The sequence below is a fragment of the Melopsittacus undulatus genome, chromosome Z, assembly GCF_012275295.1.
Source record: "Melopsittacus undulatus isolate bMelUnd1 chromosome Z, bMelUnd1.mat.Z, whole genome shotgun sequence".
Lineage (NCBI taxonomy): Eukaryota > Metazoa > Chordata > Aves > Psittaciformes > Psittaculidae > Melopsittacus > Melopsittacus undulatus.
Genome location: NC_047557.1, coordinates 33,800,929 through 33,867,053, shown reverse-complemented (window position 1 = coordinate 33,867,053; position 66,125 = coordinate 33,800,929). Strand labels below are relative to the sequence as shown.

General features: G+C 39.5%; 1 protein-coding gene across 1 annotated transcript; it reads left to right on the top strand.

Annotated features, from left to right (window-relative positions):
- Positions 1–7,050: 7,050 nt before the first annotated feature.
- Positions 7,051–65,825, top strand: FREM1 (FRAS1 related extracellular matrix 1). The gene is given in 37 exon segments (XM_031054199.2): positions 7,051–7,171; positions 7,173–7,421; positions 12,201–12,295; positions 12,861–13,203; positions 13,683–13,862; positions 14,508–14,831; positions 15,895–16,003; positions 17,102–17,233; positions 19,264–19,608; positions 20,282–20,424; positions 21,006–21,202; positions 22,372–22,462; positions 23,447–23,614; positions 24,141–24,349; positions 25,189–25,282; positions 25,763–26,015; positions 27,914–28,105; positions 29,891–30,076; positions 31,103–31,299; positions 32,117–32,345; positions 33,403–33,547; positions 35,764–35,905; positions 37,573–37,768; positions 38,522–38,786; positions 42,301–42,715; positions 43,976–44,177; positions 44,628–44,772; positions 47,099–47,228; positions 48,619–48,691; positions 50,979–51,128; positions 52,310–52,548; positions 53,278–53,325; positions 53,607–53,789; positions 54,031–54,156; positions 54,859–54,974; positions 61,554–61,639; positions 62,158–65,825. Coding segments are annotated over 37 exon segments (6,663 nt in total). The 5' UTR covers positions 7,051–7,105; the 3' UTR covers positions 62,358–65,825.
- Positions 65,826–66,125: the final 300 nt, after the last annotated feature.

Sequence of the window (66,125 nt, the reverse complement as noted above, 5' to 3'; positions counted from 1 at the left end):
GTGTGTTTCAGGGCAGTCAGATACATGCTTGCAGAGTTTTTACATTTCCTGATGCTTTCTATGCATTTATCTAAAACATCATCTTTTAATGATTAGTTTCTGTAGCTCTGTGTTATGCTGAGACACTTCAACAAATTCTGTAGCTCATTATACACAATTTCTTGGAACAGTTATTAAAAAGTGATTTTGTAAATTATTTTTGCTACTTAGAAAATTCTACTAGTTCACCATCTCAGCTAACTCAGGACTGAACATTACCTTAGAGAAAATGCATTTCTGCTGTTGACATATGTCCAAGGTGTCTGTGGGAGGCATTGGCATTGCAATCTCCAGTTGCTTTCATAGTAAGAGAACACACACATTTGCAGTTGTCTCATCTCTTTTCCCTTACTTGGCTGTTACTGCTGTGTGCCTGCCAGCATTTTCTTCATGATTTTTCACTGGGGTTTAGTTTTGCATGCAACATGACTGCATGCAAATTGTTTTGACCCAGGGAATGAGGAGTTTTGGGTCTGGGCATCTTTAGGTTTTGAACATTTTCTCCAGCATAGATCCCTGCTCTCAGGAGAATTAGGGAAGTCTATGGACAAATGATTAAACAAGTGCCTGGACAATAACTGTTTTTTTTTTTTTTAAATGAGTGTACCTGATACCTGCTCATTTATTACATTTATTTTCTGCAGTCTTTGAAGTGGTCTTGGTAATATTAATCTTTAATACACTACAACAAGGGAAAAGAAATGGTTATGGATTTCGTCAACCTAGCATTGAATTTAGACGACGACTATGCATAGTAAAAACATCACAGTAAAATAGCATATGCTAGTCAAATAGTGACACATTAAAAATGCAATCCACTTGACTCTAGCTGTTGAACATGAAGGGAGATTGAACAGGTGATTTGTCATCAATACTTTAACTTTGCTTCTCTCATTTTTTGAGATTGTGTGGCAGTCAGTTGTGGACCCAGATGAATTTATCTCATGTTAATGTCTGTGTGAGCTACAGTTACTGTAGCTAGGGTGTCCTTGCACAACTTCATGCTTTCACACATTGCAACGGCAAGATCCTCAGGGTGATTCAGCTACCTTTTGTGCAGTTGGGTAAAAAACCATGAAAAGACTACAGTTGGGAAGTTGTTAAACACTCCCTAACGAATGTGTTATTTAAGTCTCTAGTTGCTGTAATTTTGAAGTCTGCAACAGTAGTTCAAAGAACTCTAATAGCTGTCTGTGAGGATAAACTGTATCTGGATTGTGTTTGATTTTCTGACAAATGTTGTCTAAAACCAGTATGCAATTACATGAGCTGAATGGCTGTAGCTGCACTGTTCAGGCATCCTGAATGTGTAAGGATATACATATATAAATGAAAATTGTTAGCTAAAGAGGAAGCATGGGTCTGTTTTGTTTCTTTTACTGGATCTAGATTAATTTTGATGAGATGTGTGCTATTTATTCTAGTGTATAATTGTTGTTTATCAAACATAATTCAAAGGTAATCATCTAAGTAACCAACATACTTCACTGGGAGTTTGATGTCCATGCATACAAATCTAAAGTGATTTCAGGTTCTTCTGTGAAGTTCCCACCTTTGCAAACCTAATTTTGTATCTGGGCCAAATCCATCCTCTTTCCCTATGATAGATATATAAACTGTAAGGAAATGCTCCTTGGAGGCACATTTTTTCTCCCATAATATATCAATAATTCTGGCCTAACCTTCAAATGAGCATCTAAATTTCACATATGTAAGGCTCAAAGAGATGAACCAAGCCAGTGTGTTTGTGGGAAAGTGCAAACCATATAATCTACCAGCTGTTAAAATTTAAGCATTCAAAAAAATCCTCTGTGTAACATGTGCAGCGGATTGCAAGACTTCTTTTGTTTAGCACTGTGAGATGGAGCACATCCTCCATTGAGCTTGTTTTTGTGAAGAACAGTCTGAAAAGTCTTCCTTCTCAAAAAAACCTAAAACCTCTGCTATTACCCTCAAGGATCATCATCTCAAAGCTCAGCCTTCTCCTTCACTCTTTCAACAATCCACTCAACAGCAGTGCATAAATTATTCTAAACCTACTAAAACCAGGTGCTGTGCTTCAGATAGGTTTCTACCAGTAAAAGGGGGTCTGCCAGAGGCGGAAGTCCCTTGCCATTTTATTGCTCTGTACCTTCATGTAGAGCAGCGCTGTGTGCTACCACACACTGAACAGATGTGTAACACTATGGAGTTGTGCAAAATGTCAGTGGTACTGCATTTCACCATCATTGCCCAACAATTGTTTCACTGAAGCCTCAGTCCCTGCAGTTCAAGGTGTAGTGAAACAATGCTACTGTTGGGCAGCTGCTTACAGTTCCTCATCTCTACTGCTGCACCTTTCTATTGCCTGTGCAGGATGCTTTTACTGCTTCTTTTATATGGATTTTGACACCTCACTCTTGTGGATCAGAGACGCATTCACTATCTGGTAGCGCTGCTCTGCCATAACTCAAGCTCATCTATAGTATTTCCTGCAAGAGATCTGACCATAACTTGCATGGGGGTCCAGAGTTAGAAGCCTTGTGTTGCCATGTTAGGTACTGAATGCATTACTGTTGTTTCTTTCTTCACTCACCAAATTTGTGGCTCAAGGTGAAGCTAATTATTTTGTCCTTGTAACACAAGCACAGTGGTCACTGACTAATCCTAGGCTGCTTGCTGAGTTTCGCTAGTTTCTTTTCTATCCATAACTAGATTCTTTCTAAAATGAAATGTCTTTTCAAAGCCAATGGACTTGGGGGATTTCCTCTATCTACTACACTCTATTCAGCCATCTATAGTTTCTATTATTAGTGATGGTTTAATTTTGTTTTTGTGTCATTCTCTGGTGGATTAGAGAAAGCCATTCCACTACCCAAATGTTATAGACTGCTCTTCTCAGACCAAAGCTGAGAGAGGAAAAAAAAAAAAACCAAAAGGGAGAGAACTGTTGCCTACCATTCCTTAACACAGAAAACACCTTGCTGAAGTTTCTATGTGACCTGTAATCCTTGTTTGTAGCACACAGAAAAAAAACCACATGAAGTAGCAAACAGTCCAAGCAGTGCATGTGTTAATTGCACATGCTGAAGTGACAACCCCCTAATTTAGAAGCTCAGGATCCTTCCATTGCCCTGGGCTACGTTTTAATTGCTGTAATAATGTTCGTCTTGTTTCCTAGAAATCGTGGAAGGCTGTTATTTTGGTTTTTTCTTTAATCCCATCATGTAAAAAAAGAAACCCGATGTTCTTTCTGTTTCTTGTAAACTTTTTCTGGTGTTCATTAAAACAAAGCAGTCCAACTCCCAGCCCACAACAGTAATTTTCCATAATCCCCTTCAGGCTTGGCAAAAGAAAAGGGCAATTTTGCATCCAATTGTTCAGTGAAATCTCCCAGGCAACCAAAGATTTTGTCACACACAGAGGAACTCTTAATGGTCTCATCCAAATCCAATAGAAGACTTCGAGTGTTATTGAGACTTGGTTCAAGGACACTAGTGATTTAGATTTCTTCATGGGTGCTCTTAAGGATTTAATGCAGTTCTCCAGATTCCAGAAGCCAATGAGCACTTGTCAAATTGGGAAGTTTTGTCAGATAATTTGTGATTATGATAACTCTACCGCAGTCCTTTTTGGTTTTTTTCTCCTTTTTTTTTTTTTTTGTTAAGAATTTTGAAAGCCAGTTGTATTTGGTAAGAAGTGAGAATAAGAAGTGAGAATATTAATGTTTTCAATTAACCATTGCATCATTTCCCACATCTGTACCAGCTGCCCTGCGGAAAAAATAGTTCTTTTGGCATTTGGAGAAAATCTTAAACAAACTACATCTGAAGTTCTCAGTAACCCTCTCCTACACTGTCCTCATTCTGGTCTGTCCCTCTGTTACATCCACCACCTCTTCAGAGGTTCATTCTCCATTCACCTTTTCCTCTGGGCTCATCTGCAGATGGGGCAACAGTCTGCCAGCAGATGAGATCTTCAGAGTTCCCTTTGCCAAGTCTCCCTTACACTATGCCTTGGACATGTCTCTTGGACTCATTTTTACAAGCTCCCAGATCTCAGGGTCAGCTTGGCCAGTCAATCTCTTATTATGGGAAAGGAGATCTTTTTCTTGTCACATTTTTTATACCAATCTGGCTTTATACTGGGAATTAGTGGAGAGTTTGTGTGGTACAAAGCAGTATTCTGCGAAAATATGCCAGGAAATTAACTTTTGTTCAGACAGCCAGACATCATGGACTCCTGCTCCTTTTAGAGACTTTCTGCTGTTAGTATCTGACGCAGAAAAGAAACCACCACCTGTGTCCAAGGTTTGTACTGGCACCCATTGCTGGGATTTATAAGTCACGCACCAGAAAGTGATCAACTGAATGTCAGAGCTGAGGTGCAGATGTCCCTGTATGAACACCTCTGGTAGTGCCCGTTGCAGACAGACAGCTTGTAAGCCCATATGTAAGGTGAAAAGAGAGTAATACACTTCCCAACCAGTGCTATTTCTGAACAGGTGATTAGGCAGTCTCTGAACTATAACATGTTTTTGCGGGAACTGCCCAGGCTTCAATTTTATAATTTCTCATAAAGTACTTAGTGCCCTATGAATAAATGCATTTTGTGTTGTAAGTCAATGCCCTTACCTAATATTATGGAGCATGAAGTTACTGGCATTGTCATGACTATAAACCAGTGGGTCTATGCTTCAGTTATTGACTGTTTCTTAGCACATTGACAGGTTCTAGTTGGAGTCTAAAATTTCTAATTATTTCCTTCTTTTCTGAGCCCCACTATGACTTCAGAAACTGGGTCTTCTCTGAAACAACCTGAGACTTATTCATATATTGCTTGTTCATCAGGGTCTGGAATCAAAGGATTTAAAATCCATTGCAGTCCCTGTGCCAGGAGGTTCCTCCTGGCCAAGTATCCTGACATGCCTGAAGTCAGAGGAGATAGTATGCAGAGCATTTTCTCGAGACATGTGCCAAGAAAGTTATTTCATTTCCCTTAGACCTAGCTTTACTTTGTTTGATGCAGGAAGTAGGAAAAGGGCACAGCAACAAAGAAGGTTTTGCTCAGAATATGCCTCCATGCTTCACAGCTGGTATTTTAAGAAAACACAGATTATATTGGATAAATGATAGCAACCTGTGCACTACGTGACAAATGCCAATCAAATATTCAGGTTAAAATGATGTGCTTGCTGCAAACCAGACATTCTCACTTGAAGGCTGAAGTGTAATCTGTTTTTCTCTCCACCTTTCCAAGCTGTCCTTTATGGGGTTTAGGCTGTGTTTCAAAACTCTGAATTTTAGGATTTTGATTGCTGTCTCAGATGTGCTTATTTCAGTAAAGTGCTATGCACAGCCATCCCACTAAAATGAAACAAAAATTTGCAAGTATTTTGGGCACATTTACATATCTGGGTTTTAGCGGAAGCTGTCTATGTAAGTAAACTTTATTAAGAGAAATTGAGATTTTGAACACATTAAAAAACTTTCAAACATGAATTCCATTCCTTTTCTTCTGGCTAGAACTCTACATTTCCTCTCAGACTTTGTTCAGACTGCTCTGGCTGCATAATTTTAGACAAAAATTGAAATAGTTTCAGGTAAAAAGCTAGGAAAGCAGCGTTGAGATTTGTGGCCCAGACTACATGGTCAACATACACCTAACTTTAGATGTTAGTCCCAGTGTCTTCAGTCTTGAATCTGAGCAGAAGTGAGTGGGTCTGTCTTGGGTTACTTTAGGAAGTTAATAATTTTAAAGAAATTCATGACTACTGGTCACTTTTCACTGAGAGAGATAAAATTGGGCAGATACATGTATACAATTGTAGACTGTTTAGAAGGTCATCCTGCCAGAGACAGCAGAGAAAACACCTGTTAGCAACAATGAAGAAAATAAAGAGATGCACACATCTGTGTTTTTCCTCAACTTCAGGAAATTTTGCAATAGTGGTAGGACTGGGGTTAAATCAGACCGTACAATTAGGTAGTCAGGGTACTAAAAATTTACAAGAGACTAAAGGAATGTTGATGTTTCACTAGCTTGAAATGCTCAAGATCTTATGAAATTTAATTAAATCAATACCATTGCCTATTCTTTGGGACATAATGTTCAGTTACTTTGGAGGGCTGTAGAAATTAGGGTCTTGTAAGAATTTCAGTTGGACTTGTTCAATATCAGAACTCTGTTTTTCATGTAAGTTTATGAAAGTGAAAGATGAAGATTAACTGGAACTGGGGGGCATGAGGAACTTTTTTTTTTCCTATTATATTTTGTTCCTTTTTTCCACTGAAATGCTTTCAGAATGATTACTTTTATTGTGTGTGAAAAAGAAAATCCTCAGCTTTCATATGCTTCCGTGCTGATGTTCTGGCATAGTTACTTTGATGTATCAGGAAGAGTCAAGAGGCACTTGCCTCTTTATTTTGAACTGAAGTTTCCCCACACACATTCAGTGGCAAAGAAAAATGGATTTAACAAAAGGCCACTCTTCTGTTATCCCATTTTCAGGTATATTTAATCTGGACAAATGTCTGCTCCTTCACTTTCACATTATTTGGATGCTCAAACCCTTTTATCAATATCTACTCAGTCCAGCAATAAAAAAGGCTGGTAACAAAAGATACTATAGAGCAAGTGTTTATTATGGATCATATGGATCAAAGGAGTCTGGAATCCATATTGAGAGCTGACCCGCTGAAGGAGGGAATCTCGTTGGTACATAACTAATTTTCTGAACATGTGTGCTTTTAATAGTATTCAAATGTGAATTCAAGCTGCTGCTTGCAATGAACTGCAGTTGTAAGAAATGGATTTTTTTTTTGTGTATGTGTGGTTACTTTAATTACATCTGATAGTTGCTCAGAGCTTTATACCAATTTTCTTTCTTTTCCCCCCCCTAGGATTAACAAACCTTTAAAGCACTCTGAGGACACATTTGTCATTTTGTCAGTCTTGACCAATGAATTTCATAAAAAACAAAGGATATTTTAAAAGGCTCCTGTCCAAATTTCAGTCAATGGGTGCATCTTAAGAGAAAACATGTGGTACATATTTACCTGTGGATAACGTTTTGGTTCTTCGTCATATGGTGGAAATCTGCTGGTGGAGAAAGAGAAGACTTCTTCTGGAATATTTTCACTGGTGGAAAAGAACTGTCTTTCCCTCATAATATGAAGCCCATTGAGAAAAGCTGGTTGTTTCTACTGCTGCCTTTGTTACTAAGAGTTGTACGCTCCTCCTTTATTAGTGTCAACCTTGGGGTGAAAGTGATGAAGGGACAGTCTGTCTTTCTGTCAGAAGATGACCTCAAGTTTTCCATCCCCAGAGAGAAGGATGCCTGCAAAGTAGAAGTTGTGATCAATGAGCCAATAACACAGAGGGTTGGGAAACTAACTCCACAGGTATTTGTGCTCTGTGCTGCTCTGAGTGTACATGTGTGCACAGTTGTGGTAGAAACTAGAAAGAGCTGCTTTATTGATTTTTTTTTAATTCTGGTAATGACCAAAAGGCATGGAATGGGATGGTCTGTGAGATTCAGCCTTATCCTGAAAATAGCCAGCTGACAGAGAGCTGCACCCCTGAAATCCTAAAGTTCACTTTGGTATGAGTGAGGTTGATCAGAGTCTCCTTTCACAGGCAGAGAATGGGTATTTCAAACCTTTTGGTTAGGAGGCATTCTCCAGTCTCTCATCTGCTTTATTTTCCACCATGAGGGTAACCGGTGCCCCTCGGATAATGCGTAGCCTGCTAGAGCATTTCACATTTCAGTCACGCAGCCACTACTTAGGGAGCAATTAAGAAAACAAAAAATCATCACATACAATAAGCACATTGTGTACACTGTTGCTTGCTTTGCAACAGCTAAATTGCTAACAGATGGTGAGTACATGAAAAATAACAACTGTTTCTGCTAAAATGTCAGGATCGTAAGAATAATGAAATGTATGTCACATATCACCATTCTGCTACTCATTTGCCTTACAAATCTCCCCACCTGAGTCATGGCAGGAAGGAGCTGAAAGTAATTGAAATGAAGTTGTGATGCTAGAGACAGAAGATGAATGGTTTGAATCAAGCATAACTGAAGAGGTTTTGCCTGTTTTCAGAAAGTTTTGTTTGTTGCACCATGCAGCATATGCTCCTTTATGTTTGCATATGTATACTGTTTTAAACATCCTCCCTGAGGTTTCTGGAGGTCTCTGTGAAGGCAGATGCAGGAGCTTAACATATTTTTCAAAGCTTCTGGCTCAGTCATTGACATTATTTTTGCATACCACTGACAAGTACTGTGGCTGAACCAGCACCTAGAAGGAGCAGAGGCATGCTGGGGAATGCAGGAGGCAATGAACAAGGCAATGTGTGATCTTCTGTAGAGACTGTCCCCAGGCAGTACAGTTCCTCTGCTGAGACTATCCTAGGGCTTGCTGTCTACCAGCACAGGGGCTCTGGCCATAGTCCCCCTACTCCACTTCCTCTGTCTAGTTTGGCCCATGAGAAGAAAAAGAAAGACTTAGGTGTGTCATTGCTGGAAGACCTCTTTTGTAGGCAAGCTGTCTGGCTGAGGGATTGACTTTGGTTTTGATTTCTGCCTTGGCCTCTACATGCAGCAGGACCCAGCTACGTTGAAAAAGCTACTTTGTCCTTTGCAACTTGACATGCTTCTAGCAAAGGGTTTTCCAGAGACTCTTGGGGATCTGTATTCACACACCTTATTTTACAAAATACCTATGGACCCAAGGACTTTCTCCACTCCCAACCCCACCTGTGTTCAGTGTCCATCCATCCAGGGCCTCAGGGCCAGCCCAGCCAGCTGCGTGTGGAGGCTGCAGACCTCCCTGCAAGGAGTGGGTGAGCTCTGCTGGACTGGCGGCTCTGGGATATGAGTCCAGAGGGATGCTGTGGCTGCAGGTGATGCTTGGGATACCCACCCTGAATGGCTCCTGATCTGAGTGCTATCCTGCTAGGAAAGGCGTCTTTTCCTCTCTGCAGCCATGGGGAGGTGTGAGTTCCAGAGACCACAGCACAGTGTCCCCCAGGGAGACTGCCAGTGTGATAGGCATTCTGGTTATCTCAAGCCATATTTCCCTGCTGGAAAACACCAAGACAGCATTTGTAAGTTGAGGGCTTTTGTTTTAAATGACAAAATCTTGAGCCACACACTGTAAAGAGCTGCCTGAGCTTTCACCATTCCTGAAAAAAGGTGCCAGGGTCCGGCCCACCCTGTGCCACTCATGCTCTTTCTACCAGGAAATTGGGCAATGTCTCTGATATGATATCTTTTTTACTGCCATTAAATGAGTAATGTCCTAGGAATGTATGACAATTTAATTACAAATTGTAGTTGAAAAGCAGTTGAAGTGGAAAAAAAACAAAGCTCGACAGTAATTAGGAAAAGATTTAGAACCCCTTTGTCTTACCCAGCAAATTTATAGACAATTAGAATTGCCTGTTCATATAAAAAGAAAACATATTAGGAAACATAAAACAGATGTTTCTTATTGCAAAGCAGATTGTGTCTTATATGTATATACAATGACTGTCAGTCAATGATAATAGACCTCTGTGGAAAGGTCTTTCATTTTCCATCACCCTGTTATCAACTAAGAGGTGGAACTAATAATGTTTTAGAAAGAAGGAAATGAATTCTTTGATACCATAGACCATCTCCTTTGTTGTGTACAGTCCCCTCTGATTTGAACATCATCTGAGCAGTATCTCATTGTCAGGTCCGCACAAGACCTACATGTCACCAAAACTCTACTGACTTTGAGGGCTCTATACTGATTTATGCCAGTGAAGAATCTCATCTTTGGTGTGCAACACTAAACTCCTGGAAGCTATAATATGAGTTACTTTTGTGTATAATGTACTTTTTTTTTTCTTTAGAGTATCACATCACCTAACTACTTCTTGAAATTTTTCTTTTTTTTTTGTAAGACATCACTTCTACTATCTAATTATTTACCTAACTGTTACCTTCCTTTATGTTAGCTTGCATTAAGAAAGAAAAGACATTAAGTAAGATCAAGACATCTTTGTTTTTTGTTAAACACTGAAAAATAACTTATTTCTTTGACATTTGAAAATAATACGTAACAGCCACAACATTGTCAAAACCTTCATCATGTGAGAGCAATTTTGATTTCCACAAACTGTTCCTGTCCTTCCTTTCTAAGCAGTCCAAACAAATACAATCAATTATACATCCCATAACATCCTATATTACAGATTATTTCAAGATTATTTTAGCCATTAGGAAGAAGAGTAAATCTGTGTATATGGATCTGATAATCAACTAATTCATCACTTACTTCAAAATAGAAAGACTTTGTACAGTGTGTTTCTTGATACAAGTTAAAACCAGCAACACATTTAAAAGTCACTAGGAATATAGAACCATTACCACATAGCTTGAGCATCTGAGAATAACTTGAATGGAAGTGGACAAGTCAGTAATAATGGAAGCTGATCAACTCCAGTTATTCTTCCGTTATAGAAAGACAAAAGTTCTAATTCTGTGTAATTGCTAGAAAGAAACAGAAGTCATTAGTTCTTACATGCGTTAGTGTAAATCCAAAGAGCGGTCATGATGTGCTTCAGCTAACTATACATTAACAAATTAAAGTATTTAATTTAATGAGAAATTGAAGTATTGTTTTGTTTTTACGCTGAAAGTCAGAGCATCCAAAGAATTTCTTCATGCACTGAACTTCTAGTCAACATTTCAGAGCCTCACTAAAATCGCCCTTCCATTTCACCACCCTCCAGATCGGGCTGGGGAGATGTAGGTAATTCAGGCAAGGCACTTCAATTTCATGATTCTTTTGGTGCATTTTAAAAAATGACTGGCAGTAAGAAATGACCTCATCTTTCTGAAAAACTAAACAAACCAAAAAGGAATTTGTCAGTCAGATGTATATTTATATTAGTCTGTGTTAGCAATGGCCTCATTATATCTATTACTGAGTACTGAACAGATTTTACTTTAGTCCATAGATGTCCCAAGAATTATATATGAATATGGCCCATAAAAAACACATGCAGTTTCACAGTGAGACATCCAGGAAATGTAATTATTATTTTTTGCCTTCTTGATGACAAGAATTTCCCTGTTTTACTGTAAATATAAAATGCATGTACATCCTCCATCTATGCATGGACTATATAGGGGTTCCCTGTTATCACAAGAATAACATAGACAAGTTTTTATCACTGCTAGCAGCTTTCAGCTGTTAAAAATCTATAAAGAAATATAGCTACATGTGCATTGTAATATGCCAGACTTGCAAACTGGTGTGTGCAGACAAGAAAATCATGTGCCTCAGAATCCAAATCCCTTCCCCAAAGAATGGTGTGTCAGAACTTTCTAAAGTAATCTTTTTTCCATTTGGGAAAGGCATTTCTACTTGTTGATTTAACCTGTGCAAGTCAACAAAAAATTAAACAAAACAACTGGACTGAAAGAAGTGTCTGGTTTATATGGCTAAACTGTGTCCAGACAGCTTTGTAAATTTGGCCTGTATCAGATATGTCTCTTAACCTCTTTTGAATTTGGTGGTGGACAGAATATAGAAATTCTGCTTGCTTTTATGCTGTGGGATTACACTGACATTGGGGCTAGGTGTTGGTATGGCATGCAGATGACATTGGATCTCATAAAAGGCTACCAGTACAAAGTCAATATTCCAAAAAATTGTAGCAAATCTGAGCTAACAAAGTTTCCAATGGAGAAATATCACCAGATAATACGTTTGTAGTCCAGCAGTAGTGGCCATAAAGCAGGATTTACTATATAATCAAGCTACTGCCACGAGCAACTTTAAAAGCTAATAAATCCAACAGTAAACTGCAGGAATTTGCTGCCTTTTCGGATCCACTGAAGTTGTACTACTGAATACAGCTGTGTGCATGTGTGAGCTCAAACTAGTTGTTGCACTGGAGGAGGGACTCAGCAGCCTGCAACAAACACATTTATGTGGCCCATTCCTTTTCCAATTGTAGAGTGCCAGCAGCCCCATGTTAAAGTGGTTACTCTGACTCTCAGTGGGAGACAACAGAATGAGTGAATACCTATTCATAAACTACAGGCTAAAAATTTCCAGTTGGAGAGAGGTGAAACGGAAGCTGTGAAATAAACACCCTTGACAGTGTTATATCTGTCTATTCTTTCTCCTTCGCAGGTTTTTGATTGTCACTTCCTTCCTAATGAAGTCAAATACACCCACAATGGCTGTCCCATTTTAGATGAAGATGCAGTCATGCTCAGGCTGTACAGGTAAGCAGAGAATTCACTGTTACTAGAAGCACAGCTGCCCTTGGGAAGAGCAAGCAGTTAATTTTTCATGGTAAAAGCATGTTCTGCTGTATTTGTTGTACTTACTTAGATCCATTAGCGGCATCATTAGTCAACAAGTGACCAGCTGTTCACAGAAACATTTCTCACAATGTATTTCAGCTATATTTAAATAACACTTTTGATAATATTAATGGATATCATGTATTGCTTGTTTATTACATATAATCAGAGACTTATCTCTTTATTACTGAAAATGACAACAGAACTTTCAGAGAATTTATGCCCTGTGCTGTCCGGCTGATAGTGACACAAACCCTTGTATATACACAGCGATCAACCTCTTCCCTCACACAGACATCCTTTTTACAAGTATGAGGACGTCAGCAGCAGGGTCTGGCACCTTGTGGGCTCTGGTGGTCTGGGGTTTGAAAGCACAGGAGAAAAAGTGCTTAGAATACTCAGTTTAGAAGGTGAGGCCAATGCCAAAGTCACAGAGTGACAGAAGATGGAATGAAGCAAATTAATTTCCTTCTATCACCTGCAGGTTTACAGAAACTGAAACGTTTGTAGAGACATTCAGCCTTCGTGTGCAGTTGCTTGAGCCAGACTGTAACATCATCAAAATGCGTTCACGTGCCCTGGAGGTCCCTGAGTATTATGGTCTATCTAGGGCAATTGACAAGAACATCCTCACTTTTGACTATGACAGGAAGATAAATCTGGATTGCACCATTTCCATAGCCTCTTCGGAAACCCACCTGCCTGCTCATGGGCAGCTCATCGCTGGGGAAGTGCAGCAAGAGCAGCTCCATGGGGATCAGCCACAGAGCTTCTTCCCTGGCCCTAGTATGAATTGCTTTAGTTTTTTGTATTAGCAGATTCAAAGAGTCCCAGCAGATTAAGTATGCAGAAGTGGGTTGCTTCAGACATGCTGGGTAAGAGTGGGTTATGTGAAGTTTAATGAGCAGCTTGAGCTTTTGCATAAACTGAAAGGGCCACGAAGTTTGTGTGAGGCATATCACAGACCACAGAACTGGGTCAGTAGTCCCCTGACTGGAGTCTGGTTTTGTATCTTAGACACATGAACTAATGTGACACTTAGTGAGTGTCGAGACTCAGTAGAAACGGCACATTGAGTTTTTGGAGGCAACACCTACCCAAGAGAACAGGGGAGGTTGGAGCTGGGAGGTGTCAGTTGAAAACAAAATCCTGTAGGAAAACCTAAGTCATGAAAGGAACCTTAATTCTCATCACTGGGTTTTTATCAGGGTTAGTTTAGCTGTAGGGACAGACTTCCCCTTTCGATTTCTGCTCTAGTAACTCTTGCTTCTGCTTCCATTGGATTACAGAGAACAGTCCAGGCCAGCAGTGCAGAAATGGGAGCTGCACACTGGGATTGGGAGTCATTCACAATACAAAAATGAGCTGTGAAGAATTTCTGCGGATGGGGATTCGATATCAGCATCTTGACCCTCCCTCACCTGACACTGACTATATTCCTGTGAGATTGGATCTCACAGACACCAGGAGCAAAACTCTGCATAAGGTAGACTTTCAGACAACCTCACAATGTCTGATTGTCCTCCTGGCTTTCAAAACATTTAAGTTTGTTGCTTCTTTTCACATTTGGAGAGAGACAGTGAGCCTGAAAATTTGTTCAGTTCTTACACTATTGCCAGCTGGGCAAATGAAATGCACCATCTCCATGCGTCAATGCTTGGGTACAGAGAAACATCTCTGCTTGTTTACTGGCAGGCATAAGTCATTTAGCCCTAGAACAAAATTAATTCTGGCATAATTCCACCTTTTAATACAGAATGATATGCACTGAATTCAACATATACAGTAATTAGTAAGTTAAGAGCTGTATGAACATATTCAGTTAATAATAATTAATGGCTCATGCGTCCTTCTGTCACATAAAGTTATACATTACACTCACATCAAATTAAGCAAGTTGTTTTGGCCCAAAATTAAGAACACAAATAAGATTAATGAACCTGGAAGGCCTTTTAATGAGGTCTAAATATTTACTTTAGGCATTTTCTCATTAAAATGTTCCATTTTTTTCCTTTAAAATAATTATTGCTTTGACATGTACCCCAATTAATTTCATGAGGGTAATAGAAATTTAATGTATTCTGTTTGTTTCACTTTGTCTTTTTATTTTCTCATTTTTTTCCTGTTGTAGACTGAGCATGCATGGCTTCCCGTTCAGATTAAAGGCGCTGTTCCCAATCAAATACCCAAAGCTGTCCCAATGGCAAAGTTGATCTTGGAAGTGGACCAATTTATTTTAACCACCATTACAACCACAACGGTTGATGCTGAAGACAGTGAAACTCCAAAGTCCCTACTTGTATTCAACATCACCAAGCCACCTCCATGGGGCTTCATCACTCATCTATCTGACCACACAAAACCTGTTGGCTCCTTCACATGGAAAGATCTCAGTGACATGCTCATTGCTTATCAGCCTCCAAATGTCAGCCACACAGAGAGGAGGAATTATGAGGTAAAAGTACAGTGTATAGGCATTTTTAGGTACTTTCTGGTTTCCACCTCACCAGGATTCTTTTTCTTTTTTTTAACGGGTTTTTTTTTTGTTTGTTTGTTTGTTTTTAATGAGAATAGGGGAATAACTACACTTGTGGATCCACCCAAGAGCCTTTGGAAAGATCAGTGGTGCTGCTTCCACACAGATTTTACTCCTCTGTGAAAGTACTGCTTCCTATGACCTGTAGATAGACAACATATTTGAAGCCATGAAAGATGGACCAGCTAGCTGTCAGGATTACCATTTGGTCTCACAGTTTACGTGCCGCAGCAGTAGCGGTGTAGGGATAACAAAAAGGAGCTCCCAACAGTTTCTGCTGGGAGTAGTAAAAGCATGTCAATAGCATAAAGAACATGCAAACAATGAGAGCAGGATCTGGAATGAGTAAACGAACAGTGCTGACTTATGAGACCAAGGCTGTAGGAATACATTCGCATTTTACAGGAGCAAAAAGAGAACCTTTTCTACCTTTCCTATGTTGGCAGCTAGGTGTACAGTGTTACTTCATTTCTTCAGTAACTAGTACTGGTAGGTATTTTGTATAATTTAGTATTGTGCTAGCACTCTCAGAAATAAGCAATAGTCTTAAAAAGGAGATATGAAAGGAAGATAAATGAGTTAAAGGAGTATATGAATATGCTGGTAGTTATAACTATTTAATAGGATAGTTAAGCAATATCCCAAACAAAATAAAATGGTTGGTGCTAAAGGTATGACACCAAAGAAACAAAATCAGAGCAAGGTAAGCTGGGGAAAAGGTGGACTGGAAAGCAGAGGAACAGTAACAGTAACTAGCACCTGATCCTGACAAATACTGTCTCTTTTTAATCTTGGCTGTCACAGAAACCCCCTTTCTTTCTGTCCCCTCAGTATGGGGGTCAGTCATCCCACCAAACCACTTGCTTCTTAGGTGGTTCTTCTCTGTTTTGCTTTCAGTGTTGTTTCACAGCAGGTTCAAGAATTTGACAATTCAGGAATTTTATATTTTCTTCAACAAATAATTTGTCTGTTTTGACAACAGGTGGAGTTTGAGGTTCACGACTTCTACTTTGAAAGGAGTTTACCGATTACTGTGCATCTTTCCATCAGAACAACAGATACAAATGCTCCTCGGGTTTCATGGAACACAGGTGAGATCTCTTTTCCTGAGTTTATTTTGCTACAGAATTTATAACGTTTTGACACAAATGTGTGACAAAGCTCTAAACTTCGGATTTACTCCTGGGGCTTAAAGACCATTAAACTGATAGAGTGTAAATCTATTCTTTCCCTTTATCCATTGTGGGGGGAACATGCTACACCAGCTTCAGAAAATCTTATGTTTTAGCTGGAATGAAAAATAAAGAAAAATGGTGTTATAGGAAAATCTGGATTTCTGTATGTAGTTTTTTCTTCAAGAATGAACTGGACATAAATGAGTATAAATAGTAAAGACGAATATGTGGTAGAAAAACAGTAGCAGGGTAGTGTGTGGGAAAGACCAGTGTTTGCTGATGTTGCTTAATCTGGAAGTTGGTAAAAACAAACAACTAGAGAGGGCATGATACACCACCAGCCATTTGAAACCTGGAAACCTTACAGGGTTAAGGTTAATTCGAAGAGATTTATAATGCTTACACTGGAAAGGGGACAGGCTTTCCCATCTAGGGTGAAAAGTACATTGATATTTAATCCTCAGAAGGCAAAGATATAAGATCAAAGAAGTCTTGAAGTTAACACCAGTGTAAGTGCAGTCTCCTCACAATAGAAAAGGAAGGAAGCTGAAGAGGCTTCATGTCTCCCAGAAAAACCCCCACCTGAAATGACTTAGAGTAAAAAGAAGAGATACCATCCTCATTCATGAAGATTAATAGATATTTTCAAGTGCAGACTCATTAAGGAAGCTCAGCGCCCATTTTCAGGCATTGTGAAATTTCAACTGCGGTGCTCCATTTTGTGCAAATATTCAGAAATGTGACTAACTAGTCTATCAGATCATTTGGAATCAAATACATTATTTCTCTGAAAAAAAATCCTTAAAAACATTTGACTAAGGCAGGTATCCCAGAATAAAAGTTGGTACTAAAGTTTTGTACTGGCCTTGAATTATCTGTCGCAGGTAGGTATGTAGATGGGTTTAAAGGTGCCTCTTTTCCTGACTGTACATACCTTTAGAAAGCATCTGACCAGATGTTGCTCATTTTGAATGTCGCAGATGCTTTGGTGAAATAAAGCTCTGCTCTTTACAGGCCTCAACCTCTTGGAAGGACAATCCAGACCGATCACATGGCAACACTTCCAAATTGTAGACAATGATGACATCCAGAGTGTTCGCTTGGTCACAGTTGATGGCTTACAGCATGGGCGGCTCACAGTGAGAGGTAAAGAATTTCAACTTGAGGGCCTGGGAACATTCTCTAGTGCAAATGGATATGATAATGTGGCAGTCAATAAGACATTGATTGAGTCTGTTTTATGTCACTCCCTACTGAGGGCTGCCAGCCTAAGAGCCAGCTTTACAAGAGAATAATGGAACAGAAGGAAATATCTGGATGCACAGTAAGAAATTAAAAAATGTTCACAAGCTCATAAAGAAAACCAGTTGCTTTACTTTTTCAAACAGTTTACTTATGCTGTCCATATCCTTAAATGGGAGATACATGCAAGTCTGGCATTTTGCCTACACACCACTTCCATTTGAAAATTAAATTGGTTCTTAATTTCTCCATTGGAGGTGAATTCAGCCCAGTGAGCCAATGCACCTAGTAACATGCTTGGTGCTGACCTGTCTCACCGGGGCTAAATGTCGTGAGATGCCCGTGATGGTGCTGTGATGCCACTGCAAAAACAAGACTAACACCAGCATGGCCATATATTGCTCTGGGTTTCTCAAAGAAAGCAAGAAATTCTGGGGCATGAGAATGCATCTTCTGCAGGTTTACCCTCCAGAGCAAAGAGCAAGACCAGCATGTATGGATGCAGGCAGCACTCCCTGCTACAGGCAAGCTCCCTCTGCTGACCAGCTTCCCAAGAATACAAGAGTACTGAAAAATTCAGTATTTAAACTTTTACTTTCTTAGCATACATTTACTTTTACCTTAAAATTTTGCTTTCTTCTACTTTATTTTAACTTTCTTAACATACTTTTAAAATTTTTACTTTCTTAACATTAAACTTTTACTACTTATTTAAACTTTTACTTTCTTAATATACATTTACATCCCAACGCTAAAATTTTAAAGAAATCAGGCGTGTTATCATTGAGCAGGCATGACCTAGGCAAAATGCAGTCATTCTTACATTTTTGCTTGAAGATGTTAAGGAATGAGGAGTGATTTTGATTTGTTAGCAAATACAGACAGCATATGGATAGTGTTGCTATTTATTGGAAGCTCTAAGGTTTATTTCAAAAAGTGGCCATTAAATAAGACCTAACTTGCTAGTAATTTTGCTTTGAACTCTCATGAGGCATCATAGTGCTGCTTTCTTTGGGAAAATGGTTAGGTTTAAAACGTCACTCTGCTGTTGGCAGGGTAGAAAGATGCTGCCTCTGTCAGTGCTGGATTTTTTTGGTAGTTAAATATACTCATGTAAAATGCATACCCTAAAGACATACAACAAGTATTTTTTTTTTAAAAAAGGAAGGTGATATTTGGAATTTAATGGAAACAGAAGTCATCCAGTAAGTGTGTTTCATCTCAGAAAACTACTGCTGATCTGCAGGATCATCCTCCTGTAATGCTGTCATTTCTGGTGGTGAGGTAGTTATTTCTCCATCCTAAAGTTTGTCCATAATCTTCAAGCAAGGAGGAAAGAGAGTGAGTGTGTGTCTCAGCTGATGTTACACAGCCTGGAGGGCAAGGCAATATTCTCCTTGGAGACGCTGGGAGATCATCTCTTCCAGCATCAGCTTTCAATTCTCGAAACCTTTAATCTGCACGAATATTTGTCTGTGTACATGACATGTCTAGAGAAGCATATCTGTAAAATTATCTTATTATAGACAGCAGCCTCAGTATACTGAAAAACAAGAATCAGAAATTAAATGCTGAACTGTAATTACAAAGCATATTCTCTTTGATGCTTAAAGTACATATAAAATATTCTGATAAGAAAATAAAGTTTGAAATTAAAATGGTAACAATTGCAGTTAAAAATCCTTTGTATCTTCTGTTAGCTTTAGTGCAATGGACATTTGGAGGATTTTCTTTGCTACCACAGTTGCAAAGTCTGCATTCTTATTAACTGTTCCAACTTCTACAATCTTGTTTCCAGTAGGAAAATTACATTTGATTCTTCTTGCTGGAAACGCATTCTCTTTCTCTCTCTCTTAATAACATTCGTATTTGAAGGATTCTTCTCTGGGCTGAACTGGACATTTTTGACATATTTTCTTCCATTGTTTTGACAGGAGGGAAAGGATTCATGTTCACAGTCTCTGACATTCAGGCTGGAGTGGTTCACTACCATCATGATGACAGTGATTCTACTAAAGATTTTGTGGTATTTAGGATTTTTGATGGGTCCCACAGTATTCGCCATAAGTTTCCTATCAATATCCTCCCTAAAGATGACAGCCCTCCATTTCTTATCAGCAATGTGGTCATAGAAGTTCATGAGGGACAGACGATCCTGATTCAGGGCTCTATGCTTCACGCATCTGACATGGATTCCAGTGATGATTACATACTATTCAATATTACCAAGCCACCACAGGCTGGAGAAATCATGAAGAAACCAGGACCAAACCTGATAGGTAATGAAACACATCCACAATAGCACACTTATCTTTGTCCGTCCCTCCCTTCCTCGTTGCTTTTTTTCAACTGCATTAAATGTTACAATTAGACTATTTTGGCTCAGAACAAATCATGGAAAATTTGGGCTTCTTTGTAAAAACCCATCATTAATTATTATCAGTCTTTGCCTCAGAATAACTGTACCTGTGAACACAATTTATCCCATAATTCTTCCATTTTCAGTCTATTTGCCTGATGTACTTTTTTTCCTCCAGAAAAGCTGGGCTAGTCAGGAGTTATTTGATCTATTAGGATCCCTAACAAGTTCAAAATTATTAGGTGATGCTAATGATGCTGAAAGGGAAGAAAGTTCTCCTTTCATTGAACTGAACTCAGAAATTCCTGTGCTAGACTGTAGAGGCTGCTAGTCCTGCAAATACTCTTTTGTCCTCTGAACAGGGCTTTAGGCCAATTTGCTGTGTTGCATAATTTTTTGAATGATCTTTAAGTGATGTAAAAAAGATGTTGATGATCTTCAGGAAATGTGGAAGATAATGTGATAAAGGACTTGCTCTAGTTAGGGTGAGAAAAAAGGACGTTTGCTTCACCAGTTACTTGCACAATTAACAGATAACTCATATGAATTATTAAAGTAATGCACTGTTCAATATAAGCTATATTCTCCAACAGGGTATTCTGTCAGCAGCTTTCTTCAGAAGGATATATTTAATGGAATAATGTATTATCATCACTTGGGAGGAGAAGTATTTGAAGACTCCCTTGAGTTTGTGCTGTGTGATAGCCATGATCCCCCCAATCTCTCAGATCCACAGGTATGAAAATGAAGCATCTTTGGCAGAGCCCCACATATTTCCTTCAAATGGATGATTTTATGCCTTCCGATAGACTTTAAAATCAAACTGGTATGGATCTTTTCTGCTTGCTGCTACCCTGCTCATCACAAGTAATGGTCTTTAGAGGTAGCTCTCGTTCTTGCTTCCCATAGGGTAACTCTTTCTCCTGAGCCACAGAGAGATAAGGTCATTGCAAAGGCTTTTTGCTACAGTGTAAAATGAGATGTTGAAAACAGATTAGATTTGGAGATGGTACAAACAAACAAACAAAATAGCCCTCCTGAAGTTAACTGAGAAGAACTGACTCACCCAGGAGTCCAACATACTGAATTTAACTTTGATTTCAATTTAAAAGGAAACTACTAAGAATTATAGGCTTTGCATTTAACTGCTGTGTACATCCATTGCTCCTGTATTTATGACTGGGCACGATAGCCACATCCTGTTAATCATATTCCAGTGATTTACTTACTTGTTTGTGTGCATGTTTATAAACAACTGCTTGGACAATCTCATCTTAAGATAAATGTCTGCTGATGGCACTGTCTCCCTGATTTCAGGTGATGATGGTGCACATAATCCCTGTGGACAATCAGCTACCCAGAGAAGCCCCAGGCGTGACCCGTCACCTGATTGTTAAGGAGACTGAGATTGCTCACCTAACTAAGAAACATCTCCACTTCTTAGACGTGGAAGATCAGGACAGGGAACTCACATACACTATAACCACTCCCCCATTTTTCTCTTGCACACACGGGTAGGTGTGACCTGCCATACCCTTCAGGTGGGACTGGGCAATGACTTATGTAAGAGAAGCAGCCTCAGTGGCAGTAGCATTCTTGTGTATCAGGTTTTTCAATTGTTTACCTAAAGTGCAACAGATGGTGCACCTCCCTATTGATGACTGTGAGCTAGAGCTGAATGCAGCAGAGTAATACATGGAGTAATTAAAAAAGCCCCATAGTTTAGCAAGAAATAAGGAGGAAAGGACCTGAAATATTTTCTGTCCTTTTGCTGGACTTTCATTTTACACTGCCATATGAGATCCCATGCAGCCTTGAGCACAGGTCATAGCATGCCTCTTACTGATGGAGTGGGGCTGATCTGGGCCTGCCCCAGGCTGAGAACATGAGGTGGTATAGTTTTCTTCTAGGATTGTATTATCACCATGGCACTGCAAAGGACTCCTGACCCTGGACCCATGGAACACAATGGAAGCAGAACTGGTTAAGGAGGCAATGAGGGTATAGGATGAATGCATACAGTAGCCATTTACATGTCATTGATGCTGTTTCACCAGTTGGAAATTCATGAGAATTCATTACAGCTTTGGCGACAATTTGTCAAATAGAAAAGTTTCAAATCCAACCATTGTACAGTTCAAGCTGAAGAACATTACTTTCAGTTTTGACCTCAAGAAACAGACAATCAGTGTGCAGATGGGAAGGAGGATGTTTATGCTGTTCCCCTTATTCAGTCAAACAGCTACATGGTTATCTAGTTTGCTGGTTACCACTGTTGGAAAGATGACTTGTTGGAGATGGGTTCATTTCAGAAGTTTAAAGATGCATGATATAATTTATTTTTCTACATAAAAGTAAATGCAGGTTTGTAAGTAATAAGAGTGTGATGGACTGGAATTTCAGAGGGTGTAATTGGTATCTGGGGTGTACAGAGACACATTTGTAACAAACCCAGAGCTTGCCTAAAAGGTATGTAATAAGTTTTCATGACCATCCTGATACACGTTTTTTTGTGGTCAGTTTTCTGTGATAATGTTTAAACGAATAACAAGGACAGAAGAAAGAAACAGAATATAGTTGGGGTGGGAAGTTAATTTGAAATGGAAGACTGAGCTATGTGATTGTTGTTTTTCCTGTTCTTCAGTTTTGCTAACCAGGATGTGACATACTTATTTTTGTACAGCCACTCAGATGCTGGGAAGTTGTTTATGGTGGACACCATCCCCAAACTGGTCAAGGACCCTGCTGCTCTTGCACTGCGGTCCTTTGCTCAGGTTTGTTATGTTACCTAACATAAAAACCTGTTCTAAACAATTTAAAAGTTACAAATATAAGCTTCTTTTGACAGGAAGAGGTTAAAAATCAAAACTTTCATTATTCAGTTCCAGCTTTTAAAAGAAATTTCCATCATGCTTCAGTTCTGCGATATGTAAACACAACTTTCCTTCTGAAACCAGCAGGGGCTGCAATTTCCTAGGATAGCCTGTTTGGATCCAGCATGATGTTAAGATGAAGGAAAAAATGAGATCTTGAGAGTTTCCTGTTATTCTCAGTGTCTTCTCCAATAGATTTGGTACAGGCAGAAACAGGCCTTTTAGGATTTTGTTGCTATGTTTCCACTTAGTCTGATGGATATCTTACAAATATTAGTAAAGTGCCCTGGTTTATATTCTGATGTATTGATAAGGTAATTGTAATAGATGATAATGGTGATCATCACAGTACCATAATGAGAGCTCTGAGCCTACAAATCCTTAATCAGGTGCCTAATACTATGGATGGCAGATTTTGGTGGTTATTTTGGCCTTTTTCACCAGCCTGCTCTCTTAGTAAAGAAAATAAAGGAGGACGTAAATTCTGTATTCAGACATGCAGTTCCCATGTGTTTGTTACTCTTCATTAGTTTACAAGAAAACATTTCATTAGAAAAGGCTTTTGGACCAGCCCCATAAAGGGGTCCATCAAGGAGACAGGCCATTGCCTCTTATAAACTTATAAACTGTGTTTGTGCTTTTTGCTACAGGTTTGTGTATTTGAACCTGTACTTACTTGATTTGTAACTAAAGATGCATTTAATCAAGGTATTGCCAGTATATAAAGAGTAGATGCAAAGTTTATGGAATTAATTTTGGCAGTTCAGATACCATCTGATCAGGGAGTGAGAAAGGTCCCAAATGTCAGTTTTGGCTCTCCCAAATTATGGGTTTATGTCTCTCCCATTATCTCTTCTTACATTTACCCCTCTTCTCTTTTTGCAGCATGCTGTGAACTATATGAAAGTTGCTTACATGCCACCACTGCAGGACATCGGGCCTGAACCTCAGCACGTCCAGTTTATTTTTTCTGTCAGCAATCAGCATGGTGGCACTTTGCATGGGATATGCTTCAATATTACAATTCTTCCTGTGGACAATCAAGCCCCAGAGGTAGGATGGTGGTGAAGGCAAGAGGAAAGGGCTGGAAATGGCTCTGAGTAGGAACAGAAATGCAGAGAGATGTCTTGCTCTGGCTGAAATAAAAAATAAGCCTTCCATGGGATCAGGGTTTCAGTGCATTATACATAGCCTGTATTGGGACTGCAGTGGAAGGGAAAGTGTGGTGAGTGTGCAACTTGATTTTGTGTGCTGAATAATTTGAGGCTTACCTCCAATGCCTGAGTGGCTGTACAAAAACATGTATGCCATATCCTGGTTAACAAAATGCATCCCTCCTCTCTTTATACTGCCTATTGCCTAAGAAAGCGAGGAGCCTCCTTGAACAGGATGGAGACTTGTCTGCATTTATTAGGGCCTACTATTAGTAAATTCCTTAGGTTTTCCTAACAAAGCCATTGGCATTTTATTTTTTAAGGTGTCGCACATCCTTACACCAGAGCAATCTGAAATTGCCCTGTTCGATGTATGTTGGGAGGTGCAACAGAAAAGAGAGTTAAGCATTTTGTCTTCCATGCAGGTTTATACAAGCCAGTTAAGAGTGGAAGAGGGTGGCCTGAGCCCTGTCACAGAGGAACACATTCTCATTTCTGATGTGGACACAAAACAGGAACATCTCCTCCTCCTCCTGCAGAGACAGCCTCAGCATGGGATGTTGGAACTGGATGGCATTCCCATCAATGAAGGCGACAGACTTTCCTGTGGGGATCTGCGTACCCTGGCAGTCAGGTTAGAAGAGTGGCTGTCTTCTCCTCTTACAGTGGCTGAGTTTTTCACGCAGATGAGTGAAAGCCCTGCAATGAATTGGTGAGGTGCAGGGGCCTGCAGCTAGCAATACTCACCATAGGACAGCTCTGGCAGAGCTGCTCCAGGCCAAGATTGCTGGCTGATCCTCAGGACTGCAACAATCACTGCAGAAGCTAAGCTGGCAGAAAGTGGGAACTAGTGACCATGTCTGGTTTAGATAGGTTTCCCTATATAGCACTGCCCCATAGAGATGAAGAGGCAAATTCTGTATTCAGATATGCAGCTCCTGTGAAGAAGGCAGTGGCTGTCAGCTTTTTAAAGGAAGTTTTATGTTTATTAAACTTCATTAGTTTGCAAGAAAAGTTGCATTAACACTAATTAACCCAGAGATGAAAATATTGCTGGTATATTTGTGGCAAGAACGAGACTCGACTTCCTACATGCATGCAGAAGAAGAGTTCTCTGACTCCCTTTCCATCTATTAGTCAAAGTAGGCACTTACCACAGCAAGGGCATATATGCTTGGTAGACACCTCACAAGCAGCCAGAACAGGGATGACAAAGCCTCAGTGAAACTTTTTTTCACAGCTGTTGTCCTGTTTTTACTGGCAGTTTTCTTCATCTAGGAGACCCCACAAGTCTTCTGAAGACATCCTGATCCAGAATCAGCAGTCTTAGATGGACACACTGGCACAGGGATTAGCTTTTTATACTGGGAAGGATCCATATTGTCTCTGTCATGACTGGAAAGCAGAAAGCAGAGCTTCTTTGTCTATGTGAAATACGTGTAGCTCTTCTTTTCTTTATTTTTCCCCTCACAGTTACCAGCACGATGGCTCTGAGACTCTCACTGATGATATCCTCTTTGCAGCCACAGATGGCATCCACTTTGTAGAGTTCATTCTGCAGGTCAAGGTCAGTGTGTTGCATATTTCTGAAGGCAATTGTCTCTGTAGAAGAGTGCAAAGCTTGATGTCTGAAAGTCTTTGCATTCCCTTGGAAACTGGAAGATAATGGGCTTGGTAGGCATCAGGAAGACAAAGAACTTGTTAGGCACCAGGTTTATGTGGCAGATTGAGACATTTGGCCTGTACTAGCTGAAAGGCATTTGCACTTGCTCTCGGTTCTTTTACCTGGAATTACTCTCTCTGTACTTAAATTTGGGGACTGACATTTTTTTTTCAGGCTGAAATTATCTAATTCAGTTTACTTTTGTCTTTGAATTTTTAATGTGACCCTCATTCAGCTGGTTTCATTTGGTTCGTAGGGAAAGCTCAGTGTACTCTGACCATGACAACATACTGCTGGTTTGAGCAGTATGGAAGGCAATGTATTAAAACAACATATTTACACTGAAATAAAAGATAAAAGATCTTAACTTATTTTTCTGATTAGGTGTTGCCTGTGAATGATGAGCCACCTGTTATACAGACAGGCCTTGTTCCTGTGCTCCACTGCCTGGAGGGTGAAGAAGTGGTCCTCTCCTCAGCATACATCTATGCCACAGATGCAGACAGTGATGAGATGAAACTGATGTTTACTCTGGCTAACCAGCCCTATCATGGGCTGGTGAGGAAAGCTGGCATTACTGTGGATCGTTTCTCCCAAGCTGATGTAATCTCTGGTTTAGTCACATATAAGCACACCAGTAAGTGAGTTAAGGACAGAATTTGGCTGGAAGACAGTCACAGAGTGTTCTGGAAGAAAATCTTAACCAGAATTAATATAATCTTTGCAGAAGCTCAGCAGGAACTGCTGAGAAGCCACATATGTTTTGTCCAGGGAAAAAAATAAGGTGGCTTTGAAAGAGGGCTAATGATATAAAACTACCAAATGTTTTAATGAGCTCTCCAAACCCCTGTTTGAAGTGACAAATTTATCTGAACGGCTACATGAAAATATCATACCCTTAGAGGATTTCTTTCACTGTTCCTGGTAAAATATTTTGGGCAGTTTTTTGGTTTTGTGGTTTGGTTTTTGTTTTTGAGGGGGGGTATTACTGTTCCATTAGGTACAAAATAGAGCCTTTTGTTTCATGACATTAAAAAAGCCCACTGCAACCTTTTTCCATAGTCATGTTTAGATAAAAGGATGTAATGCTGTAAATTAGGATGCCATGTTTTAACAGAAAACTTCTAACAACCTGAAGTACTACTTGCTTGCCTCTCCAGTCTAGATGGCTATCCATTTCTGGAATGTTTATAGTCTTTCTGTACCATAAGGTAAATTATCAGATTTTCTTCAGGAGAACCACAATGCTGAAAAGATGTTATTTTTGGGTTTTATTATAAATTAAAAAAAAAAAACCCACAAACTTTTTTTTTTTTTAAATTAGACACTGAAATCAAGGGCCAGTTAACCCCATTTCCTATTTAATGTCATCTTTTTATTAGCATTAAAGAGGTTCTCCTCTATATCTCTGATGACAGCTTTAGTCTTGTTTGTTTTTTCCTTTTTTTTTCAAAGGCTGTGGTTTTCTATGTAATTAGTCTGTAATTTTGTGCTATATATGCGATATTTTCAGGCTTGGCACCATCTAAAATGAGCAGCTGGTATTTCAGAAGAGAAGCAAGTACTTGATTATGACCACCCATAACAAGCTTTTCTTCAGCAACCCAGAGATACCAGGAATATTATTTCAATGGCTGTGTTTTTCAGAGTAATGAAGGGCAGGAACTGACTTTCAAGGGTGCAGTGCCGGTGTTTTTTCATTCCCAAATTTCTGCATGTGCCTGCAGTCAAGTGTTCTAATAGCAGATATCACAAGAGATGGTGGGAATCACTGCCTTTTCTTTGCAGACAGCTTACCAGAAATATCCTGCAACAATGTAAGACACAGGCTGTCAGAAGTGCTGAGAAATGCACTCAGCCACAGACGCTTCTTGCAGGGGGTGGTAGTTCCCAGTCCTGTGCTGTATCAGCCCAGATTCCGAACGTGATTACATATGGGCATGATATACAGTTGCACAAAAGTACATACATGAAGCACAGCCCTTGTTAGAGTCCATTTTGTAGGAATAAGAGGCATATACAAATATATGCATTTTTAGGTGTGCAAAAATATTTTCTTCTGGAACACTGTGGATAGTACCATTTGTCACAGAGAGAGTATATATATGTATATACATATATAAAAGAACAATCTTTTCCTACATTTTTTGAGAAGGAATGCAGGAAAAACTCTCTGCATGAATATATGTTTTGCAAACGCCTTAGTGAACAAAGAACAGAATTATGAGTACCACTAGAAATTTAATTACAATTACAATATAATATTACAAAAGTGAACAAGTAATGTTATAACTATTAGTAATATTTAGTTATATACTTTTCTGCACTTTTTATTCTAGAATAGAAGCTGGTTAATTACAAACAGCAAACCAAATTCTTAACCAAATAGCACCCCCACCAGCCAGAACTGAGAATTCTAGTAATTTTGGTTTTTCTTCTGATTGTGAATACTGCAGACTGTGCTTGCAGGATACAAAACTGTTCTTCATGAAGTTTTGGTAAGACATTTCCTCTGAACTGCAATATTTTTTCCAGGTGGGGAGATAGGCCTAACTCCTTCCACTGAGATCTTAACCTTCATTGTCTCTGACAGTGAGGCTGGCATAAATGTGAAAGACTGCTGTTATGATGGACCTCTTTTTCCTCCTCTTCAAGATCCATTTCCAGTATATGATCTTAACATCACTGTACTCCCAGTGGACAACCAGCCTCCATCAATTGCAACTGGTGAAAACTTCCTCTCACTACACAGTTATAATGTGGGCTTACACAGTACTGTAATGGCTAAGGACACAGGGATTTTACTTGTTTGTTTCTTTATTTGTGATTCTTTTTTTCTTTAGCATCAGAAAGAGTTAGCTGAGATCAGCATACAACAGTTTTGAATCAGAATATCCATCAATATATTTTTTTCTTTTGCTAGTACAGTATAGCCACCAAATTCAGCTGCAGGTGCAAGTGTGAGTAACTGCTTGTGGCTCTTCAGCTACATGTTTAAGTCATGTGATTAGAGATAAGAGTGTTCAGATCTACTCCCCTCTATCTATACATGTCTATTGCTTCATATGTAGCTATCACGGTTTATCTCCAGCCAGCAACGAAGCGCCACACAACCTCTCACTCACTCCCCCTGGTGGTACGGGGGAGAGAAACAGCAGAATTAAAATGAGAAAACTCACTGGCCACCCACACACGCAAAACAAAGCAAGACAAGGAATTAATTCACTGTTTCCTACGGTCAGTCAGGTGTTCAGCCACCTCCAGGAAAGTATTCCATGTTAATGGTTACATGGGGAGACAAACGCCATTGCTCAAAATGTTCCTCCCTTCCTACTTCTTACCCCAGCTTTACATGCTGAGCATGATGCCATATGCTCTGGGATATCCCTATGGACAGTTAGGGTCATCTGTCCTGGCTGTGTCCCCTCGCAACTCCTTGTACACACCCAGCCGGCTCACTGGTGGGGTGGTGTGAGAATCAGAAAAGGCCTTGGCTGTATAAGCACTGCTCAGCAGTAACCAAAACATTGCTGCACAAATCCAAAACTTAGCCACATACAACCTATTATGAAGAAAATTAAACCCACTTCAGCCAAAACCATCATAGTAAGCTATGTCTGAGTAAAAGTGATGAATACCTTCTCCATGAACTGAGCTTTGGCCAGAAAATTGTCATATGCATTGTTTATGCAATAACATAAGTAAATATCTATCTACTTTTGCATGTAAAATCTACAAAAGAAATTTAGACTCTGGCCCTTCGGTAAAAGGAGAGAATGTTTTAATACCAGTATTTAACTCTGTTAATAGATGAAGGCAAATTCATGTTCTATGTGCAACGGATCAAATGAATAGATTTGAACCTATGTTTTTATTAATACTCTTCAAAATAAAAAATATTCAGTTAAAATGGAAATAGTTTTGGTAATGCACATTTAGTCTAACAGACCTCATCATACGAAATTTCCATTGACTTCCTGGGCTTTTGATGTGGTCTGTAGTATACACATTCTGTATTCCTTCCTTTTCCAATGTCACTTGTTTGTTAGCATAAAATACATGCTGTGTATCTCAGAGAATATCTAAGCATATGTATGAGTAGTTTCGTAATTGGCAGGCTTTCACCCAAGTAATGTTCTGGAAAAGAAGCATTGTCCCAGCAGGGAAATTAAGCAGTGTTGCATGAAAAATTATTCATTATGAGCAATTCAGAACAGCTCTCATGTAATTAATGCTCTGACTAACAGAGGTAACAACTGATTTTGAGCAGCACATAGACTATACCTAATAACTTACCAGCAAAATAATTTCATGATCCCCTTCCTCTCTACATATATGATGGCAAAAGTAGAGTTGACAGCGTAGGCACATTAAAAAACCTTAAACCAAACCCTTGGTAACTCAGTATTTGTTGCCTTTCCCCCCTTAGTTACTACTTTAATTTGTATTAACAAAAGCAACAGTAAAATGAGCTAAAAGAGTAATAATGCGTATCATATTGTTTGTGTGCAGGTGCAAGGTTTGTGGTGGACGAGGGCTCCTCAGCAGCCCTTACCACAAACCATTTGCTTGCCACTGACCCTGACACCACTGCAGATGACTTAGAGTTTGTCTTGGTTTCTCCTCCCCAGTTTGGTTACATTGAAAATATACTGCCTTCTCCTGGGTTTGAGAAGAGCAACATGGGTATAAGTATAGGTAAGTCTTAGTGATATACGGTAATCAAGCAGATGAGATACAGAGGGCTTCTGGTGCTGTGGGCTCTGGTGGTGTGTGCATTAATATGGACTTACTGAGGAAGGCAGGTGCTGGCAAATGGAGAGCAAACGGGACTGTGAGGGAGGAGTTCAAAGGCAGACTACAGATCTGAAAATGTGAAGAATTAGCACTTGAAGTAAATAACCCAATCTTTGCTTTATGAATTCCAGCTGCATTCTATTAGAAATGGCAATATGAGACATTAATCTACTCTCTCTGCCTTTGCCTTGAATTCTCCATGCAAGGATCCTGCACTTCCCTTCACCTAAACCTCTGTCACATAAATGCTTTAGCTGAGAACTTAAAAAGCCTGAGTCCCGTGTTAGTTTTCAAGACAAAGTAACAGAAGTGATAGAGAAGTTGGTTGGCTTGAGTGTCTTCCCTTACCCATCTTCAATCACTGTAATGCAGTTTCATCCTCAGTGGAATGGATTGTGGCATGCTCTGTAATGCTACCAGCTTTCACCAGTGTCTCCAGACAGACCACTGAGCCTTTTGGTCCTTATTTTCCTGGTCTATCATAGAAACATAGAATGGTTAGTGTTGGAGTGGACCTTAAAATTCCTCTAGTTCCAAACCCCACAGCCATCGGCAGGGATACTTTCTGCTAGACCAGATCAGTCAAGTAACAATCAATTTAACTACATAAAGTCCAGATCTTACCCATCATTTGGGTCTTTCTTGAGGATCTCATTTCTGCAGACTGAACTGGGAAGCATGAAGCTGCACAGTCCCATAAGCAGCAGAAAGACGCATTTTTTTTCAAGGGAAGGGTATGTGTCCTGCAGTAACATGTGCAGTGTAACTCTTTTAGGCAAAAAAAAAATAAATTGAAAACTTATAAAAACCCTTGCAAAATTCAAGATATTTGTTCTTTGAAGTAATACATAGTTTCAGAATTTTTTATGAGAAGACCAGAAGGCTGGAAAAGATTGTGTTAACTCATAGTCTCTTTAAAATCTCTAGCTTCATTTCAGCTGAAGCACCTGAAAGCTCTGAGCATAAACTATGTACAAGCCAGGCATGAGCAAATGGAACCAACAGCAGACCACTTTGTACTTTATGTCACTGATGGGCTGCATCGCTCCTCAGAGACTCCATTGTATGTGCGGATCAACCCAACCAATGACGAAGTCCCAGAATTCATAGCAGGAAATATTACTGTAAGGAAATAATCAAAATGTCTGTTACAGAATTATTTTATACCAGAAAACACTTTTTCACATAGATAAGAACATTGTTCTGACACTTGTTCCTCTGCATCTTTCCTTTGTTTGTGTAGTTCAGCCTAGTTCAGGAAACAGCCCAGTTAAATCCCATGTAAACTGGTAACAGAGACCTGCAATGAGACTGTACTAGTGCACAGCTCTGGTAACTTGCAATTAAGAGAAAAAAAAGTGCTTAATCTTTAAACAAACAAGAAAGTAGAAGGATCTTCATGCTCCTTCTGGTTTCTCAAGAGCTTTTATATTTTCTTGTAGTTTTTTTATGCTTCGGACTTAGCCTGTGTCCTCTCTGAAGACTGCTTTTAAAATAAATAATAATTGTGCCTTCCCCTGGGTTTCAGAAGAGCAACACTGGCAACCATGCTAAGGCAGTGTAAACTAATCTTACTGTGAAGAAAAAATGCATACATGTGTATAAATATATATGCATCCCTTATTTATATATGCATACCTTTATATATTCAAATTCTTTCCCCTTGGCACTTAATATGAAGTTTATTTACCTAACAGCTTTTCTATTAATTGGGGGGTTACAAACTCCTTATCTCACCTTCTTTTTTCATCACTGTAACCATTTACTACTCTATGTCTCTTAAAGTGGTTGAAATCGGTAGCCAATTCAAAAGTGACTGGGAAAGGGGTGGAAAAAACAAAGAAAACTCATACACAGTAACAGCCTACCTAGGAAATTATTCTAAAATTCTCTGATTCTTTTTACAAAAACGAATTTGACATTTTTTCCTTTCATGCTTAGGTTCAAGAAGGGGAGATGAAAGAGCTGGATCTTTCTATTATCAATGCAGTTGATCTGGATGTGCCTCAAGACCATTTGGTATTTGGGGTTGTGCAGAGGCCCCAGTATGGGTTCCTTATTAATGGAGTTCATGGCAATGATATTCTATACTACAAACAGTTAATTAACAATGACCACCACAGCCATGAGTTGCTTGTTCACGAGTTTTCCGTGGAGCTGCTGAAGAATGGTAGGTGCAGCATTCTTCTGACATTGGTCTTCATCTCTTTAATGAGGCAAGGTGGCAAAGTAAGAAACCTTCAGCACTTATTTAGTCACTTGCCTTATGTGTATTTCCAAGATGATATTTAGGAAGCCTACTGTAGGAGAAGATCAGTTTCGAGGTCATCTTAAGAACCTGAACATGCACAAGTCCATGGGACCTGATGAAATCTATCCGTGGGTCCTGAAGGAGCTGGCGAATGAAGTTGCAAAGCCACTGTCCATCATGTTTGAAAAATCAGGGCAGTCAGATGAAGTTCCCAATGACTGGAAAAAGGGAAATATAACCCCCATTTTCAAGAGGGGAAAATGGATGACCTGGGGAATTACAGACCAGTCAGTGTCACCTCTGTGCCTGGCAGGATCATGGAGCAGATTCTTCTGGAAAGCGTCCCCCTTCAAAACCTGAGGAGAGATTTTTCTTTTCTCTGTTGCCTAATACAAACCTTCAGAAGTGTCAAGTTCCCACCCAAAATTCCTCAGCCTTCCCAAGTGCTGTTTTTGTCTCTCTTTCAATTGCTTGGCTTTTCTCTTTTCCCATCAACATTGGTGACCAAGCTACCTCCAGCCCAGATCCTCTGATTGGCTATGATCACAGCCACAAGGTCAGCTGTCCTCTCCGAGGCTTGTTTAAAGATCCCTGAGGATTAAGGCACAGAAGTGTTGCCTGATAGTCTCACCCTTGCTATGGTCCCTGTTAAAATGAATCAGAATGAGGAGAGAACAAATGTGCCTTTTTCAGACCAACAGAGACCTTCTTGTGGAGGGAGTCACTCCTTACTCCAGTCATGCCGGTGTCTTTGAGACAATAGTATGTTGGTAGATTAATGAAAATCAGTGGCTCACCGAGCTTCTTTTCTGGTAGCTGAAACAAGCTTGCTGTGACAGGTCATATGGGGAAGGGAGATAGAAGAAGGGTGAGGGGGAAACAGAAAGAAATTATGTGAGAGATTTTGCTGCAGGCAGATTTATTTGATTTTTCCATTTTAACCCCTCTCGTTTTTTTCCCACCTCTCCCTGCATAGGAATGAAGCTGATGTACATGCATGACAATTCGGAAAACCTCACTGACAGCTTTAGAATCCAGTTATCAGATGGGAAACATAAAGTCATCAGAACCATTTCAGTAAAGGTCATTCCAGTTAATGATGAGAAACCAGTGCTGAGCAAGTAAGCCATATGTTCCTGTCTCTGACAGAGGGATAAGTTTAGACAAAATGATTCAAAAGTGATCAAAACAGCAAATTGGTGACTCATGGGGAGAATCACAGACTAATGTCAATACAGATGTTTCCATATGGGTCTCTATCAGCCTGTTTAACAAAAACATTTCTCATGAAATAAAGATATGCTTTAATGTTACTCAATATTAAAAGAATAGTGAGAAAAAAAAAGTGGGGGATCATGCTTGTTTTGCCTTTTACAGCTTACTTGAAAATGTTTGCTGGAGAACTCTCATGTTTGCACACCACTACTGGCTACTGACCACCATGGTATTGACTGCAGATTCTTTTCTTTGTCTTTCCCTGGGACAACTGTGTGTCTAAAACATCTTTCTGAAAGCACTTATGTATTTTGGCATGAGATAATCCACAAAGTTGATGCCTCCTTGCCTCACAGGGGAAAGCTTTTCAGTTTAATGATTCTTTTATTTTTAATTTGCTTAGCTATAATTCAGCTTCTTAAAAGATGCATGCTAACTTCCCTTGCAGTTCAAAACTAGGAAAGAGAAATGAAATAGGCATACTCAGAAATTGCTTGGCTGACCATTTGCAGATAGGCAGCTGGCTGTGAGAAAGATGGACCCCCTGGATATTTCCCTTGGGATCCCCAGTTTTTAGCTGATGCTCTGCTACAGAGCATGAGGTCCTCCATCTTCCTGCCTCATTTTCAGTCCCAGTCAGGCAGATGGGGAGCTGGGAACCCAAAAGCTTTGGGCACATAGCTTGAACCGCTGAAGTTTGCATTTCAGAAATAACTCACAGTCTGTTCAGCAGGCTGCCAATAACATGGGCATTTCTGATCCATCAGGATATTTGGCCTACCTTCAGATCAGACATACATTTCCCATTGCAGAGAATTTTGAATGTTTTGTTTACTATGCAGAGCTTCCTGCATTAACGAATCTTAGTTTTATAGTTGAAAGATTATCAAGGATCACATAATGCTAACAACAGAGAGTGTCCATTTCTAGTTAGAACAAATGATAGAGTTTATACATTCATATCACATACTGATAATTGCCTATTTGTTCCTCATATGGTAAAGACTGATATGACATTTTCCACCCCTTCTCTCTGAAGGAAGGTGATGGAGTGCAAGAAGTCAAATGTTTTTAGATTTGACCAGCTGGATCCAGAAACTGTTGCTGCCTTGTCTGGTGTTGTTAGAACTCATCATTTGCTGCTCCTGTGATGAACAGCACACAGTGAGCCACCTACTTGAAAAATATCTGCTCTATTATAAGAAGTTACTGCTTCTTGCCTGTTACTCTTCTACTGATACGCAGTATGCTCCCAGTGCATAAACCCAGTGCAGTAGTGCTTTGAGGAAATGTGCTCCATTTGGCGTTTGAGTGGTTTAGCTTCTACATTCAGTCATGACGTCTTTGCTGTGGGGTAGGAGCTCCCTTATGCTACTGAAGTGTTTTACAGGTGAACATTTGACAATACTTGTAAGCTTTTTCTCACCTTTTGATCTGGGGACACCCTTTCACCTCAGGGAGTTTCAGGTCTCATCACCATTAGCGGTGGTTGACAGACTGAAGAATCTGTTTTTAGCTGGCAAACAGTGAGTGCCAAAAACTCAATCTGTCAGCTCTTGGACTGCATCCTGTAGCAAGGAGTGCCCTTGGGGAATGTAAGGCCCTAACACATTCCCCTTGAAAGCTTCTTCTGAAGATGAGACATTGGTGCTAGAAACGGGATAGAGAAAAAGTTGGTTACATCTTTGTAGTATCTCTTAAAGATTAAGTGACAGACTAGTCAGTTGAAAGACAGTCTTTAGTGAGCAATCAGTTCATTGGAGCCAGCATTAATATTGTAGCAGTAACATATAATTCAGCCTGCTTGTTTACATCACCCTCATAAATTTTATGAAGGTAAGTGGAATAGATTCCAGATTAAGACAGATATGATAAATCCCTTATTGCTGTGTGTATCTGCTTTGCTATTTTTCACCATTCTAAGGAGAAGCTGGTCTACCCTGTTTGTTTTGTTGGGTTTTTTTTCCTGTTTTGAACTGAAATAAGCACCCTTTTTTTAGTCTTTCTGTAGTCAGCATTTCTGTCAGAATTTGGGTAATTCATATTCCTGGCAGAAAAATTACATTGTCAGAAAGGTTACTTTTCTTTTACTACATCAATACATGACTTTTAATTTTTGCAGAAAGGATGATATAGAGGTGAACATGGGTGAAACTCGAATAATTTCCAGTGCTGTTCTGTCAGCAGAAGATAAAGACACCCCCAGGGAGAGAATTTATTATATATTTGAAAGACTTCCAGAAAACGGTCAGCTTCAGCTCAAGGTTAGTCTTTGTACTTCAACAAAAAGCAGGCGTACAAACAACTCTCTCTTTTTTGTATAGAATGAAGTTCATCTTCCTTTTCTCCCAAATGTCTGTCATGTTTTGAAGTAGACAGCTATGGCCTGTTTGACTGTTGAAAGAGTGTTTGAACCAAACAATGATGCTGTCTCGCAGTCTTTGACAGTAAAGGCCAGATCCTCAAGAGAAGGAGAGGGTGAAAAGCACAGCAGATCATCTAAAGTGACAATGGAGAGAGATGCTGGGAGAATCAGCCCATGGAGGGGAAAAACAAAGTGTCAAAGATGACAGAGGTGAAGGGGGAAAGTCCTGGATCAAAAAAAAAAAGTGACAAGGAAGCCATTACTTCAGTTACTTCAGGAAGAATAGAGGGAGATATGTGTGAAAGAGTGAGAAATAAATCATAAGCTAGAAAAAAAGTATAAGGGGAAGGAAGAGAAAAACAGAAGAAGATGAAAAGGATACAGCAAGAAGAAAGGCAGAAAATAAGTTTGGAAATGGAAGGAAAGATGACCATTAATTGACCAAATATAGGCCATGGGAAGGAACAAAGTTAGAAAAAAAGCCTCTTTTAAATTGCATGCATATATAATAGAAAAAAAAATCAGTTTTTAAGACCCATAAGCATGAAAGTATTTTGATGTTGGATCCTTGCAAGAACCTGTGGATCACAGGATCATAGAATAATAGAACAGTTTGGGTTGGATAGGGCCTTAAAGCTCATCTAGTTCCAATCCTTCTGCCATGGGCAGTTACACCTTCTGCCAGACCAGTTCACTCCCAGCCCCGTGCAACCTGGCCTTTAACACTGCCAGGGGTGGGGCATCCTCATCTTCTCTGGACAACCTGTGCCAGGGCCTCAACACCCTCATGATGAAGAATTTCTTCCTGATGTCTAATGTAAATCTGCCCTCTGTCAGCTTAAAGCCATTCCCCCTTGTCTTGTCACTACTTGATTTAACAAAAAGCCCCTCTCCAGCTTTCTCCATTTAGGTACTTGAAGGCTGTTCTAAGGTCTCTCTGGAGCCTTCTCTTCTCCTGGCTGAAGAAGCCCAACTCTCTCAGTCTCGTAGGAGTGGTGTTCCAGCCCTCAGAGCATCTTCATGACCCTCCTCTGGACTCACACCAACAGGTCCACGACCAAATCTCACATGAGACTTGTGAATTAAAGGGATCCCACTCACTGGTTGAAGTCTGACAGTTTGAACATTCAGGGATCCCACGTGTGTTTGAACTCTCTGTCCTTGATAAGCTTTGCTCCAAAGCTACTAACGCTGTTACTGCAGGCTAAATGTCAAATACACAGATCAGCCTGGGTACTGTGCTATCTTCAGAAAAGCAGGATATTTTATTTGTCAATTCATTTTTTTCCATTGAAGGACAACCTCTGGGGCTCTCAATTACTCTGCTTTCCTCAAGCTTCCCATAGGCTCACTTCTGATATCCCTCTAGGTATGGTTTCGGAGGGAACCAAAGGCAGCTTTGTGAAATTAAGAATAGAAAACATATGCTAGGTCAGGAACCATTTAATGTTCATCATGTTGGTGTTTCAAATAAAAGTGTGCAGAAATGTATCTCCTGGAGTAAAAGTAACTGAGAAGGATGCATAGGTGACTGTATGTTTAATAAAGGGTGTTTATTCTTTTTAGGTAGGCCAAGGCTGGATAAGTCTCCAAACTGGAATGAAGTGCAGTCAGGAAGACCTGGATATGAACCTTGTGAGATATGTCCATATGGGAACTGTAGGCTCAAAGAACCAAGACAGCTTGACATTTTATCTGTGGGATGGGTACAACAGGTCCCCAGGTGTGGAGTTCTACATAAATATCAAGGACATGGAAAAGGGTAAAGATCTGTCAGACCTGACATTTTATAGTGCCTGTTTCTGAAACAAAGATGATGTGAATATGTGTCCTGATACTTCCCTGAACACTATATAAGCCCTTGACAAGTCTCCCTGCAGATCCTGAAAGGTCTCTGCATGGATTTCACTGCTGGCCAGAGCCCTGATGCTCCTGTTGCTGAAGAAGTGGTCCTGGGACTGGAAAAGGCATTGCTTAAGGCAGTGTGTTGCATCTTGCCTCTCAGGACTTCCAGCTACTTTTTAAATAGAATGGAAAATATCCTTCTGAAACTAGCTTTATGTCTGAATAAAAGCACAAGAAAACTGCAAGAATGTAATAAGGCAGACAAAAAGCTGCTCAAGAACAGCTGTCTCCCAGGTTTATGCTCTATTCTTATGTTCTCTCTTCCTTTATTGAATTCTTATTAGAAACTGAAATTAGGCCAAGTTAACGTGACACTGCTAAAATGGGAAAAAAAGTTCAAAAAGATTGTGCTGTCTGCATCCCTGGTAGTTTTTAAGCCCTAATAGATAAGGACCCGAGCAACCTTGTTACAGGTGGTCTTATGGCTGACCCTGCTTCAAGCAGAAGGTCAGACTAGAGAGATCATGAAGTACCTTCCAGACTGACTTCCCCTATGATCATACAGCCCTATGATTTTTCTGCTGGTGATGGCTTGCATGTGGCTAAATAATGCAAAAGAGATCAACTTATGATTTAATATGACTATGTTAGTGTTTTGTCTGTCTTGCAGGAGACATTGCTGTTTTTATAAAGCCTCTTACAGTGCCAAAAGGGGATCAGGGCTACATTACAACCGACGTCCTCCTTGCACTGGATGGTACTGACAAGCCAGAAGAGCTCCTGTATGTGATAACCTCCCCACCCCAGTATGGACAAATAGAGTATGTCAGATATCCTGGCATCCCCATTACAAGCTTCAGTCAAATGGATGTAGTAAGACAGATAGTCTGCTATGTTCACCATACAAAAGCAGTTGCTCCTGAAGATACATTCAGGTAAGGGATAACAAACACTTCATCTCTTGAACTTTCCCCTTTGTTTTTTTCAGTATTCAGAAAAACCTACAACACAGTACAAACAAAACCAAACTATTAAAAACAGGTGGAAAGCCTGTGGGAATTCAGAGTATTCAGATAGCAAAGATATTTCTACAATAATATACACAGTTGTGATTTCTTTGGTAATAAATGCATTTTCTAATTGATGTTGAAATTGTAGCCAGAGCACATTCACTCAATGATACTAGCATCAATAGTATTATAGCACCCAAACATACACATCTGTAAAGATATAAGTGCTGGAGAAGGACTCAGAACATACTTTGTGGAATTTTCCTTTGGTTTCTTTCTACAGGTGGATGTGGTAAAACTGGTCCATTCAGGTACTGAATAGCTTCTTTCTTGTCTATTTTTATTTATCGTATTAATTTGGCTCCAGGCTTTTTAAATCCGTAAGTGGTTCTTGAACAAAGTGAAAATCAGTCCACTTAACCTATTTTTGACACCACAATAGCTCAGAAATTCATGTAGACAGTTGGACTAATGAGGTAAAGCTTGTTACCTATAGATCCAGTTCAGCAGCCTAGTGATATTTGTTTACTTTCACCCAGTTCTGAACTTCCCTCTTAGGCCTGCTTAGCCTAAAGTGAATACTTCCTTATTTTATTCTTAAATGAATCTCCCTTGTTTATAGAGTGGAATGATGTAATGAGTTATCATCAGGTAAAGACAAAGCATACTCATTGTTGCTTAAAGTCTTGGGGACAGTTTTGTAAAAGAGAGCAAATTCAGTGGAAAAGAACCTCTTAGAAACAAACAAAATGTTTCTAAAGGAAAAACATCTGTTTCTTGCTAGCATTGGCTATTTTGTCTGAAAGCATCTTTTGACAGAAAATGAACTTTCTATAAAATTCAGTTTTTCCACCCAAAATGAAAAGTCCATTGTTTTTTTATTTTTTCAATTTTAACCAAGAAAGATTAAGGATTTGTCTTCTAAGAGTTGAGATTTAGAAACAACCACTTTTTACACTCTATTATGACTAGATTCCTGATGTAAATGGCATTTTCCATGACGCATGACAAAATTTGAGAGCATATTGTGTCATTTGTTTTGAAAGTATTTTGCAGGGAAGTCAAGCAAGTGGGGCATGGAGACATGAAACAAACCTCCCTATGACATGGGGTAGCTCAGGTGACATTATCTGAAGTTAAGCCAAAAGTAATTTTGGCATTTTCCTTGGTTAAAAGATTTTAAACTATCCCTCCCACTAAATTCCATGTAATGGATACTTGTCTTATCTACTTGAGTCGTAACAGAAAAAGTGAACAAATATTTTCTGGTTTTATGTTTCTTGACTGTGAAACACTACAACCAAAACTAGGATTAGCTTATATAAGCAGGTTTGCAGTCATGCCAACCCTAGGCTGTAGGAGTGTGACTTCTATACCACACTTATGAAAAGCAGACCAAATAATTCCAGGGAAACTGTGCATGTGGATAAACCCAGTGTCTTCTGTTTAGATCAATGGCCATGAGCCAAGCTAGAAGAGTGAGATTATTAGCCTTATAAAGGTGAGTTTATAATGCTTTAATAAATATTGATATTCAATAACTATTTAAATCATAATAATTAATACCCTTAATGTCATTTGGAAAAGAATTTGTTTTTGTGTAGACATACAAATATTGTGGCAGAGTATTATGATTACTTAAACAAGGAATGGTTACATTAATTACATGGGTAATTATAGGAGGAGGAGGGATTAACTGATCAAATTTTTACTGTCTGCTGAAGTACTTCCTTCAGACATAAATTTGCCTGCATTCTTTGGTGCTGCTGGCCTGGAAGAAATATTTGGCAGCGCTTGTTTGGACAGGCAACTTCAAGTGATTAGCAACCTGACATCAGATGCTGGCAGCAGGGTATGAAAAGAACATGCTAATGTCCTCCATTTTGACACACTGGCTCGATTTTGCAATAAGATGGCACTATTTATGATTCCATTTTTATCTTGTAAATGCCATGACAGATGGTAGGTCCTGCAGCCAACTTTGTTGCCATCAAACTGCAGAAAGCATGAAATATTGGTAATGGTGAAATCAAACCATGCAACATGTCCTCCTAAATGTGCCTGAGAGTTGTCCCCTGAATTTCATTAGAGTGAGGAGAATATTGGATGCTCTCTATTTCTAAGGAAATGATGAAGCAGCTATAAACCAGAAATAAAGAACCAAAATCCCCCAAAGTGCAGAAAAAAGGACATCTTGGACACAGGCAGGTCACCACCTGTGAAATTAAATGGTGTATGACATTTGCATGGTAAATTTCAGTCTGATATATATCCTGGAGGTTTGCTCCTATCTGGTGTTCTGTAGAAGACTGGGTGAGTCTTCAGTTTCATGAACGGAATTATCTAATTTTTTCACTTAAATCATCCAAATTATTTTACAGTCATCAAAAGAATAAGAGGAAGCTCACTTCTGCTTCAATCTTGCAGACTCTTTGAGAAATGGCTAAGGTCTTGACTGAATGTATTTTGCCCCTTTTTGACTTAGCATAGTACTATTGATCATTATTCTAGTTCTGTATTTGATTACAGCTAAATTACTAATAGCACAACCCTTTTACCATTGGCACAATAGCATTAGGTCAGTGCAGACAGATGTCTCTAGGTTCCCAGCTGGGAATACCATCCTCAGTAAACATATTTCTAACTGCTATATAGTTCCTGGTCTGTCTATGCTCATTCCCATCTGTTTCATGGCATACCGCCAGTTTACAAGTTGATCAAGCCCTAATCATCAAGCAGTAGTGAAGGCAGTGAGTAATTTTAGATGGACAACCTGTGTGACAGAGTAAGTTACTCCATGACCTAACTGAAGGTCACTCACATTCAAGGTATGCAACCATAGGCCAGGCTTTGACCCTAATTAGTTAAATATTTCTTTGATCTGTGCAGCCAAGAGAGCAAGGGGGCACAGGTAATTTAAATGTCAACCAGTTCCCATTTCACTTCTGAATGGTACAAGCATGTTATGTGAAAAGCAGCCCATTAGGCTGGTCCTCATAGTGCCTGAAACAGCTGTTTGTGACAGTGTCCCATACAAGATCGACTTCATGAGGTGTATGTAAGCCAGAGGGTGCAGGAAGCCTGCAGCCAGCCTGCCATTTTAGATCTGCTCCAACTGTATCTAAGGCAGCAGATTAGATCAGCTCTGTTATGACTACTAGGCTGATGAGTACACCCTCAAAGCCACTCTTCTAGCATCTACTCAGATTCCTACAGATGCAATTGTAACTCTTGATACATACCCAGCTATCTGCTTTCACGATTTTAAGTCATACACCCACCCCATCCACAGCCTGGCTTTGAGCTCAAACCAGCTCTACTACTTTTTTGCAGTATCAACACAGGCAAGTCCTGTAGTAAAGGTGTGTATTGTCATTTCATTTCAGTACATGGTGAATCAAGAACATATGCTGAAGACTACCTTGCCTCTCTTTGCCAGATTCATCATCAGCAATGGACAGAGGACTAAGCATGGGACATTCATGATCTCCTTGAAGGCGGTCGACCAAGCTTTGCCCACACTGTCTAGGAACATGGGGTTAAAATTAGTGGAAGGCACTATGGCATTCCTTTCTCCTGACCTCTTGCAGCTTTCAGACCCAGACACTGCCAAAGAAAACCTTACCTTCCTCTTGGCTCAGCTGCCCCAATATGGTCATCTCTATTACCAAGGGGTTGTGCTACTGCAGTACAATTTCACACAGCAAGATGTGGACAACAGAGATGTTGCATACAAGCACCGAGGTGGGGATTCCCAGACTGACAGATTTACATTTGTGGCAACAGATAGGACAAATCAAGGATTCATCGTGAAGGGGAGGGTGCAGAGTGAGCCAGTGGCATTCACCATTCAGGTAAGTGTGACTGTAGGATTACTTAAAAGAGATATATAGCATGGTAAGGTGGAAAATACAGTAATTTTGATGAGAACTGGTACTTGCTGCAGTTTATGATTTAACTGAGGTATTTGTCAGCTGAAATGTTTGCTTCCTGTGTTCCATCAGTAATTAACTACTTGCCACAATGTAATTAAAAGTATTTAACTACTTGCCACAACTCAGGCAAAGAATTTTAGAGAGTTCAAAGAGAGACTGTATTTAAGAGAGGAAAAAAAAAGACATTTTGCTTATATTTGCAAAAATATTTTACACAGAATACTCAACCCTGAAGCTGAGCCCAGCTGTTGGGAGGAATGAACTTCCTCCTGCTCTGCTTACCCACTTGGTACCTGACTCACTAATTTGCATGTGAAGGACACTAGTATGACTGTTGATCTTCATGTCACAGGAATCTTGAATTACAGACACTTTGCTCCAACAACTAGACAGTCTGTCTTCCCTCTGGAAGTCTTTTCCTGCTCTGATTCTTCCTTCCCTTACTAGACTATTTCTGTTCACTTTCCATTTTCCTTATTTTGAAGTTCTCACTGTGTCATAGGCTTAGATGCTTCTGCTCTAACTTCTTGTATGTATCTATCTGGCATGTTTCAGTATGAAAAGCAGGCCTGGTTGCACTGTATGTCAAAATTCTGTAGTTTTCAAAACACTGATACTAATGAAAATGCTCCTAACTTGCCCTCATTACAAAGTCTGAAGTTATATGATGAGCAATGATGCTGTATCAGCAGAAGATTAGGTATAAAACCAGCAACAACTGTTGCAGAGTGCTAGATTTATCAGAAGTTGAGAAAGGTGGAACAGGTTTTAGGAGACATATTAGCCGTGTCTATGACTATGATTATCATAACCTTTAAGTTTCCAAGCTTTTTATTGTAAGATATTGGTGAGAAACCTTTGCTTTGCTGTGACAAAAATTACATCAAAAAGGAGAAAGACTATGGGGAGTGTGGGACATCAAGGCAGAGGTACACAGAATTTGTATTGCCCTCCCCAGTGTGTGCCGTAGCCCACTGCATTCATCAAGTAACTAGGCAATGTGGGCCTGGAAACCTCTCATGGGAAGTAGTGCTTTAGTGGGGGTCAGACTCTTTGAGCACACTGCAAGTCAAAGTGGCTATTGCTACCCTAAACAGGTTACAGTGCTTTTAACAAAAGTAAGACAGAGAATATTCTGATGCTGTGAAGTTAATATCCATTAGTCTAACTTTGATTTAGGTGGATCATTTGGACAAAATGGCACCAAAAATTATTCATCTCCATTGCTCTTCTGATGTGGAACTGCTGAAGAATGGCAATTACGGGATCTATATTACTGCCAGATCCCTGAGGGCATCTGACCCCAGTACAGAGGATGACAAAATAATTTTCAAGATTTTACGAGGTCCTCGTTATGGCTACCTGGAAAACATAACAACAGGTGCTGTCTTCTATAATCTCTGTATTTTGGCACAAACATACCCTGTTCATGTTTTCTTGATAGAGGAAATAAAAATTTCTTATCAAATTTTAGACAAGGTTTGAATGTAATAAGAAAGCTCTTACACTAGAATTTGAGTGTCATATTCATCATGAATGCTCAGAGAGTTTGAGATGATTGTTACTAGCTGCCTTTGAGAAACTTCTCGTTGTTTGTGTTAAGATAGAAAAAAAAGAACTTCGAACTTGGCCATTTGATATATACTTCACTTGGAAGGAAATTGGTGGGGGCTTGTAACAAGCTGGTACGTTGCTGTTTGGCTACAAAACCACATTTCTGCAAGTTCAAATTTTCCAAGTGCTCAATAAAAAGTTGAAAGCAGCCTATATGAGCTATGTGGTTCTTATTAACAGGCTTCTGATTCACCTGAATGTTTCTCTTCTTTCCTAGGTGGATTTATTCAGGAAAGGTTTAGCCAGAAAGATTTAAACAGCAAAATCATACTTTATGTCATCAACCCATTGTGGGAAGTGAATGCAGACAACTTGGAGTTTCAAGTCACAGACACCAGTGGGAACTCAGCAGCGCCCCAAAGGTAACGCTGACCAACCCTTGGTGGTGTGTGCTTTCCCCACAGCAAATGAACACAAGTTGGGCTTGAAGCCACACAGGTGTAAACATAGCTGTGAACCAAACTGCCTTTCTGTTGAAGAGGAGAAAGGTTTCTTCCCTCAGGAGGGTGAAATACAAAGACCTAGCTCCAGGTTAGACCCAGGCACAGTAATCAAGAGCCTTTGGGTCCTCTTAGGAAAACATAATGGGGTTTACTGTAAGTGGCAGTTGGGCTTTTGGACATGGGAGACACTGGGTGCTGAAGAACAGGACTGCTGTTTCATGTACATGGTCCTGCAGCTGGAGGTCACTCGTGCCCTGTGCTGATGGCAGCACTTTTTTCACAAGCTTGAGATTGCAATGGAGTGAATGCTCTCAAGCAGCAAAAGCTAAGACAGACATGTGTCTGCAAAAGAGCACTGAAAGAAGGTGGAGGGCACACATCCACTGCCAAAACTTATATGTGACATATGATAACCCTCTTGAACAAAAATTAGAGAATGAGGGTGTCATCTGAACTGTGCTTTGATGATTAAGGGCAAAGTGAGAGTAGCTCTACAGCAAGGGCAATGTTTCTCTTTATTTCTGAAAATAGGGCTGAATGTTCAACCACTTTATTTAATCACAAGTAACTGAGAAAAATAACAAATGCTATTGTGCTTCTTGGCAACCTGATCTAGTCAAAGATGGGGGATTGGACTTGATGACATTTGAAGGTCTTTTCCAGCTCATACTATTCTATGATTCTATGATTCTGGCTTTCTGGGCTAAAATGGCTACTCACAAAGCAGGACCCATGGCGAGAGAAAAGCAGCAGAGAGCTGGCTCCAAGGGCCAGGCTCCTCTGTGAAGTGCTACCCTGCACTCTAGATTGAGCAGAGCCGAGCCGGAGAGAGCGTTCTGGCAGTTATGTGCTGTGCCAAAAGATGTCCCCATACACAAACACATAGAACACAGCCAGCCTGGGCTCTTCCCAGATGCACTGTGCTGGCTCACAGATGTATCATTAAAACCACCATCAAAACGCTGCCACTCCTCATGGGAAAGCAGAGCTTCTTGTATATAAATAGCAATGCATAATACAAAAAGAGCAAGGAGAAAGCACCTTTTGTATGGAAAATGGGAGTTTCAGAGAAGTAGAAGTTCTCTGTTAGCTGCACTGGATCTCAGAACAAAGGGATTTTGTTTTTTTTAAAAAAAGGCAGTAATTTTAATATTGGGTTTGAAAGCTTGTGAGAGGTATTTTTTTGTTGTTTGTTTGCTTTTTGTTTGGTTTTTCTTCTGTTTGTTTTTTTTATTATTATTTTGTTTGTGGCTTTTTTTGGTGGATTTTTTTTTTTTTAGAATTTATCAGCTAATGGTCACTGGTGCAAAATACAATTTTGATGTTATTAAAATTAATCCCAGTTTTTATCTGAATGCTGCTGGACTACATCTGGTACATGCATCCTCTTTAGCAAAAATAAAGCAAATCACCTTCTAAATGGGTTCCCACAAAATTAGTATCAGAGGATACAGGAGGACAGGAGGAAACTTCCACTGATGTTAAGAGTTCTTTTGCCCTGAAAGGTCCAGAAGTTTGTTAGAAAATTTAAAAATGTTTTGTAAGTAAGTACCACAGCTCGTTTTCCTTCTTTCTGCTCTCCTTTATTTCCCTCTGACTCTCACAAATTCTTGTCACAGCTTTTAAAAAGGCAAGAACTTTACTTGCTATCTTGTATAGCATGCAGTCATCTGAGGAGGATCCTAAATTCAGTGTATGAGACACCTGGACTCAGCCACTTCTACGGCTGAAGAGTGAAGTACACAGAGAATTCAAGTAGGGTGAATGGGCAAAGTCCTAGAATGTGCCCTATATGCTAGAGGAGGAGAGTTAGAGGATAGGTGAAGGAAGGTGGGAATAAAGGAAGATATTACAGAGAAAACACAGGAGAGTGAGAGTAAAGTAAAACTACAGGGTTAAAGGGAACCAGGAAGAAACAGTGATAGGTTGCCTTGGCCTATTTGCTGTTACAAAGGCGCTACAGCATCCCTCTAGATCTGAAACAAGGTTCAGACTTGGCATGGGGTAGACTAGGGCTTGACTGGAAGATTTATTAACTGACTGGAAGATCTGTTAACTGCCTCTCCTTATTTCTCATCAGCCAAATCAGACAAATATGTGGATTTGGAAACAAAGGGTCAGTATGTGTATTGGCTAAATCAGCAGTCAGCAGAGAAACAGCTGCTCGCTGAACCTGGCAGCGGGGGGGTGGGGACAGCAGCGGAGGTGGCTTTGCTTCCTATGGGCTTTCCCTCCTCTCCTGCAGGCTGGAGCTACGGTGGTCTCGGATTGAAATGCAACAGACTGAATATGAAGTGTGTGAGACCGTGGGAGTGGTGTCTCTGAAAATCACCAGGGCTGGACACTCTGCAGAGTCTGCCTTTGTGGCTGTGAAGGTAAAGCTAAAAGACAAACTCCTAACTGTAAACTTGACAGTAAGCAGTGCAGCCCATTAAGTTTTCCCTTGGACTTAAAAGGTACTTAAGTAATCAGCAAGGTGGCTGTGCAATTCAAACCAGACTCACCGGAACATTGTCCTTGCTATGCAGATGGTTGAAAAATTACTAACAAACTTTTCTGAGTTTTAAGTAGAAATGCCGATTAACCACAACTGGAATGTTTTGGAGTGGTGGTTCAGTTCTGATTACCTGCTGCATCAGAGCAGGCAGTTTTCTCTGGCACTGTGCTCAGAAGCTGGTTTTCCAGGATTTGCCACATTAAATCCCAGGCTTTGGGCAACGTGGGCCCTTGCAACTTCTCATTTCCCTGCTCAGGCTGGAAGAGCCAGGGAGCTATGGGATCTTCAACTCCACAGTCACGACAGCCCTCCTCATTTCTCCCCCCACTGCCGTCAGCCTAGGAAAAATTCCCAGGAACCCCCTATATATTCAGTAACAGTCTCTGTCCTGCTTGGGAAAAAAAAAAAAAAAAAGAATTAGTCTGAAAGTGACATGTTATAATTTTGCAAACCAGGTTTTGTGCAATTACTCTTCTCAATTTTTTTTCCTCATAAAATGGAAATACCAGGATTTTACCAAATTCCTTTGCTAGAAAAACAGTTTCTAATAATGATGGCCTTAATTGGAAACATAGTTTTGATTTTTCTTTCATGGAAGTCACTGAAATTTTGTTATTGACTTCATGGGGAACCATCCTGCCCTGTACTTCATGAACTCCAGTGACTCTACTCTGGCTGTCACTTGGCTAAAAAGACCAGTGAAACTGATCCTAGGACTGCAAACAAGGGTGGAAACTGATGTCCTCTGCCTATGAAAATCCAGGTAGTCACTGGTGTTCCCAAACTTATGTATATAGGGTCTCATGACTATCCCCATGAGTCTCTGGGGCCTGCCAGTCAGCTCTGTGTGCAAAGACTTTTTCCAAGACCTCACAAAAGGCTAATTAGGCAAATGTGGCCATGCTGCTGCTTCCAGGACACTGGGATGTGCCTGTCCAGGAGACAAGTGTGGCTGGGTCCCCAGGCATGCTGAACAGCAGTGTTGTCTGATGCTGTCAAGTAGCTATTTAAAAGAGAAGGAGGCAAAATTTTAAGTTGAACAAGTCTTTTATTAGGAGTTTTAAAACATGAGTGAGGACAGAATGACAGTTGCACATCACAAGGTTTATTCTTTAGGTTTTTATCTTCTTTTCTTCAGCCTGAGCACATGTATTATGGGTTGGCATGTATTTTATAGACTCTGTGGAGAGGCACACAGTAACTTCAGCACACAGCAGAATGCAGTGGTCTGGTCACAGCATGGCATTCACTGTCCGCTCTCTTCTCAGGTGAATGAAATATCTGCTGTTCTGGGACAGGACTTTACAGTAACTCCTTCCAAGCTTGTTCAGTTTGATCCAGGTATGAATCAGTGCAATGAATAATTTAATAGTTAATTCACTGATTTTGAAAGTGTAAATTCTCATTTTTGGAGAGTGTAACCTATTATCTTTCTGTAGGTAGAGGAGCTGAGTGGGATCAAAGACACTTCATTTTCTGGAAGTGCAGTAGTCTTTCTTTGTGAATTAGTGTCCTTGTTAAAGTATCAAAACTGCTGTAATTGTGCCTCCGTATTCCCCTACAGCTAAGCTGCAGAGGACTCACACTAAGCTGAGCCATGAGATGCTTTAAAGATTTCAGGCATAATAGGTAAAATGCAGGATGGCTGGCCAAATGTGGACAAAACTGAATACAGCTGAAGTTATACAAGGTATCCAAGACCAGAAAGGTGCAAAGGATTTCATCTTGTTTGCACTGTAATCACTATAACAGCAGTCTGACCTTTGCTGAGTCCAGGATTTGAGTTTATAAAATGGGGTCTGCACAAGCCTCCCAGGATGCTGCCTGCTGTGTCAGCAGAGGTTATCCCAAGACTGTAAGCAGTTAGATTTCAGTGGGAGAAAGTCACAGTGGCTTTCACAGAAGAGACAAAACACATGATCTGTGAAAGGCTGAAATAAATGACATCTACTTGATAATAAAAATTGGTCTAAGTGCATACCTGCATTTGAAAAGCAGATACAGGGAATACAACACGTCAGTTCCAGCCAAAGCCCGGGGACTTTAGGAAAAAAACCCACTGCATCCCATGGATGAATTCATATATACCCCAGCTTTGCTTGTCTATTCCATAATAAGAATTGTGGCTTTAAGTTTTGAATCACAAATCTGATTACTTTGTAAATCTTCAACTACAGTCCATCTTGGGAAGGCAGATTTTATGTAAAGGTATAGAATGAGCAAATGCAGGTTATTTTTCAGAGGTGGATAGAGAGGACACCCAGCAGACAGCAGTAAATAAAATAACCTGTGTGGAAAGGTAAAAATCTGCCCTGATTTCCAGGGGAACACACGAGAAACATCTGAAACCTATGACCACTCTCTGAGACCCTTTATTTATCATTAGATTTTTGTTTGCTTGTTTTAAATTAGAAGATGGAAGAAAGATAAGTATTAATAGTCCTTCATACTGTGCTGACCGAGGATTCCACCATTCTTTCCTCTAATGCACTAACACTCAGGCTTACCAGCCTTTGAATTAAAATGGCTTAAGATTGTTACATAGAAATTGTGACAGGAGAGAAACACACTGTTCCCCTTTTCAGTTAAGCCAGCTGAGTTCCCTCACATAATCCTTTTTGTGTGGCTCTCTCTTTACTTAGACTTAACTGTAGCGAAAGACCCTCCAAACTCTTATGTTCAAGGCATCAGTTTCTTAGTTCTAAATTCAAGTTTTTTGACATTTATTAATTACTAAGTAAAGCTTTAAAAACAACCCTCAGCTGTGCTCTTGACTGGACTGACAGGCACATCAGACTGTAAATAATAAACTGTAGTGGAAAGGGGCAGAAGATCCTAACCAAGGATATGTGACTGTACTGACAGCTTCTCTTAGCTAGAAGATTCATACTGGAAAGGAGCAAGGAAATAGAGGTCAGGCAGTGTCATAAGGATGTAGAGATTTATTTTTACAATGTTGCACATGTACCTTTGATACTAATTTTGGATGTCCGTGCTGACTTTTGTGATGCAGAAATAGTTCCCAAGAAGTTTTGTTGACAGCAATGGGTATGTTGAGGTCTGTTTCTGTCCTGCTACCTCTGACCTTTCCGGAACAAATTTTCAGCCTTTTGGGTTAATAACTAGCCTCATCCTTTTATCTTGAAAGGATCATTTCCATAATGCAAGCCTGAAGTTACCCAGTAAAGGCAAGCAACCCAGCAAAAAACTTGTAATCAAGTGTAAAATCTGCCTAAAAAGTTGTACTTCAACCTAAGAGAGTCTTTGATCCATTTGCAAGTATTTTAAATATTCAGTCTCTAGAATAGATCTTTCAAGATAAAAACTATATGATTGTCTCCTGGAAATTGCAACGTAAGTCCTAAATCTATGCATTGTAATGTAATATTGCACATCTGCAGCAACTTCTTGTTACAGTATGTGCACTTGAACTTGAATTTGTTCAGGAAAAAATTCGAACTTAATGTTACTTGGGAGAACAGCAGGAGTCCAGTCAGTTGGTAAGAGCACAATAGCATACGCCAGCTACTCCATTCTCGCTGCAGACATGTTAATTAATATATTCCTTTGACACCCCGATTGATTGAAATAGCACTTAAAGAGTAATTAAAATGTTTACTTCTATTAGGAATGTCAACCAAGACATGGAATATAGCAATTACCTATGACGGATTAGAGGAAGATGATGAAGTCTTTGAAGTAGTTCTGAACTCCCCTGTGAATGCTGTTCTTGGCACCCAGACAAAAGCTGTAGTGAAAATTTTGGACTCAAAAGGAGGTATTCTCTTTTGATCTTCATCATTAAGAAGGTGGGACAATCTTGGCTGAGTAGCTACTTATTTTCAACCATAAGTAGTTCCTAACACTCACCTTCAGATCAAAATGCTTAATTTCTTTTAGGGAAAACAGGCTTGACAGTTGCAGACTCTTTATTCTCTCACACAGTCATATGCATCCTCTTAGGAAACACAGTGTGGAGTAAGCATTAAGTACAAAATGAGAAGGGTGCAAGAAAAGGAACCACTTTTCATAACAACATGAGTTCAGTTCCCACTTATTAAAGTGGGAATAATGTTTTTAGGTCCATTAGAATTTTTTCCCTGTTACTGTTTAATGGTTAATGTTGCATACCTTTGAAAAAAGATTTATTTTCCTCTCAAAAAAGATCCTAACAACTAAACCCAGCTCTTAGCAATATGTTTACTAATGCTTAAGAAACAGAGTCCACAACATTAAAGCACACAGCAGTGATGATCACAGTTTAGGCTTTTGTGCCTGCACTATTATTCTGTTTTCCAGTCATCAAATCAGGTGTTCCTAAAATCACACTAAAAAACAAGCAACTGTAGAAAATGAGAAATAACTAGCAAGGCAGCAGAGTCCTCTGAAAGCACAAGAATGTTTTAAACTCTGGTCCTTAGTGAAACAATATTTTAAAAACTTGTGTTGCAATGAATTAGGCTTCAGTTTACAAAAAATCCTTTTAAAATTTCAAATCTATTTTCTTTATAACATTATAATGTAAATCAGGAGTTAATTCACGTAATTAGTTTGTAGGAACAATAGTGTCCTGGATTTCTGAAGAGAAAATTATCTGGGCATGACAGAAGTACCACTGACATTAGCCAAATGTACCTGGCTATCTATGATCAGAATCCTAGTACTCCAAGCCCCAGTCTATGCATGAAAATAGGTAATTTCAGCAGATGCTTGGCTGAAATTCTGATCTGTAGATAGACAAACACATTATGCATAAAAACACATATACAGATAGTAGTTGCAGTCATAGTCATAGCAAATCCCACAAATGAGGACGACTGAATGAACAATAAATCAACTACACCAAGTGAAAGAATCATCCAACTTTTAATGACAAGCTGTTTATGTGCCCATGTCAACGTGACCAGTTATCTGCTCATGCAGTTAGAACTGACCATCTGCTATTTTTTATGCTTTCAGGTCAGTGCAGCTATTCCCATTCTTCTGGCCAAAGCAAGCATGACTACTGGGGGAAAGGCACACTGTTTCCAGTTTCCTCGGGCTCCTCATCACCTCCCAGGCCTGGCAGTGCTTCCTTGGAAAGGGTCCCACTGCCTCCTTCCAAAAGGATAAGAGAGAATGGAGGGGACCCACAGCAGGAACACAGCTTGGTGAATCAGAGAAGGACCAGGCTGAGAGTGACTGGAAATGGCAGAATAGTAAGACGCTTCTGTAATGCAGTGATGGACTGATTTGTAAATTAATTGGGATGTGATATCTTTATTTAGTGCTTTTTGTAGTGATCCTAACTGACTATATAATAACCATAAGCTACGTGAATTTTCTCTGAGTCATAAATGAGAGGTATTTTAAAATGTCGTGAGATAAAAATATAATAATAATATGATTAATAATAATAAAAATCCTAATTTTGATTATCCACGTATGCAAGAGAATAAAAACAGAGTTGGGGGAAGAAACATGCACCAGGCAACTTCAGCAACTACACAGTTTCTAATCTTGTCTAAATTATGAGTCAGATAGAAGACAGAAGTCACTAGAGCCAGGCAAATGTACAGAAGCTGTGCATCTGGTCCTGAAGTATTAGAGCTGAAAATAGTGCTAGCTTAAACAGGGAACTGTCACTTAAAACTTGCCAATTGATTTTCCTGCTTAAATTATATTGGTTTATCTAGCTGGTTTAGTAACATTCCACTACTATGATCTTAAAGGTTAATGAAATCTGTTTATAAACACTTTTGTAATAGGTGACTTTTAATAGCTGGTTTCAGAGTTGGTCAGGTTCCATTCTGAAACAGAAAGAACTAAACCAAGATACATTCTGTATGACCTGTGACCTAGATGATGTAGTAAATCTCGTATAAAGTCTTTCTCTTTCTATAATGCATGAATATGCCCATCTCATTCTGCTATTCTACTGTTTTCAGGTTCATCCTTCATCTGTATTTAGAAATGGAACTGATGTGGTTTTCAAAGTAAGAGTATTAGGAATATTTTTCAGACATTTCTATGATTTCTTTCTGATTCTGTTCTTTCCAGAATATTTCTTTCTTAATAATTCACTATGACCCATACTTTATTTTTCTATGCATCTTTTTTTTTGTGATATCACTTTCCCTTGATTTGCAACAATTTCTATTGTAATTATATTTTAATTATTCTTTTTTTTTTGTTTTGTTTTAGAGTTGCTTGTATGTGCTAACCTTCCCTTTTCCCTCTCCTGTTCTCTTTGTGTGTGTAATACTGTGAAACAAAGTATCACGGGATGGTATCACTCAATATAGAGGATGACACCTCATCAGCTAAAGCAAACAAGAAAGCTCAAGTGTCAGTAATTAACCAAGCACAGCCACAGATAAATGTCATCTCCTCTAGGAGCACAGAAATCCCACAAGCTGATAAGGCAGAACTAGCATCTGGACCAAGCTCAAGACATCAGGTATGAAACCTTTTGTTTCATAGGCATTTTCACCATCTGCTTTCAGACATGCTGCTTTCCAAAATGATTTAACACATCTCAGATCTGCAGCCTAACCTTTCCCACTTGAAAGCTGAGTCTAACCAATACACAGATAAATTAACAACTCAGCATAAAGTTTAACATGAGACCTATTTGATCTGTTTCAAGTAGCTTCCGTTATTTTTTCCTTCAAGTGTTCAAATGACATTTCTCTTTCCAGGACTTCTACTCTTTCCCAAAGGCCTGTACAGAAGATTTAAAGGGGCTCTTGCATTATGAAGAAAGCACTCAAAAGTTATTTCAGTGTGATGGGATAATGTGGAAATTCTGGAATTCCCAAAGCAAGGTAAAAATGCCACCATAACTATGCATCTAGATGGAGTCTACAAGGAGTGAGACTTTCAAGCAAAGAACCTACATGTAACAACTATTGACTTGTACAGTGAATAAAAGAATTGTCCAGAGTCAGGTTTGCTGTCCCCAGAAGATTCCCAGAAACCTGATAAGGGTTCGATTGCCTTTCCTTTCTGCTATCCATAGGTACCCCTGTGCAAGACACATGAGCACTGATGTCTTGGTGCTTGTGGGGATGTAGATGAGATAGTCAGTGAATGAAGTCTGTGACAGAGCGAGTGAGTTCGTAAAATTAGCTCACTTAGGTATCCTTTTCCATTCATTTCCACATTCATTATATCCATTCCACGATATAAGATGCTGTCTGTGCATAATGTCTGTGCATTGCCTACACAGACTGCAGGAGACAGAAAATAGTGACAAAACTAATTTGGCCTCTTAAGAGGGTTTTTGGAACTGAAACATCAAGTCACTTTTAAAGCTACTCATTATAAATTGTAGGCTCCCCAGCAGGCATTTATTTCTTTACATCTTTCAAGCAATGCTGTAGCATTATTGACACATAGCAAAGTTCATCTTCAACTTAATTCTGGGGAGGCCACAAGCAGCATCTCTATCCTTCAGCTTCATTATTGTGCACAGAACTAATGGCTGTGAGCAGGAGTTTGTTTTGCCTTTTCCTCTTTTATTTTAGGAGGTAAGCACGAAGAAATGTCCCTCTGGATGGAGCCGTCATGAGGGCAGCTGCTACTTGCTGGTAGTGAATCACAAGGTCACCTGGAACACTGCTGCTCGGGCTTGCAGAGAACAGTAAGGGACTTGCCCGACTGAATGTGTTTGCTCTGCACTGCTGTTGCCCTGAGCTGAATGCTGCTCTTGAGGCTAAGTTCATTCAAATAAACCACACTTTGGTTGTGCTGCACAGCTCCCCAGAACAAGAACAATGAGCCCTGGGATTCAGACCCAGTGGAAAATAGAAATATTTTTCAATATTATAGTCTCAAACTGTTTCAGGTTATTTACAGCATGAATTCCTGAAGATATCCATTTGCAGTGAGGATACTCTCCTAACAGGAGAGTTAGACTGGGAGGACAGAAACAGAACAAAGCAGTCTTTTGTCCTCTCTGACACACCAATTTCTTGGCTGTTTCTTCACTTTATTCAGAAACAGTATAATGTTGCCAGCCCTTGTGTGCCTCACTATATTCTTCTGAAGATGCAGTTCTTCAGATTCTGTAACTACTTGAAAACGTTCAATTATAACAGTAAATTTCTGAATGCTAGAAATGCCAGCCATGCTAAAATGGAGCTTGCCCTAGGGTTGTGCATATTCTGTACCTTGTGTTGCATTGTGTTGCATTGTTGAAGACCAAGATAAACAATAGGTGGGGCTTTAACAGACCTCTCCACTACCCCATGACATGAGAAATGAAACAGGGAGAAACAGGATATGAAAGAAACAGATTCTATTCTGTAAGTGGTTGAAGAACATGTAGATACATGAAACACGGATCAGCATGCATAACAAACATCGATTCATTCCACTCTGTTATGCCAAATTATGTTGTCTTGGTAACACACAAAAGGGCAGTCTTGATTCTCATACCTCCCAACTGATGGAAGTTATTCTTTACTAAGATATAAATGCTACCTGCTTTTTGAGGTTACCACAAAGCTCACATTGTTGAATGGTTTACTTCAAATTTTGGCTTCTGAAATGTTTTTCTATCACCTGCCTTTATTTTGTTACTTACCCAAGCAAATCTGTAAGCTATGAATGTTCTAATATATTTTTTTTTTCCCCCGGAGAATTCAACATTCAATCTATCCCTTGGGAACATATGCCACTCTGCTGGGAAGTTTTTTTTCCTAAAAAGTGTGCTCCTGGTGACCCAGAATATTTATAGGAAGTAACTTCTTGCTGAAGGCTTTAGTGTGCAATGTAGATGTTAAACTGCATAACAGTAAGTTAATGACAGTGTTAAATACCTACACAAAAAGTCAAGGCATCACTGAATCCACAATGAAATTAATTCTACTGCAGTGATGATGCAATGAATGTCAGACTATTACAAAATAAGAAAGCTTTATCCTGGTAAATGGAGTAATCCTGGCCTCCATCTGGAACTGATTTAAGAAAGTACAACCCCATGCACACATTGAAAAGTGATACAAGAAGATAACTCTATAAATCTTATTTTGTGCTTTTGCCCAGCTCCTCCCTGGCAATCACCACTACCACCAGTTGTGGTACTTCTGTTATTAATAGTTCTACTGTTGACGTTTAAATAGCTGGTATTTCCAGCAAGGAAACAAAATCAGTATAGATGTCAATCCTCAGTTTTTTTAATAGATCGAAAAAAAATTAGACATTTAATAAAAATATTAGAACCAACTTTCACTAAATCACTCAATTTCACTGAAAAATAAGAATTATTTTTATTACTACAAAAAAGGCATTATTTTAAACTTCTTTTCAATTTTATTGCTAGACTTTTTCTATTATACAGAACAGGAAAAAAGCACAAGCATTGATGAAGTTATTTCAGTAAGCTGCAAACTAACTGACTTGCTAACCTCTTAGAGAAAACAGTGTTATCCTGAGATGGTGGAATTGAGACCAAGCTATATAGAAAAGATGTGGGCAGGCTGGAGAGGGTACAGAGAACAGTCACAAAGATGATCAAAGACTGGAAAACCTGCATTTTGAGGAAAGGATGAGACACCTGGGTTTGATCAGCCCTGAGAAAGGAAGGTTCAGGAGAGACCTTGTCACCCTGTTCCAGTATCTAAAGGGTGGCTACAAAGAAGACAGACTCCCTTTTTACAAGGAGTCTCATGGAAAAGATGAGAAGTAATGGGTTCAAGTTACTCCTGGGGAGATTCTGACTGGACACAAGAGGAAAAGTTTTCACAATGAGAACAATCAGCCATTGGAATAAAGTGGTGGAATCACCAGCGTTGGACACTTTTAACATTTGCTGGACAGGTTGCTATGCCATCTTGTCTAGGCCATGCTTTTGCCAAGAAAGGTTGGAGCAGATGATCCTTGAGGTCCCTTCCAACCTGCTACTCTATGATTCTATTTCATAAAAGCAATGATAGCAATTTATTTCAGAAGCAATTGTCTGGATATAACTATATATACATGGGTATATGGCAACCTATTTGGGCTTCTAATGAGCTTTGACAGATGTTGCAGTCATTTGTTGCAGGTGGCATACCAACTTTATCTTCAATTTCCACAGGCAGGGACAGAAGCAGACACAAAAATGTGCTTGTCTTGATGCAAGCTGCTGTATGCCACAGTGATAATGTGGGTGGAAAAAATCTCAGTTAATTGCTGTGAAAACCTTGGGTGATTTCTAACCCTTCTCTGATACATCACAGAGAAAGGTGGGTTAAGAACTCATTTCTCTAGCTTTGTTTGTTTGCATGAATTGGCCCTTGGCAACATGCAGAGAAGCATCTGGGGGATATTGCAGCTGAGTGATCCCACAGTGGCCTGATTTAGCAGCAATTTTGTGATTTATGTTACAGTTCTTGTTTTTCCCACAGGAACATGTCCTCCCTGAGGGTCAGCACAGCAGGGTTCACTCTCATGTAAGATGGTTTCATTACTGCCATGGAAGGGAGTCTCCAGCTGATGGACAGAGCCCACAATTCTGTCTTTTCTTTTGTTAGCCAGGTTATACCTTCATCTTCCTAAAGCTGAACATTGAATTAGAACTTAAATACAGTCAGATTTCAGATTCTTTACTGCCAGCTTTATATAAGGCAGGGGCTGTTATTTTGTTTGGTGTTTGCATATTGGCAGCATGTGGCTTTGGTCCTTGGGAATCACAGGCAGAACCACATCTAAAATAATAGGCTAGATCTTTCATGATGGAGGATTGTGTTGCCTAGTACAAAGCAGGATGGATCCTGCTGCCCTCCTGTCCTAATGCTATGCTAGTTGTATAAGTGACCGGTTTGACTTGTGTTATTGCTAGTGATTGCAGCATGGGGATTTGGGTACCTAGAGTCATTTAAAGGCCAGTGTATCTCGTCTGATTTTCAGCTGCCACTCAGGAAGTGCAGGGCTCCTCTAAGCTCTGTGTCATGTCTGACAGCCTCACCTGAATGCCACGAAGTATTGTAAGCTACATTAGACACCTATTGCAAGGCACGAGGATTACTCTGTAGGTGATCAAACAATAGGCTGGGATAATCAGGGCCTCTCAGTCACTCCTTCCTGCCTTCATCATCAGTACAGGACATGGATTTGCTTCAGCATGTCAAATTAAATGTCCTTCTGTTCTGCATAGATCTTCATAGCTAGTCAAGTGTGCTTTTGCTGAAGTTAAATTTATTAGAATGGTACAAAGCTCTTTTAATATTATTATTGGATAATAATATCCAATTAATATTATCCTTAGATAATTTGATGTAAAATCAGCAAAGTCTTCATGCTAAGTATTTTGCATATAATACTTCAAGGTCAATGGCTACCCAAAATATTTCCTTAATTTGGGCAACTGCTTTAAGATGATGGATGGTAAATGTTGATAGCAAACATTTCAAAGCACACAGGAATAATTTCAGATGGTCTAATTTAGCACAGAAATCTGTGATGTGTGTGGGTTTTGCTTTTTTTTTTTTTTAAGATGATATTATGGCCCCTTCTCTAGAGTAATTTAAATTAGGAAGTGTTAGATTAACATAACTCCGTAATTAACATTATCTTGTCATTTCCTTTGTCTGGCACTCTGCCTAGAGGTACAGTTAGTAATATTATCCTAAGTGATATGTTCCTCCACGACTGTTCTCATTTCCCTACAATACACCAAAACCCTTGACTAGGTGTAACAATTGGAGAGGCTGTTCTCTCTTCAGCCATGTGTGCTTTTCAGACTGCATTTAGGATGCACTCCTATGGAGAAAAGATTAGATAACGTTATAATTATTGCGGTGCTTTCCTTTCACTGTGATGAAGTCTCTCCCTGGTACTTGGCTTGAAGTAAAAGTGTGAGACTGTTATTGCTTAGACCACCCCTGTATGTCATAAATAATATAGCAGTTACTGATACACATTGATGCTTTTTGGTTTTACATTTCCTAAAACAAATGAAACAACAGGAAGTAAGCTATGCTTATTGAAAGTAAATTACTTCATTCCAAGGCTTTGATTGTCCTTAAGTAGAGGCCAGACAAAATGCCTTATTTCTATTCTTGCTCAGCTAGTAGTGACACCACAAAAACTGCTGCCCAAATCTCTTCTTAGCCCCAAGTTTGGTCAGTGGCCGACCATAGTCACTGTGAGGGGGAATGGCATTGACTCAGTTACCCTGGGAAGACACCCTGAATTAACAGAGCCTGCTTTCCTGGATAAAGCTTAACCATGAGCTTTTTACTGTCCCAGCACAGTCAAAACTTCTGTTGGGAGCTTCCCTTGGTGAACTTCTGGGAGCCTGTTACCATAAGTGGGTGTATAACCCTGACCCCTACCAGACAGCTGCTAACCACATTGTGCTGGGACAGGCTGTAATGTCATTATCAGTGTTTCTGAGGCCACCTTGCCAAACCTCTACCTGAGGAAAGTGTACAAAGATGTCTGCAAGATCCTTTACACTTTGTTGTTTGGAGGTTCCTGAAACTGGGGGGCCTGGAATGGTACCCACATTACTGTGTAGTGCTTGGTCCAGGGCAGCTGTGATTACAGAGGCTGTGGGGGCAAACCCTCAGCTGTCCCACAGGCCTTGTCAGACCTGCTGTGCAAAGCATAGCACAGAGTGAATCACCTGCTGCTTGTTGGCTGACTCCAGAGATAATGGAGGAGGCCTTTGCAGCAGGAGCATTCCATCAGCATTACAATGAATTTGGTCCATACAGTGTGCCTAGTGTAAGGAATGGTCCAGATTTTGTGCAGTAGGGAGTATGAATATTGTGGGCTAATACTTTGAATTCCTCCTGATGCAAAATTTGCCTGTTTCCCTATCTCATGTGGTATTATACTGCATCCATTTGAGCAGTACTGCTAGAAGAAATTCAAGGCAGCAAGCAGGAATGGAGCTCCAGGTATGGGTCTCTAACTGGGCAGCAAGCTTAGTGGTGGGCTTGCACCCTAAGATCTGATTATGGTCTTGAGTGAATTCAAGTTTGCCATAACATTCCGGAGGTCTGGTTGTTTCCCACCTCCTAAAGAAGACAGTCTTTACTTCCTTTGGAGCAATACTGATTTTCTGTCTCTGTTATCTGGCAAAAGTCAAGAAATTAGCAAAATCCTCATGATGCCATTGACTTATCCTGCTGCTAGAAAAGTTTTTGGCTCTCTTAAAACATGCTTTGATAAGCCATGTTTGCTTGGGCCCTATCAAGCATCACCCAGGATGTTCTGGGAAGCTGGAGGGTTTGGCATCACTGTTAGACTGAACAGCAGTCAGAAATATGGGACAACAGAAATAAGAGATGCTCAGCATCAGAGGGAAGGCAACGGTAGGTGTGACAGGTAAAAAGGCGACATGACATCAAGGCAGGCAAAAAGATGGATCAATAAGAAAGTAGAGCCACTGATGGCTGACAGTTCCTGGCAAACGTGAGAGATACAACTTGTCTCTTCAGGCAAATCCTGCTTCAGGATTTAGCCTGATCTCTAAATGGCTTAAAAGCAGCCTGCTGGGGCTTGCATGCTTGGTTCTAGGTGGAAGACTTCTCAGTGCAACAGTTTGCAAGTCCTCCTTTGGGGTTGTCATACTTTAACTACAAACACACAGCAGAGCTTACAAACTGGCTTCATTCTGGAATAGTGTGGTTAATACACAGTTTGCTTTGAGCTGAACTGAATGTGTAGTCACTGCTGACAATATCACTCCCCAGAACCGCACTACCCCTCTAAGTCAGACCCCTAAATTACATGCATTTAGTTCAGTTTTGTAACATGACTAAGATTTTAACTGTGACTCAAAGCTTTAATTTTGTCAGAATGCAATTTAAAAAAGATATAGTCTGCTCTGCTACCAAATGGATGAAGCTGTATCTTTCAGTGGCTTGGGGTTTAGTGTGAGCAGATTATTGTTTTAAATAAAAGAATGTATAGGTGATTGTGTCAATGGTTTAGAACATGGTTTGTGAGTATGAGGTACATATTCCCTGTATACACTTCTTTGAATTGTCTGGGTGATTTTAATTTTCTGTTAGTAAGTCAGACCAGGACTTAGATTCGTTTCCAAGAAATCCAGAAGTTTTAGACTTTATTTTCATGTAATTATTCTGTCATGCCAGTAAGTGGTGGTTTTCCTGCAAATTTTATTTACATGCTTTACTAGAATCTGTATCCCTTGTTGTTAAGTGGATGGAGCTGTCTGTCACTGTGGAATGGTAATTACCCTGTCCTCTCTCCTTGAACCTAGATACCTTGGGACTCTAGCAAGTGTGGCTAATGAACAAAACATGCAGTGGCTGTGGGACTTCAGTGGGAGAAGGCCTTTTTGGATAGGCAAGTACCTCATCTGACTGTCACTTCTGAGGATTACAGCTCCTCTGCACCTTGGAAAGCAGAAACTGCTGCAGCAGTTCCAGTCCAGTTTTCAGACACTGGATTGCCCTCCACTTTCTGCTGCTTTTCCTATTTCAGAGCAAGGCATAAGCTGAAAGCCATAATTTACCTGGCTACTTTTATAAGTCTTTATAAAAAAGAAGAGTTTATCATGCTGCCTTTTGATGGGTTGTTTTGTCTTTAAACCTTTCCCATTTTAATACTAGCTGATTAAATAAGATCTGATGGAGCTGTATTCAGCTGTATTCAGATGACACCAATTGTGATTCAGATGATCTTTTAAAATATTAAATTGTATTTTGCTAGTATTTTTCCAGATGTTTGTTTTGTTTTGTTTTTTTTTTCTCAGCACAATACTGTATACATTTTTTAACAAAGGGATAGAATAGCATGCCTCTGTTGGCATCAGCTCCAGAGATGATAAACATCCCTGACTTGCTCTTACCAATTTCACACAGGCTTGAATGACCAAGTCAATCCTGGACACTGGGAGTGGAACGGAGGAGAACCTGTAACCTACATAAACTGGAGGAGAGGCTCCTACCGCTCTCCAAAGAAAGGAAGAAATTGTGTATTGGTGCAGAAGCAAGGAAAATGGCAAGCAACTGACTGCAGGAAGGTCAAACGGAAGAGCTATATATGTTCAAGAAAGCTGTAAAGAACAGACGATCCTTGTAAAAGCATGCAGACATTCATGTTGTTTCAGCTTTATTTACCTTCAGAAATATGAGGGCATGCAGTCAGAAAACTGTGTTAATTATCAGCAGGATTCATTTTGTATGCTAACAGTGGCACAGATGCATGGAACTGTAACCCAAGGAACAGAAGTCAGTTGCAGAGATTAAGTCCAGGCTAAGATTTTGAACTCTTCCCAAAGACTTGGATCTGTCACTTACTTTTATGTATTTCTACACCAAAGAGCTAGACCTGAAGACTTTCATCACATTTCTGTGTAAAAATACTTTCTTTTTTTAAGAAGAGAAAGTAGCACATTGGTTAATGTGCCTTGCTCTTCAGGTTGTGAATTGGCTGTTTCTTTAATTCATCTGCAGAAAATAACGCAGTTTTACCCAAAGGCAGGAAGACTGCTTGGGGTGGAAGCGAGAGCAGACTCTGCTGGATAAAAACAGGCCCTTTTGGGTGATGGAGAGGAGGAACATTATGTTGGGAGATTGGGGCTTCTTGGGGGTACTCTACTACAATTTCTCACAAAAATACCAACACCAGGATTTAGTGAAAGAGTACCAACAGAAGTAAAGCCTTGTATTTTTTTTTCTGCCTCCCAAGTTCAACTACAGATCCTAACGGATCTGCTAACACAGAGCTGCATATTGTTTCACATTGCTACTGAAAGTTGTTCAACATTTTCTGGAGTTGCAGGATGATGTTATAATTTTTAGTGTAATTAAATAACGGGACCTCTGTAAATCTAATTATATATCCAACGATGATTTACACAAAAAAATTAATACTGAAGCTTAATCCTAGAATATTATCTTCAGTGATACATGAACATCTATAGGATTTATATGTGTGTATAAATCAATGTAATTGTGAGACATATTTTGTACTACAGCATCTATAGCTTTTGAGAAGTATTAATCTAAGTCCTTATTAGGGATTTGGGGTTTTTAAAATAATAATTAAAAATCCAGATTTAGTTCTGAGAAAAGCTTAAAAATCAAAATGTAATTGGAAAAATCCAGCTGCTCATAACTTAATTTTAACTTACTTCAAATACACGCAGTCACAGTGTTATAATTTCCTAACATCAGACCTGTCAAAAATCTTGCTTGAGGACATTCTCACTGCCAGCCCTAAAAATCAGAAAAATAAACAAGTTACAGTCTTCATAAAAAAATAATCAAATCTCCTCTCAAGCCCTCCCTCTGCATGCAATGAGTGTGTGACTGTTGCCATGGCACTGAGTAGGGCAAGTTTGCCCTGCACCTCAAAGACTCACAACTCCCATCTGCCTGCCTGCTGCCAGCAGTTGATTCTTCCCTTGCCCCCTATCAGCCTGTCTATTTGGTCAGACTCTGGATCAACCACATCTGTACGCTCTTTGCACCAGAGATGCAAACCCTCCTCCTCGGGTTCCTCATCACAATGCCCAAGTCTTGCAATGGAAAGATGCAGCATAATCACCTTTCCTCTCTGGGCTGAGGGACACTGTGTCTGGGATTATTTATACCTCTTCCTTGCTTTTGGCATCATAGGTTATTTATCCTTCCTCCTTGCCTGCGACATTATTAAATGAATATGCATGTGAGTAGCTGGACAGTTTTTTTATATAGCAGAGAACCTTTCTGAAAGGGCTCCCACAGAAAAGCATGAGTGCATTGTAAATTGGAAAAATACTGTGGACAGAACCTCCTGACCATTATTGTTGGCATCAACAGACACAGATAAAAATATTTCTAAGATTTACTTTTTCTTGGTAATCTATACGCCAAGCTTCTAGACACCTTTGAAAGACTCTTAACACTTTTGCTTAGGGAGTCTTCTAGATCAATACAGATAGACAAATTGCTTCAAATTCTCTCACATAAGTATCCCTGAGTACCTATATAGGCCTGTTTTTACTTCTGATAGTCTTCACTGCAAAAAAAAAAAAGGGATATAAGAAAGCACTTTTGCTGTTGTGGTCTGGAATTCCAGGGAAAACTGACTGAGAGAACTGGTTACACAAACATAACCTTTGATTTCTTTAGGGTCTTCTTTTTATAGAAACTGCTGAGTTTATTGGTGCTCTCTTGACAAAGCCTGTCAAGATAATTTAAGTATCTGTCCTAATTATTCAATAAATTAATGATTTAAATAGAGAGGGAATTTTAACCAAGGTGCTTACTAGTTGATCAGTAACTAATAAATGACTCATGGCTACTCTGAGACAACACTGATCTCAGAGGTTGGCTATTGTGAGAAGGGAGGATTTCCCTTTTCTGTATTTTATTGAACCACTTTAAAGTGATTGAAGAGAATGAAGGTTTTAGTACATAATAGACAGTTGCACAAACTGTATGAGCTTACTGGTTTCATTGTATCTAATACAATACACTAATGAGACTAAAATTCTTACATTGCAGTACAAGGATATTTCTGCCCTGAAAGGCTACAGATTTTTTTTTTCTCTCAATACAACAAACTGTCCAAAATATTTATTCATAAATTCTAATTTTTCAAGTCTTAAAAATAGAGTTGTTTTTTTTTTTCACAAACTTTTACAGCTTTTATTATAATAGCAGAGTACAAACAATACAACATACTTGAATCAGGGAAAGCACAAATAAATCAGTTTTTCTGCTGCCTGAAAAGTTGTTGTCTCTAAGAGGTTTAGTAAAGGAAGGGCCTAAAATCCTGAGAAGTTATTGGGAATATTTTCAGTCTTCAGTACTTTTGATTTAGGCTCCAAGTAAACTCAGAGGAAAATCGTTCAGCAGATCAGCAGAAGAATTTCAAGAGGCTGAAAGTAAGAACAATGTAAATTCTGGCATTCACCTATGAATGCCACACTTTTAGGATAAAAAAAGGATTTATTTCATCAGAGCTGTCCATATGTCTTTTAAGAGCAACAGAACCAAGACACAACAGCTCAGTGAACTCAGCAGTTAGCCCAGATCTCTATAAAGGGATAGACAACATGAGATCTTTGTGTGCCTGTCACTTTTAATCACCTTCTCTGTCAAGTATCTTTAAATGTGTTGAGCTATTTCAAACAAATTTGACCGAGAAGTAGTTGATTCAAACACAAAGGTTATGAAAAATATGGATAGGCAACTGGCCACAGGAGCACTTCTTCCAAACCAGAATACTCTAAAACATTTGTATTGTTATTAATGACTTCATTGAGACTGGGTTTTTTATCTGAAAAAAAAAAAAAATCAGGAAAGTTTTCCATATCTATTTTGTACACACTGAAACTTACTGAAAACCTTCAACTCTTTATTCACTCATCCTAAAACTTTTAAAATAACTTTTAATTATATATATAATTCAGTGAATATTGTGATTCTACATTATTTTCATCACAACTGGTGCTATTGTAACTCTTGTATTCAGAACAGTATGTTATGTTTAACTTTGTTATGTGTATTAATACAAAAGTGAAACACATTATGCTGAATATGTATTTCTTCAGTTTCATCATTTCATAAAAGCTTTTCTTCTAGAGGTCTAAACTATAGTGCTGGGCATATAGAAATGCACTTACAGTTAAGCATACTATATATACTGTTTATTCTACAGTTTCTGAATTCTGTTTCTTCTTCTGCATGAGCCTATTCCTGAATTACTACTATAAACCACATTTGTATAATGAGCAAAACATTTTTAAAAGAGAAAATTATGTTTATTTTGAGAAGTAAATTTAACAAAAGTTACAGGTCTGGTGGCAATTATACAAAAAAGAAAAACAAAATTAAAT